Genomic DNA, 70,889 nt, shown 5'->3' on the forward strand with positions numbered 1-70,889 from the left:
ATCTATAGTCGCTAACGAAATCCTGATATCCTACAGATTGTAACTGGAAAGAAATTATGACAATTGAACTAAAAACACCTAAAAGCAGCCGTTCCACGCTTTTTGCAGGGGTTGGTATTTGCAGTGTTAACAATATGACGAAAGAAGCTCCCAATCTGCGTGTTTGTGTCTCCAATGACAATATTTACATCGTGTGTAGGGGCCTTCGTAAGCCGTTCGGTAAGATGCGCAGCTACAAAACAAGACCATGCTGAAGGTGGCTGGGTTCGATTCCCGGTCCGGTGTAGGAAATTTTCGGATAGGAAATTTTCTCGACTTCCCTGGGTATAAATATATCATCGTGTTAGCCTCATGATATACGAATGCAAAAATGGTAATTCGGATTAGAAACCTCGCAGTTAAGAACTGTGGAAGTGCTTGATGAATAGTAAGCTGCGAAAGTAGCAGTACTCAAGAGAAATATCCACGCAATGCTCAGACTATCGTTTCGCTTCTATCAGTGAATAGAAAAGCGCTTTGTGAAAAGAAAAACTGTTCTTCTTAGGCGTCGATTGCGGTCTCGGAATATCAGAGGCGGTGCAGAACTTTTATTCTTAGCGTCTTAGCGGAAAATCATCGAGTGCTCGTCGGACAGCAGCAGCAGTGAGTTTTTAGCACAAGGTTCGGATTAACGTTTTATTGCTGTGAGTGATTCGAAAGACGCATTGTGGATTGAATGAAAAGAAAGGGTCGATAGCAAACAATGGCGTCGGTTGCATTCCTGCGGTACTGAAGGAAGTTTCCGTCAGTATCAGAATCACAAACGCTCATCGCAGAGCAACGCTGCAGAAACGTTGGCGTCAGTAGCAGTCAAGTGATATTTTTTTTCAAAATTCAGATTTTATTTCTATTTGTAGTTGGAAAGGAACATTATTGAAAACAAATCGGTTTTCTCAGATACACTAGGGGAGTTTGAGCTGAGACGAACATACTTTAAAGTGCAAATCATAATCGCTTGACGACGCTGCAGAAGTTTTTTCTCCATGGATGGCAAATCATCTGACGTTGATGTCAGAGTAGTCAAAAGAAATTTTCTTTCAAAATTTTTATTTTGCCTGTGATTGAAAGGCGCATTATTGTCGGTTCGTCTCAGAACCATCATTTCACAGGAGGTTGAGTGTAAGTGACGAATTTCCTGTCATCAGATTCCAGAAAAACTGTATACTGTATCTCATTAAGTAAGTACTGCATCAATATGGGCCTCCATATACAGATGTGCTCGACTTGCGGCTAGCGGCAGATTAGTCAGATACAGAAAGATGAACTTCTTTAATACAACGGTAGTCAAATATGGTTTCGGATAACAATTTGAAGCGTTCTCTTAGTTTATGTTTAATCATTTTACCTTTCGTTAGAACTTTGATTACTTGAATTTTAGGAAATCGAAGAGTGCCGCGTTTGAGATAGGTCGTAAAACTATTTTCTGCTGCTGCTCCCGTCAAATTTTCTTCAACAATTTCCTTTAGTTTTTTTTTGTTAAATTGTTAAAAAAATCATTGTTTCTCAGAATGGACGAATTCGCAGAGGGTTACGGCAAGGTGATGGTCTTTCATGTCTGCTATTCAACATCGCTTTGGAAGGGGTAATACGAAGAGCAGGGATTAACACGAGTGGTACAATTTTCAATAAGTCCGTCCAGCTATTTTCCTTGCCGACGACATAGATATTATGGCACGTAACTTTGAGAAGATTTTGGAAGCCTACATCAGACTGAAGAGGGAAGCTAAGCGGATCGGATTAGTCATCAACACGTCGAAGACAAAGTACATGATAGGAAGAGGTTCAAGAGACGACAATGTGAGCCACCCACCGCGAGTTTGCATCGGTGGTGACGAAATCGAGGTGGTAGAAGAATTTGTGTACTTGGGCTCACTGGTGACTGCCGAAAATGACACCAGCAGAGAAATTCGAAGACGCATAGTGGCTGGAAATCGTACGTACTTTGGACTCCGCAAGACGCTCCGATCGAATAGAGTTCGCCGCCATACCAAACTGACAATCTACAAAACGCTCATTAGACCGGTAGTCCTCTACGGACATGAGACCTGGACGATGCTCGTGGAGGACCAACGCGCACTTGGAGTTTTCGAAAGGAAAGTGCTGCGTACCATCTATGGTGGGGTGCAGATGGCGGACGGTACGTGGAGGAGGCGAATGAACCACGAGTTGCATCAGCTGTTGGGAGAACCATCCATCGTTCACACCGCGAAAATCGGAAGACTGCGGTGGGTCGGGCACGTAGCCAGAATGTCGGACAGTAACCCGGTGAAAATGGTTCTCGACAACGATCCGACGGGCACAAGAAGGCGAGGTGCGCAGCGGGCAAGGTGGATCGATCAGGTGGAAGATGACTAGCGGACCCTCCGTAGACTGCGTGGTTGGCGACGTGTAGCCAAAAAAAACTTAAATAAACGTGGAAAACTTAAATATAATCTTGTTTATGTATTTCTCTCTTAAACGTTCAGTTTGATCAATTGGAATTTGCGAACACATAGATTGAAGGTGCAACCAGTGATACGAGTGAAAATGGCTAGCTAATCTATGAGTGTTGGAGAGATTGTTTTTTCAAATTAATTTCGTTCTAGAACTTAACCAATTGATACTAGAATTCATTTCTTTTTATTACGACTTAGTTTTATTAAGCTCTATTACTATTTTGTGTGATTGTGTAATTGCACACAAACAAAATTATTTACCAGTATTGCACACTTCCATTATTACTATTAACCTGAAGAACATCTTCGAGATGAGCGTTCGGAGAACATCTCTGAAAAATATTTTTTGAAAAAGGAGTGATTATATTTCATTGGATAATTACCCCAATCGCTACGATTAAACTCTTCAATATCGTAAATCTCCTCCAATTTGGTATTGAAGCGATCCATTTCCAATGACAATTGCTTCAATTCTTCATACGTTAAATCTCGCTGTATATTCTTAATCAGAACGTTCCACCATGTAAAATTTGGCCGACAAGAGCGAAGTCGGGAAGCAATTGCGCTAATTCTTGTCAATCACGGAGTAGCAGCTACGAATTGTACGGTCATCTCATGCTCATGCTCAACTTTGATTACTTGAATTTTAGCTCACTTCGGTCACTGTATTTAATTCATTTTTTTGTGTTTAATCCATTGATAAGACGCTTGTCCGAAAGCCATTTAGCCAAGGACACAAAGCCAAAGGCCTAATATATCATTTGACCGAACAAACCATGTGGCGGCACCCATATGACTGAGAGTAATTTGGCCGAAAAAGCTAACCGGCCAAAATGGTCATTTGGCAAAAAAAAGTCGTTTGGCTCAAATGATCGTTTAACAGGTAGGGTAATTTTACCGAAAATTACGTTTAGCCAAAAAAGATTTCAAATAATTTATCCATAAGCGTAATTTTTGTAACTGTTTGGTCAAATAGATCAATGACGTCTGACCAAAAATGTAGTTTGGCCGAAAATGTCGTCGTGGCCAAGCTGGCCATTTGACAAAAAATGTAGTTTGGTCAAAATGATCGTTTGGCACAAATGGTCATTAGGCCGAACGGGTTTTACAACTGGAAAAGTCGTTTGACCGAACAAGTCATATGACCGAAAAAGTAGTTTTGTCGAAACCTTGAATTTCGTTTGTTCGAAAATGTTCTTTGACAGAAAAAGCCATTTGGCTGAACGGATCAATGCCGTTTGGCTGAACAGGTCATATGGGCGAAATGTCGAACAATAGATAATGTGAAAAGTGTTAAATTATCAATGACAGTTAGTGAGAAATGAGAAGTAAAAAGTGCGAAGTATAACTTCTCACTGCTTCCTCCTCTTTTATCACTTTTTTCACAGCTCTCTATTTAGGTGGTGAGAAGTAAGGAATGAGATGTATTGCTTTCCATTTTTCACTCCTCATTTTTCACGTCTCATATCACACTGCACAGATAAAAATATGTTGTGATTTTAAATGTATTTTCATGCACATATTTGGAGCATGCAAATGAACGCAATATTCAATCAATCTTACTGTTCTTTTAAGTCGAAATAAATTTAAACTGTGCTTGCTTGTAAAATTCAGTCAAATTTAATTGAATATCAAATGTTAATTCGTGTGTTAGGATTCGCTGCAATTTTACACGTCGTTGAATTTTCAAAACTATTTGCTGTGTGTGTAAAGTGCGAAATGAAATGTGAGAAATTGGTAAAAAGTGAGAAGTGAGACGTCTCACATTTCACTTCTGGCTCCTGTGTAAAGCGGGAAGTGTGAAACGAGAAGTGAAAAATGAAGTGAGGCAATTATCTTCTCACTCTTAATTTCTCATTTCTCAGTGTATAAAATGAGATGTAATAAATAAGAAGAGAAATGAGGTTAATTTCTTACTTCTCAGTGCAAAACTAAGAAGTACGAAGAGGAAATAGATTGTTTGAAGAAATGAGACATAGAGGGTCAGTGACCGGAAATGTCGTTTAGTCGAATTAAGCATATAAAGACATTCGCCGGAATGTTTTTTTAGTCGAGTCAAGTACGAGACACTGAAGACGACCTTACTGTTGAGGTCGAAATCTGTCAAGATACAACTAAGTTGTGGAATTAAATGGGATTGTACAAACTCGTCTTATGACAAGTGATTCAAAGTTATTAAAAAAACATAGGGTATCTGTTCCCATATCCATCTTAGCCCCCATATCCATCTCATTCGGTACTCATCAAATTTCAATTAAACATACTAGTCTACATAAGCACTTATCGCATCAAAAAACTAGCGAGGCGCATTCTCACGGGTTTAAATTATGTCTTTTCCAACAAACATATGCGAGAATCACATTTAAATGCGTAATTTTCAATAAACAGTCAAGCATCTTCTATTTAGGATGAAAATCTTACCTTCATTAAAAGTTATTCATCCCGCTAGCACATTTGTACTAGTTAAAATCACTTTGAGGCGCTGGACTTTTTCACCTTTTTACAAAATGATCACAACATTGTTTACAACAAACGATCGCGCACCAGATAGTTTATAGTTTAAAATCACTATTTCACTTATTTGAAACTTAAAAATTGCCCCAGAATGCTGAAAAACTATGAGATGAAATTTTTTATCAATCAAATCTACTTTGTACGTATGTACATCTCATTTTGCTATCATTCTAGCAGCACAGAGGTGCCAGTTTTCAAGACAATGGTACCGTTTTGAGAAAATATTTTTACCTTGATACGCTGTGTATACCGATGATGTCATGTAAAATTTAGGTTTGGATATTTTCTTCAAATACTAGAAGTACATAATCATCATCCATTTAACCAAATTTTACCCAAAATATATGCGTTAAATTTTAAAGTAAATTGAGAGCATAGTTTATTTTTCAACTTCGGCATCACGGCTAACATGCTTGTGCGGTACCGCGATGCGCATGCGCAGACCGGCAATGTGCGCATGCTTGTTGGAGATAGGCAAAAGTGTGAATTACTTTACGCATTTCCTTGTTGTCGGTCTTTCCTTTGGAATAAGAAAAACAAATCAATTAATAATGTCATGTACTATGCAAGTAAATCGTTCAAGTGTGAGTTATCCGATAGGTCTATATGAGTCTATGCAAGAGCTACAGTAGTGTGGAGTAAATTTTGGGCGATTAAAAATACACACTTAAATTATTTGGTAGATCTCGGCAAAATTTTTGCCGAGATTCCAACAGCCAAGATCTCGGTAATATTTTTTACTGAAATTCGGTAATTCCTTTACCGAAATTTCAGCAATATTTTACCGAAATTCGGCAAAGTTGATTTTTTGCCGAGATCTCGGTAACGATTACCGATGACTCGGTAAAGTTTACCGAAATCTCGGTAAAAATTTTACCGAAATTCGTCGAAATTATTACCAATATCTCGGCTGTTGGTTTCTCGGCAATCGGTAAACTTAGAATTTTAAGTGTGTAAGACGGATATCGGTTCACTTGTCGCGATTCTCTTGAGATGGAAATTTTACCGTGAGATGGATATATGTTCAATTCGCTGGTATTTAGGAACGATTATTAGTTTAATTAGAAAAGGGAATTGCATAATTTTCTAATTGCAGATAAATAATCGATTGTAAGCAAGCATGGTTTTGATATTTATTTGAACAACGAATTTGAGTTTATTTCGTTGTTGTCGATTATAACATGTTTGCTTGCTTATTGAGATGGATATAGGGACATATACCCTAGATTTTGCTAAGGAACCCCCTTGGGAAAAAAAAATTTCAAAATCGAAAAAAAAAACCATAAACAGCAATACATTCAAATGACCGCAAATATTTGTAAATTGATGGAAATAGTAAAATCTATCACTCTAAGGTACTAACTTGACCTCTCTTATGTGTTTTTCTCATGTTATAATACGCGAGAAAGGCACCACCAACGCTAGGTGAATTAATCTGGGTTTTTTGTATGACGTTGAAGTACAGTTAAGGACAATCCTCACGGAATTCAAGTTTGAAAGTACTCGCGGTTTCTAGGGCTCAATACGGGAGCAACGCACAACTGTCATTTTTATTATTACACGCATGCTGCGACGCAGCAAAGCTTCCGTATTGAGTGGTGTGCCCTTGAAAACGCGAGTACTTTTAAATTTGGATTCTATGATGCTTGTCCTTAAAGAGCTGAAATCAATTATTTATATCAGTGACATATTAAGATTATTGTCAGTCACGTAACGAAAAGAGTTATATCAACGAGTTGCTACAGAATGGTGTTTTCAGTCTACAACTCGATGTTTATTCGAAAAATGCATACGAAGTTGGATAAATTCTATTGCGAATTGCGCAATGAGACTCAAGGACACTCATCTTCCAAATATCATTTACAAAATTTGTACGCTTCACCGTAACTTGGGAGAAAAAGGAAGGAAGAGCCTCTAACGTATCTATTTAACTATTAACATTTACAGTTTTCGAAATAAAAGAATTAGGGTATCTGTTCCCATATTAATAACAGCTCGTATATTAATCTCAACCGTCGATAAACCAAATAAAAAATCAATTTGATTACAATTTCTCACATCGTATGTACACAATAATGAATAGACCACCTTCTTCAATGTTTGGAATATTATTTAAAATTCCGTTTGAGTAATGTTTTAGTTCACAAGACTCAAATTATTAAAAACAAAATTATAAAACACATTTATTTTCATTTTCCTACCTCTGCAGCCGAATTCCGGTCAAAAAATCTCTTGTAAGAAAAGAAATTCTTGAAGAGATTTTCAAAATTTTCTTATTTTGGAATTCCGACGCAAGTGTGGAAGAAATTTTTTGACAGATGAAAAAGAAAACGAGAATTTAAATTTCTTCCAAATTTTTGTGGGAGAAATTAGATAAGAGATTTTTTTGGGATGAAATTTGACTATATAATTGAGTCTTCACTTCCCATCATGAGTGTAAAATAAAGTGGAGAATGTTCTCGGTTCCCTGGGAATTCATCCAATGTACTTAATTGCCATTCAAGTTACATAGTCATGCAATGGCAAGCATAGAAAAGCTTTCAATAAATAACTGTGGAAATGCTAATAGAATGCTAAGTTAAAAATCAGGCCAAGTTCCAGATGGAATGTATAGCCATTGAGAAAGAATAAGAATCGTGTTTGATTGATTATTTGATTACATTTTTTCAAGGCAAACATTCCAAAACACCCGAATTAAGCTAAACACCCGAAAAAGCTAAGCTAAAGCTAAGCTAAAGCTAAGCTAAGATAAAGCTAAAGCTAAACCAAATGCTAATGGTTCGGTGTTTTCGAGGTAATAAAGTTAGAGCATTCGTTTTTTAGACAGTTAGAAATCACAACAATGTTGCTGTTACTGCATATTTTCATCACTAGATTGAATATTTATCTTTTTTTCCTTCATTATTCCGATAACAATAAGCAAAAGCAAGTTTTATTTTCGATATGAGGATGTTTTGAACAACCGGTATGCAAATAGTTGTTAAAAGACATCTAGGGGAAAATATGTGAACTAATATTTTTCTTCGCAAGAAATTTTAGTTTTTTTCTTTCTCTTCAGTCTATCGGAATACGGTATGAAGAGAAGAAATTTTTGGAAAGAGAAAGAGAATTTATAAATCTCTTTTTATAAAGAAATTTTTCAATTTTTTCTTAAACCTTCGGAATTCGGCTGCTGAACTGTTGATTTGATGCACTGCTCGATTGCTACTAGCAGATTCATCTCATTTCACGCCGTTGTTTTCCACTCAATTTCAAGCTAAAACAAATGAATCCTTTCAAAATACACTTCACAACACATAGAGCACATCACAATTTCACTATAAATATAATCATATTTGAAAAACTAACACGATTTCCTATAGTTTGATATAGGTTTATTTCGAACAACGTCTAAATTATTCTTGTCCGTATTCCAAACTATTTACATGGCTGCAGCATCGGCAAGGGCTGCCGACCTAGATTTTTATTTCAAAAATGCTTGAATGAACTTTCATTGTGAAATTCAACTCTTATGTTTGTAAAACAAGGTATATCGAAGAGATAAGCTATGACAAACATAAAATTAAACTGATAAGTTGGAAAACTACAACGAAAACTGGAATTTTGTAATTATATTTCAACTCAAATACAAAACATTGAAGAATTCGGCATCACTGCAATCATATCGTTACGTATACACACAAGTAATAGTGTGCGTATTTTATGTTGGAAACAGTATTATTGATATAGGTACAGGCATAGGATTAACTGTTTTTGAATGTTATTGAAATAGGTCCATGGCAGTGATTATGTTTTTAGCAAAATACTTCTATAATGTGATGAAAATTTCATTTTTGAAGTTACCAAATTGTTATCAATTAAAAATGACGTGAGCCGAGCATAATTATTCTCATGTTTCTTGATTATTGGATGAGACATAAATGCATTTCATATGCGCATTGGCTTATTGTTATTAATATAGGAACAGATACCCTATTTTTAGAACGTAAGTGCATGCCGGTTCACCTCATACAACGTATGTACTTTTTTTATGAGCTGCAAAGTTTTTCCATATTTTTTCGCTTCATGTAGAGTGTATAACAGTAGAAAAAATATGTAGTTTTCTGAGAATTCTCACATGTTTTATAATCAACGCATAAAACATAAAAATATAATGGTGTATTTAACTCAAATTTAAAGAAAATGTCTCTTGTCTCAAGTCCCCTACACTTTCTAGTGGAAGTTCGCTGGAAATCGTTGAAGTCAGTGTTAAAAACTTGTTTTTGTTTTATAGACCCACGATATGCATTGGTAGCATTACCAACTCAAGGCATATAGTCAAATCCCCTTCCCACAACACCATCCTTCAATTTTTGTTCATAAATCAACTGTGTTGGTACTAGTACATGCATGGTACACTTCAGAAATATGCTGACCTAAGAAAAATCTCTTCTTGAAAAGTGACCATTTGTTATCCCACGTAACGAGACGACCGCTCTCAATTATTAAAGGAACTGACATATGTTCATTTTGTACCTCTAGACACCACTTCAGAAGCTACATCTGGCGTTAAAATGGCACAATGTATCGCATGTCGAAGTGAGCAACATGCCCGTACCCATGTCCTGTTTGAATACCTTTCCAAGTATCATTGACAATTTTCCCGGCTACGATGGCAGCCGAAGCGTGCTAACCACTCCCGAGAGGTTTGCCTTCTCTCGTTAGATATGTTACAGAAAAGCCTCATCTCATTTGTCCGCTTGTTGCAAACTCACTTCACCACCGATAACAGTCATCATAATTTGGACAATTAAAATGTTCTACATCTCTTCCGAATTGGAGTACACACGCCCGATTGGTCTGAACACCGGCCCACCCACATGTTCGTCTTTTAGTGGTTTCACATTGAGTCATTGGAATCGCAGGCAGCCAGAGCATTGCTGCCATATTGGTTCATCCCAAATAATCATTGTCCTAGGACTGAATGTCACTATGAGAAACTCCTATTCGATTATATGACAAAAATATGAGAACGGAGATCCACCAGGTGCAAAGTTTACTATAGTTTTGATTTTTTTTTGGATATGGTAATAACGTATAATAATTTGTTAAGATACCAGTACACTCGGACGATCTGTGATTTTTGATGATTTTTCAATAAAGGAATAAAAATTGGGGACTCTCGGAAGGATTTCTATAAAAGTTTCTGCTAAATTGCTGAGAACATTTCAAAGACAGATTTTTGTGTACATTCCACAGGAATTTGTTTAGGAATGGCCAGGAACTACTGAAGAATTTCAAAAGGATTTTCCACACGGAAAAAAAGTACCCAGCTTTGACTTTTTTTTAAAACTAATCTTTGTGCTATTTCCTCCTTTTCTTTTTCATCCACTCTTGCTTCTGTTGTCAAAAACAAAAGAGCAAAACAACGAAACGGCGTCAGTTCAGTACGAGAAGCAAACCTTAAATTTATTGTCTGAAGTCGTGAGTGAATTAAGCCTCTAGGCTAGATGTACCAGTCGTGGCTATAGCACCAGTTGTCGCACTAGTGCTTTATATGCGAAATGGCCAATCAAATCACCACAAAACAAGTTCAGATCGACAAAGCATATTCATATAATACGATAACACCTTTGATCTCCTCCAAAACAAGCAAAGCATAATTGTAAAAATTGATTTTGCTTAATTTTTGACGTTCTTTGCACCAGTTGTCGCACTAGTGATCCCTATTTGGCCAATCCCATAAGAAAACAATGGGATTTGCCAAATAAGGAACCAAAATTGAGAATAGTGCCACAACTGGTTCCTATTATGGATTAATCAATTTTGAGGATTACAACAAATTTTATTTTTGTTTTCACAGCTGCTCTAAGGGGCAAGAAGTAAAACCTTTCGCTTGATATATAACGTCGACCCGCATGCCTTTTACTTATTAAAAAAAATAGTTTTTCTTATGTATGGCGACGATTGGTATACCCACCCTAGTTGAATAAATAAAACTTACTTACGCTCGGTACATTTCTTAACATGGGAATAATCGCAAACTATTTTGTGAAATGCCTGGAGGGATTGCCGGGATAAGGTCTAGAGGAATTTTAACTTATTTGAATTTTTTGGAGGAATTCGCAATTGAATTTTCATAAGTATTCCTAGAAAAACTTTGAAATATTTCTGGAAAAACTGGCGTGGAGTTGGTTCAGAAATTTTATGTGAGATTCGAAATGGGTTCAGTGGAAATTACTGAAGAGTTCTCGAAGTAAACTATTGAGAGTTTTGGAAGAATTTCTGGAGGAACTTTAGGGAGAATTTCAGGAGAAATTCCTTGAGGAAAACCGGTGGACATTCTAGGGGACCATCCATAAAAATCTTATTATTTCTCAGGTAGGTTTCAGAAAGAATTCATGGGGAAGTTTCGTAATAGCTCCTGCGGAATTTATAGACTCCAGAGAAATTTTCAAAAGGAATTTGGAGGAGATACTTCAGGAGACACCCAAATGGTGAAACTTGCAACCAGATAGACCATGTTCTTGTGGATGGGCGCCATTTCTCGGGTGTTATCGATGTGCGGACATTAAGAGGTCCGAACATTGACTCTGATCACTACCTCGTTTTCAGTCAAATTCGATCACGATCACTGTATCGAACGAAAGATCACAGCGAACGATGCGTTACAATATCCAGCGATTGTCGAGACTTTGTTGAATAGTGGAAGTGACGGTGCATCGGTGAACGGAATAAATATTAGCGACGATGGACAAGCTGTGGAGCCGCCTACACTAGATGAGGTTAGAAAAGCTATTAAAAAGCTGAAAAACAATAAGGGTGCGGGGAAGAACCAACTCCCGGCTGAACTTCTCAAACATGGCAGTGAGCAGCTTTAGGAAGCTCTGCACCATATTATGTCGAAAATATGGGAAGACGAGGAATTGCCTGCTAGCTGGTTGGACGGCCTCATCTGCTCTCTTTTTAAGAAGGGGAACAGACTACAGTGCGCCAATTACCGAGGAATAACTCTCCTTAATTCGGCGAACAAAATTATGTCCCGTATTCTGTTCACCAGATTTAGACCGCTTGAAGAGCCCTTCGTCGGGGAAAACCAGGCAGGTTTTCGTGAGGGCCGATCAACGACGGATCAAATGTTTACCCTGAGACAAATCCTTGATAGATTCCGGGAGTACAACTTGCAGATCCATCATCTGTTTATTGATTTCAAGGCGGCGTACGATTCAGTGAAACGGAATGAATTATGGCAAATTATGCTTGAACATGGTTTTCCAGCGGAACTGATACGGCTGATTCGTATAACGTTGGACGGATCGAAATCAAGTGTAAGGGTTGCGGATGAAATATCGACATCATTTGTTACCTTAGATGCATTAAAACAGGGTGATGCACTCTCGAATCTACTGTTCAATATAGCGCTCGAGTGAGCGATTAGGAGAGCTGGTGTGCAAAGAAACGGTACCATTTTCTCAAAATCGCATATGCTCCTGGGATTTGCTTACGATATCGATATTATCGGGATTGATCGCCGTGCCGTGGAAAAGGCTTTAGCGCCTTTTAGAGACAGACAGCGAAGATTGGACTCACGATCAATACCAGCAAAACGAAGTACATGGTCGCTGGCATCAACGTGGGCTCAGTAGTGGTGGTGGTAATGAAATGGTGCTAGATGGTGAAAATTTTGAAGTGGTAGAAGAATTTGTGTATCTTGGAACATTAGTGACGTGCGATAATGATGTTACCCGCGAGGTGAAAAGGCGTATTGCAGCTACAAATTGGGCTTATTGCGGGCTTCGCAACCAGCAAGTCCCGTAGTCTGCAAACGACGACAAAATTCGCGCTATATACTACTCTGATTTTTCCTGTTGCTTTATACGGCCATGAAACATGGACGAGAAAGGATGCTGATCGGAGAGCTTTCGGAGTTTTTGAGTGTAAGATGCTGCGGACAATACTCGGCGCGTCTGGCGGCGTCGCATGAATCACGAGTTGTACCAGGTGTATAAAGGGATGGATATTGTTAAGCTTATACAACACGGCAGACTACGATGGGCTGGACACGTTGTTCGTATGCCGGAAGAACGTCAAGCGAAGATAATATTTTGTAGAGAACCCAGAAGAGGCCGCAGGCTTCGTGGAAGGCCGCGATGGCTTTTTGCAGTTGAAGAGGACCTGAGGGCGCTCAATGTTCAGGACGACTGGAAGCGATTTGTCCAGGATCGAGTCCAGTGGAGAAGAATACTCCATTCGGGGTAGGTTCATCGAAGAGCTGTAGCCCATCAAGTGAAGTAAAGTACTTCAGGAACTTCCGAAAAAAATTACTGCATGAATCTCCGGAGGATTTATCTGAGGAGCTTTCGGACAAACTCTGAGGAGCTTCGAAAGGAATTCCAAAAAAAAAACTTCCGTGGAATTTGTGGAGGAATTCTGGTGGACCTTTCCGAGGAATTCCTCAACCAATTTCTGATGGAACCTTCGGAAAAATCAGAAGAACTTCCGGCAGAATTCTTGGAGCAACATCTAAAGGAAATGATGGAGGAATTTCCGGACGAATTTTCGGAGGAACTTGCAGAAGAAATTTTTGCAGGAGCTTCAGGAGAAATTCCTGGAGGAAATTTGATAGAACTTTCGTAGGAACTGTGGGAAGATTTCGTGGAGGAACTTTTTTTAGGAATTCCTGGAAGAGCTTCCCAACTAACTCCTGGAGAAACTTCCGGAGGAATCCGAGGGACTTCAGGACGAACTCTGAAGAGTTTTGAAAGGAATTTCTGAAGAATCTTCCAAAAAAATTTGAAGCATCTTCCTTAGAAATTCCTGGAGGAACTTCCGGGGGAACATCTGGATAATTGTCAAGAGGAATTTCTTGAATAGCTTCCCAACGATCTACGGGAATAAACTTCCTGATGAAATCCAAAGAAATTCCTGAAAATTTTTGTCTCTTGAAATTACTTTACGCCGACTCACGCCACAGCGCCACCGCCGCCGGAGCTATCTCCAACGTCCTGTTCCAGTAGCATACTATTGTGTATACCCATCCACAAAACTGGATAGAGAGTTACAGAATATTATTTGTAATGTAAGAGTTAAATAAGTTGAATAGAGATCCTTTCTAAATTATGGAATAACAGCGCTGTAATTTGAATTAGAAAAAAAAAGATTTGTAACTCTTATTGACCTGACACGATACTCACCTAATCCGAAATAGATTATCCTAATTGAATTTATTCTGGTGGGCAAAGATTTCTAACCTAAAAATTATCAAAGTTGAACTATTTTTTTTATAAGTCAGTTTATAAATATAATTGACCGGTAAGCTAGTCTGAGTGTAGCAAAAGTGCTAATAATTGTAGGTAATGTACGGGAACACGAAATTAAACTTAAATTCTCCTTCAAATTGAAATGTTTGTTACATATTTCAACCAACTTAGACAAGAATAACCTCTCTGTAAAACCACACCCCAATGGTAACAAATGTGCACTAGCATATCTGGGGATTAACACGACAACGCACATTGACTACTCATTGGACGTAAAGTAAATATCATTTAGGACTACCATTCTAAGCTGAAGTAATTAGTTTTCAGCATTTTAAATGTCATTGTTGTTTTTATCATAATTAACAGCTTATTCCACATGGAAAACATATGTGTTTGCTATTGACTTGAAATATGACTGTAGTACAATATTACACTACTCACCGCATCATGCGATGGTAACTTTTGACAAAACTTCCACATAACCGTCCTTAGCCCTGTCATGTAAGTAATCAAAGTGTCCAAATGTTTTATGCATAAAAATGAATTTCTGTCTGTCTGACCCTTATAAACTCGGAAACTATGGAACCGATCGGCATGCAAATTTGTGTGGAAGTTTCTTAAGATGGTTTGAGACCTCTTACCGCTCTGGTGGGGGGTGGGGGAGGGGTTTCCCATACAAATGAAACATACATTTCTGCACAAATTTCTGTCAAGCAAATGACACCAAATTTGGCATGTGGAGGTTTTTGAAGACAATAAATGCTTCTATGATGGATATAATGGATGAAAAGGACGCTCCTATACAAATAAAACATTGATTTCTGTATATAACTCGATAACAAATCAGTTAAATGGAATGCCCTCTGCCAAATGAAATCGAATCATAGAGCAAACATTAAACTTGAATTGTGAGTACAAAATAAATGTTTTTGCTAACTGTAATAAATTTTAAGCGAGACGAAGTTTGGCGAGTCAGCTAGTAAAAAATATACGTAAAACACCGCTGGAATGAGAAGAAAGTTGAGTAGTTAATTAAATTTAGGTAACTCCAAATAATCTTCCTAAACAAACAAGAACAACTAATTCTGAGTTAATTAAACTTCTGGCCACTTGAATACCGATAGTGCCGGCTGAAAATGGGGGTGGATTTTATTGCTATCGAAGTGTAGCATATGTAGGTGCACACATTTATGGGATTCTGGTAAATGACCATTTGGCATGCTAGAGGCGACACAATTTCGAATCTGAATGAAGAATACCAATTCTACATGTTGTAGAGCCATTTGGACGCGACAGACTAACATGTGGAAAAGAAATGTCCCGCAAGCATCATATGTTATCAATTAAGTTTTTCCTTCTCTTGTATGGTGATCGACGATACAATAGTGGAACGCACTATTCCCAATGAGGCAATAAAATTTAGATTGTTCAAAATCAACTAACCATGTAGGCTGCTGGGTGGGAATTTATGTTGCGAATCTAAATAGTATTAGCAGACCGAAAATCGGTTTCCATGTGGGTACAAGAATATGGTTGATGCTTTTTCCATTCCCCTGCAAGGATGGACAGTTTTCCCGAATGCTTCCAAATCTCAGCTTATATATTTTCGCATATGGCAAGAGCTTAAAGCAGACATATTGTCACTATGAATTAAGTTTCAATTAATTGGTTTATCGTAGTTAGATATTCAGAAATGATGCGGGATCAAACATCAACTTTCAAAAATTACATTGATGGGATTCAAGCCAAATAGTATAGCAAATATGTTAAGTACCTAGATATACGCACTTATTAGTAAAAAAAACTTTATCTTAAAAACAGATTTTTAAATAACTAATAAAAATCATACGCTGTGCCAATTTTTTTTGACAAAGTGAAATAATATTTTGAAAATGATCTAAAGTTGCTTTCTTGGTAGAGTGTACCCGAGCAGACCTCGATAACAGAAATTGGTATGAACTAGCCTTGCATAAGAGGTCAAGTACCAAACATTAATATGCAAAATACTTTAGGCATAACAAGCTTAGGTATTTCAATACCAAACGAATAAAAATTTGTGATGCGTTTGGTATCGTGATAACTGAGTCCACAACAGTGTAATAAAATAAGACCGGATCGCCGTCTTCGTCCAGAGGTCACACTGATTGAATATTTAACACTTGGCATTGGACAACGGGCAGGACATTTACACAACACCCAGTGGACTGGTGACGAATTTACGAAAAAGTTTTCTTTTTACTAGGGCGGAAATCGGCTATCCGCACGGCCACAAAGCCCACCTTACGGCGATTACAAACGTTTTATATACCAACTGTTATAAGACGAGTTTAGTACCATCCATTTTATTCCACCACATTGTGCAATCCTTGCAGATACGAATTATAAAATCTGAGCTATAAAAGCCAAATTTGTTTCCTAGATATAAGTGAAGGAGTGAAAGAACTAATCATAGAATAAAACCCAGCAGGATAATCTAAAATGAATTCCATCCCCGCAACTTCGATGTCGTAGTGCTGCAGGAAATCTGCTAGACATGACAGAAAGTTTGGAAAAGCTGGCATCGAGCGGCTACCTTCTGTGGCACTACCAACGAGCTGGGAACCGGCTTCATAGTGCTGGGCAAGATGCGCCAATGCGTGATTTGGGGGCAGCCAATCAACGCAAGGGTGTGCAAGCTGAGGATAAAAGGCCGATTCTTCAACTATAGCATCGTCAACGTGCACTGCCCACACGAAGGGTGACCCGACGACGAGAAGGAAGTGTTATATGCACAGCTGGAACAGACATACGATGGATGCCCAATGCGGGACGTCACAATCGTCATCGGCTACATGAACGCTCAGATAAGAAGGGAGGAAATGTATATCCGACCAGATAATCTGCATACCGTATCGAACGACAACGGCCTACGATACATAAACTTTGCAGTTTCCAGCGGAATGGTAGTCCGAAGCACTTTCTTCCCCCGCAGGAATATGCACAAGGCCACATGGAAACTATCTAATCAAGAAACTGAAAACCAAATCGACCACGTTCTAATCGACGGTAAATTCTTTTCCGACATCACGAATGTACGCACTTACCACAGTTCAAATATTAAATCCGACCACTTCCTCGTAGCAGTATGTCTGCGCTCAAAACTCTCGAAGGTGTACAACACGCGTCGGAGTCGTCCGCCGCGGCTAAACATTGGGCGGCTACAAGACGGTAGACTAGCCCAAGACTACGCGCTCTGGAAGTGACACTCGCAAAGAAAGAGCAGCTCGGCGCAGCGTCTCTTGAAGATGGCTGGAGAGATATTCGATCCGAGATTGGAAGCACCGCAAGCGCTGCACTAGGTACGGTGCCCCGGATCAAAGAAGCGACTGGTATGACGGCGAATATTAGTAGTAAGTTAAGGATAAGAATGCAGAATGGGCGAGATTGCTGCAACATAACACGAGGGCGAACGAGACATGATATACACGGACGTGGAACAGAAAAAAATCGATTTTTCAGAGAAAAAAGCGCCAGAAGGAAGATTGAGACCGTGAAGAGACGGAGCAACTATACCGCGCTAATAACGCATGAAGTTCTATGAGAAGTTGAACCTTTCACGTAAGGGCTACGTTTCACAGCCCGATATGTGTAAGGACATAAACGGGAACCTTCTTAAAAACGAACGTGAGGTGATCCAAAGGTGGCGGCAGCACTACGAAGAGAACATGAATGGCGATGTGGCAGACAACGGTGGCGGTATGGTAATGACCTAGGAGCACGCGCGCAGGACATACGACTTCCGGCTCCGAATCTCCACGAAATCCAGGTGGAGATCGACCGGCTGAAAAACAACAAAGCCCCTGGAGTTGACCAACTACCAGGAGAGCTGTTTAAACACGGTGATGAGGCACTGGCTAGTGCGCTGCACTAGGTAATTACCAAGGTTTGAGAGGATGAGGTTCTGCCGCATGAGTGGATGGAAGGTGTCGTGTATCCCATCTACAAAAAGGGCGATAAGCTGGATTGTAGCAACTACCGCGCAATCACATTGCTGAACGCCGCCTACAAGGTACTCTCCCTAATTTTATGCCACCGACTTACACCAATTGCAAGAGAGTTCGTGGGGCAGTACCAGGTGGCATTTATGGGTGAACGCTCTACCACAGATTAGGTGTTCGCCGTACGTCAGGTATTGCAGAAATGCCGCGAATACAACGTGCCCACACATAATCTATTTATCGACTTCAAAGCCGCATATGATACAATCGATCGGGATCAGCTATGGCAGCTTATGCAAGAAAACGGATTTCCGAATAAACTGATACGATTGATCAAGGCGACGATGGATCGGGTGATGTGCTTATTTCGAGCTTCAGGGGCATTCTCGAGTCCCTTCGAAACGCGCAGAAGGTTACGGCGAGGTGATGGTCTTTCGTGTCTGCTATTCAACATCGCTTTGGAAGGAGTAATACGAAGGGCAGGGATTGGCATGAGTGGTACGATTTTCACGAAGTCCGTCCAGTTATTTGGTTTCGCCGACGACATTGATATTATGGCACGTAACTTTGAGAAGATGGAAGAATCCTACATCAGACTGAAGCTAACCGGTGTGGACTAGTTATCAACACGTCGAAGACGAAGTACATGACAGGAAGAGGCTCAAGAAAAGACAATAATGCTGTCCAATGAGAGCTTGAAGTAGCTCGAAGTTTCTCCCTGTCCTGCTCATGCCCATTTGTTGACAAAAAAGAACGAGAAGGACGGGAACAACTTCGAGCTACTTCGAGCTGCTCATTGGACAGCACTAATGTAAGCCACCCACCACGAGTTTGTATCGGTGGTGACAATATCGAGGTGGTTGAAGAATTCGAGTGCTTGGGTTAACTGGCGACCTCCGATAATGATACCAGCAGAGAAATTCGAAGACGCATCATGGCAGGAAATTGTATGTACTTTGGACTCCGCAGAAAGCTCCAATCAAATAGAGCTCGCCGCCGTACCAAACTGAGTATCTCCGCAGACTACGTTGTTAACTCCAATTGGAGACGTGCAGCCATGGACCAAGCTGAATGGAAAAGACTTTTGTGTACTGCACAGGCCACTCCGGCCTTAGTCTGGTAATGAATAAAATAACGTCCATGGAAATCTTAAAGCCCGACTTTTATGTCCTTTTTTTAGTTTCTAATAAATTTCCAAATATAACAAACCTTACGGTTCTTAAGTAGCAACGATAATCTAAATATGAATTTTTATTTTAAACGTAATCATACATATTGGAGAAATAATTTTCTATAACGTCAATCCAAACATAATTTCAGAGATAGGAGGGGCCTTCCTAAGCCTAGTAGTAAGATGCGCGGCTACAAAGTAAGACCATGCTGAGGGTGGCTGGGTTCGATTCCCGGTGCCGGTCTAGACAATTTTTGGATTGGAAATTGTCTCGATTCCCCTGGGAAGTGCTGAATGAACACAGTGAAAGAAACCCAACAGTTTTTTTTGCAACATTATTTATTATCTGCTATACTGAATGCTTTCCATTGTTTATTACAATTTTTGTAGTTTTAATTTCTCCTAATCACATTTTATAACGCTTTTAATGTTTTTATGATGACCTTATTGCATGGAACACATTGAACATGAATATTGTAATAATATTGTCCTTGTCTTACATATTCTAGGATATTTATTTTTGTGTGCTTGTCATACTATTAAATTCATTTATAACCAGCGCCTATCTATGTACTAATAAATATAAAATTACGTTTCTAATTTGATTCCAATTTTCATTTGTTCGGATAGTACGATATTAGCCAGCATATCTTGAGCATCATAACACAGATCATAATTTTGCTCCAAAATGTGTGCTTATTCTGCGTATCGATTAACTCGAGAATTGTCGATTTTGACAATAAATTAACTTTTCATTCATACGAGAGGCAGAATTAGCACACGGGATTCACACCGTAGAATGGAGTGGCCTAGACAACTTTTTTTTTCAAAGACAAGCCTAGGAATGAATCCACTACCTACTACTAGAAGCTTCTTTCCTTATGGTCGCAAGTTTTAGCATACATTTAACCATCAAATATTTTTTCAACAGCTGTCACAGAAAATAAATATTCAAAGATTTTTTTCATAAATATTTTATCTAGAAAACAAATTGCAACAAATGTAGACTCTAAATAATAAAATATCCTAGATAGAAGAAACAAAAGATATCGCCAATTTTATTTTGGTTAAATAGGAATTCACTACATTGTTCATTACAGGCTTTTCCGTATTTGTATTTGTAGAATAAATCTAATCTTTGCTTTAAATTGGCAGCGTAAAGCATCAACTTTATATTGTTTTTTTCCAATATGTACACCAAATTAACTTATATATAAAAACCTTATGAAAAACTCGAAAACTGTGTAGAAGTTTTGCAAATAAAACATTAGATTCTTATACAAAAATGATAGTTTTTTTGTATACATCTTCTTCCCTATATATAAAAATGAGTTTGCATATTCTTTGAGGCAATATAACTTACGAACGGATGGACGAATTAGCATGATTTAAATATGTACGGTTTGATTCGTTTTAAGAAGGACTGTGTTTATATAAGAAGAGGACATACATTTTCCCGGGAATTAGTTGAAAAATCACAAAAATGCAAAACAATTGGTATTGGTTTCTAGATATATTCACTCATCCAAATTACTTCCAAACGCTTAAAAACTATTTTTTTTTTCACTATTTGAAATCAAGAGAATTATAAATAACATGATAGCGTCAATGTATTAGGTAGTTCGGCACAAACATTTCAAAAGGGCGTAACTGATTTTGTAAACAAAAGCTTCTCACGTCGCTGGTGGGTTAATTTGAGCCCACCAACGCAATCTAATACCACTGATGGAAGCACCGAATCCTCTTCTTTCATTTAATGGTGCTGGATTGCGTGGGTGAGCACAAATTAGCCCACCAGAGACGTGAAAAGCTCTTGTTTACAAAAGCAGTTTCGCCCTTTTGAAATGTTGTTGCCGAGTTTTCCTATGAACGATGAAGGATTTTTTCAAATTAAAAAAGACTCCTGGCCTTTTGGCAGCACGGTGCGGCTAGAAGTTCTTATGCCGAGGTGAATTTTTGTTCGGTTTGGGGATACATTTTTAAATGTATTCTAATATATTTATATTAGTTCTAGTAAAATGAACAAATATAAAAGATTAAAGTACGTGAGTTTAGAATTCTTGTGTGGTCACAGAGTATATAAATAAATTGGTGTGGTGATTAACAGCTTCAAGCAATGATTACATTGAGAACTGTTACGATTTTCAAGTAGGTGTTTATATGATTTTGTAAAAGTGGGAAGACTCACTCCGGCTTAGTGGTGTAACAACGTAGAGCGAATGTTCGGAATCCACATTTTTATTTTCTATAATTGAACCAATAAGGAGTGAAATAAATTATTGAAAAATATTGAGTATTGTGTTTTTAAAATTATCAACCATAAACCTACGCCTTCCAAAAAGTATAAATCCTTAGTCTTCTGTGCAGTGAGCCGGGAATGGGGTCTATAGGCCCAAGTAGTGATTTACCCTAAGTAGTGAAGAAATTCAAAACGATTGTAAATACATAAATTGATGTATAGTGCTGTGCTGCAATATTTGACATTTGATCGGGATTCTGCCAAACCACACCAAGCGGCTTTTCAACTGGCGTTGAACGAAAATCATTTCATATCAATTCATACGTACATATGTTGTAGAATATCCTCAGTTATGTGGTTGAAGGACATTCGATACGATTTGTGATCAATTTAATCTGCTAAACGAAAACTAGGACAGAAAAATGGGATGGATGGCGCTTGGTGCGATTTGGCAAAACCCCCGCCCATTTGAAAAACAAGAGTGTCGGTCTCGAGCAACACAGGGTCCGATCTGCTAGTTTTGAATAAAAATCAAACAATTCTACATGCTTTTTATGCCAAGTATTTTCTATATATTGTGTGAGGTTCTTTTATGCAAACCTACATGAGTAGATATTGAAGGGACCATCGACTCATGGAAATATCGAGTTGTGGAATAGAAAATGCATGAGAATCTGTTTCAAGGGACCACCACAGTAACCCAGAAAATATTTTTTGATATGGCATAATTTGCTTCAACGAGTCGATATCGAGTCATAGAACATCGACTCATGGATGTAGGACTACGTATGTGTTTTCTATACTGGGATACACTTAGCGATTGCAGAAATCGAAGGGCGTCACCAAAATATGATAAACTTTGGACGTTAATATGTGATCCGTTTCTCGATGAATTTCCATTTTTTTCACCTTTCAACGTTTCTAAGAATATTGGTTTTTATTCATTTATCATCGACAATTGTTAAAAAGTTTAAAAATATTTAAACTAACCAATCCCGTACGTACATCACAAGCATAGACATCAAAATTGAGCAACGGTTTGGTTTTGTTGCTGTTTGCGATTTGAATTGCGCATTATTAAAAGTAAATTAGTTCTTCTCGGGGCCACTATTTTATTTAAGTTAAGAGAGGAGAGGAACTTTCTTCAAAGTTCAAAGCATAATCGCTTAGCTACTTTACAAAATTACCATCAGTAGCGGAATAGCATCCAGTAGCCTTGCGAGCAAAGGCGTAGGATTGCCAATCCGGAGATGGCGAGTTCGATTCCCAGTCCGGTCTAGGGTGTTTTCGGGTTGGAAACATTCTCGAATCCCTGGGTATAGTGTATCCATTGTACTTGCCACACAAGATACATACTCATATGCATGCAATGGCGTTTCAATAATGTTTTCAATTAATAAATGAGGAAATGCTAATAGAATACTAAGTTGAAAAGCAGGCCAAGTTTCAGTTGGAATGTAGAGCAATTGAAGAAGAAGAAGAAGAAGCGGAATAGCATGTGATTACAAATCTCGATTAACTTTTCAAAAGGACCTAAGTAACATTTTTTTCATGAATTAATTTGAGTACTGCAATCAAAACCTTTCGTGTTGTTCTATTGATTGCGCTATTCAAATTAATCCATGAAAAAAATATTACTTAGGTCCCTTTGAAAAGTTAAGCGAGAAATATCATCCATTACGTAAAACTACGTAGTCCTACGTCAACCTTGCGTACAACCTGACTGTGCTTTTCAACACTCGTGTTATTTACTTAACTTCACACGCCCTTGGGCTGAAAATCTCGCTAATAAAGACATAAAAAAATAACTTCACAAAGCTCGACGGATAGATGAACACGCCGTGCGACGCGACTCACGCAAAGAAATAACAATAATTAAAACAATAAACCGTCAAATTGAACTGTCGCGGCGCATCGCGCGGTATCCAGTTTTCCGCGAGCGGTAATGGCCGCCAGCTTGCCTGCGGATTAGTCTCTGATTTGAGACTTCTGGAGGTCAACTGCACCCACCGTTCGAGCATTTTGATCAATGTGGTATATAAAAAGGTTTGAATTCACTTAATCATCACCTTTTTTTATGCCACATTGGTCAGAATGCTCAGTGCGGTGGGTGCAGTTGACTTCCAGAAATGTCAAATCAGAGACTAACCCGCAGGCAACCTGGCCGCCATTACCGCTCGCGGAAAACTGGATACTCTAATATACTGCCGCTAGTCAGTCCCATCTGTATATGACATGCATATACAGATGGGACTGACTTGTGGTTAGCGGCAGCTTACCTCTTTTTGTTAAAAGCAAAATATTCAACTATATATGTATTAAATAATATAAATATCTATTGTACCTAAAAACAATTTAAAAGAATTTGTATGGAAAAAGTAAAATTAAAGTTTGAACCCTCTTACAACGTCAAGGTAAACTCTTCGGATTTGTTAGAGAAGGTTTCGGAGGTTCATGAAATTTTTCTGCACGCTCTCTCAAATTGTCATTACTGACCAAAAATTCCAAAGAGATAATTAAAGGAGACAAAATTATGAAATAAAATTGTATCGCCATAAAGCATCAGTTTTTTAGGTTTATTCGCTACTGCAATGCAAAGGTGAGCCAGTCTACACACTAAGTTTTTCTTTCTTGAGCTTGGGTAAAATCGGGCACCGCTGTTGCTCATTAAATTTGAGAACTGAAGCAGCAAATTTTTTTTTTTTATTTTTTTTTATTCTTTATTATCGAGACTTTCAGCCCGAGGCTGGCTCGTCTCGTAAAACAGCAGGAAATTTTGTTTATTACTGATTTTCGTCAAAATATTTACGGTATCTCAGCAACTGAAACTTTTACTAAGATCTCGGCAAAAATCATGTTTGTTGAAACTCAGCGGTAAAATAAACAAAAAATGCTGAGGTCCCGGCGAAAATAACCTCTCAAATAAAAACAATAATAACAATAACGATAAAAAAACTATTGCAATGTTTAGTTGAATTGATGCTAATGGTAATGAATTTATAATTAATTAAAAGTTGTACGAATGTTAAAATATATTTTTAATTTGTTCGAATCAAATTCTTATACAAACGAATTATCTTCGCACCACTTCCATATCGCCACCAAATTGCCTGAAATATTGACAGGTCACAGGTGTCTCAAATTTCCAACTGGTGACGAATAAGAGTTGGAATTTTCAAACAATTTTGAAATTTGAACTGCCCTAATGAACACATTAGTGTGCAACTTCCCATTATCAAGTACCTTACAATTATTTAAATTGAGGTATGTGATAATGCAGTCATATTCTGTCTATATGCAGGACGAAGTCGAACGTATCCTTTGAGCATATATGTAGCGAACATGCGAATGATCGCAAAATTTTTAATTCAAAACCTAAATTAACAGCATATATGTAAAATCTGCATATTTTACTCCACCGAATTAGTGCCGTGTTGCATATTCTCTTCTGGTATTCATATCAAGGCAAGTGAACAAACAACAGAAACCAAACTCATAAATGAATACCAAGCGAAACGACGAATCCTTACATCTGAAGGCCACGGATGGAGATTGTTCCCCTTTGGATCAATTGGTTACACCAAGTTCAGTCTATATCTCTTAAGGATATAGTCCTCTAAACCCTAGGAACCTTTTTGTTTGCTGGCTATCCTCTGTTCGTACAGTTCTCTCCTAAGTCGGTCGATCTGAGTTCGTTTCAACGACCCAGGCAATTTAAAAATACTGCTAACAAATTGATGACAATCCATCAGATTGGGGTTCTTCTCCAGCGCCCGGAATAAGCCTATTAATGTGGAAATATCATCCGTTGCCAGGATTTCTTGCCGTAGTTGTATCACTATAGTGATTCCAACTCGTAGTAAGATTTTGTTTCCCTCCAGAAACACACAGTCCCATATCCGAAGGGCGGTTTCGGTAGGCACCACTTCCGCGTATAAGCAGATGAGCCACTTGGTGGCTATCACAGGCCATGGCAGTCCTGAAAACCAAACATCAAACATCACACATCAATATATTTATATATTTGAAGCTCAAATACTCACCTAAGTCAGCGATATGTTTATGCACATCAGGTACGCGTATTCTAATTAATTCGCTAAGCACATCAATATCCGTGATGAGGTTATCCATCTTCTTGGTGTGGTAGAGGGGAACTATGTTCTCTACCAGCACTTTGAGCAACCAAAATGTTGATTCTTCATTTTTCGTCACAATTAATATTAGGCCTAATTAATAGAGAAGGAAATGTTAAAGCATAGAACACGCAGTCGTCCTATGTATCACACTACTCACCGGCAATGTAATTCAGTCCCTGGCAATAGCCAACCGAGTTGTTGTGATGTGCATACGTAATGAGCACGTTGTACAGGCCGAGCTTATATTGCTCAAAGTGAATATTGTCGGGAAAGGTACGTGGAAGATCGATTTTGATTTGATCCGCTGAATTGTATGAATAAAATTTAATAAGATTCTACATCCATGAGCATCGCGACTTCCATGGAAGGGTACCTACAGATTTCCTGATCGTATTCGTACCGCAGCAAGGTCTGGTATAGACTTGGTTCTATTTGCTGTAATCGATAGGCACCGGACGACTTCATCCACACATCTTCCCGCAGTGGGCCGGGAATACCTTTGCGTACGAATCGTTTCAGCTTGCGAGGATTCGACAGAATGTCCGAGTCTTTGGCGAACTTTTTCCACTTGATGCTCCGGGTCGTCAGTACCGTGTAGTAGCTGGACATAATATTTTCGTACGACTGGTAGTCGAAGTCTGGTTCACGTTTGAATCCATACTCGTCGACGTCACTGCAGATGCATATATAGGGTATGAACGAGAATAACAAAATGAAAAAAGGTGTGTTATATGAAAGGACGTAAGAATAAAAGGGGAATAAAGGGTGTACCGTTTAAAATCCGCACATGCTCAAATTGCTCTAACTTTTCGGGTAAATAAAATAAATTGAATTTTTGCGAAGACATAGTTTAATATGTATTGTATACGCTCTGTGGATTGATTTCATCAGAAAGTAAACGAAAAAACGGTGAGTGCGCGAAAATTTTTTGCACGAGTGCTTTGAGAATAAGGATCTATCGCATCGTTCCTCCGAAAAAAAAAAGTTGTAAATCGCAATCTCTAGTATCATAAAATGGTTCAAAATGTCTAATATCATGAAACGGTTCGAAGCACGTCTGTCTGTTGATCGGAAGCGAAGATCCGGGAAAAGGGCCGTCAGGTCAACGAAAACGATCACAAGCGCTTGGTTGGGGCCTTCAAACGAAAACCGAACGCCTCAGATGTGGCTGAAAAGTAGCATGTGAGTAAGACTACTATAGCTAAGCTAGACTACATACGTTTAAGGGTCAGAAGTCCCCAAACTGTGATGAGAAACACAATACGGTCGAAAAAATCCGTTCCCGGAAGTTGTACAACCAGAAGTTAATCAAAAAACAAAGGCTAAGTGTGATGTCCCCGAGAACCTAAAGACTTAAAGTTCACCAAGAAGTTTTCAATTTCGCAAGCGATTTGTACTAGCGAAAAGCGGAGTACACCTTTCGTTACCACAAGCACCATAAATGGCCAGGTGTATATCTCTCCTGATAGCTCACGACGCTTCGACGATGTTCTGGCCGGATTTGCCATCATGCCACTACACGAAAGACGCGCTAGAGTGGTAAAATGCGAATGATGTCGATTTTGTGCCAAAAGATCGGCGCTCGATAAAAAACACTGGGCCATTATGGAAGAGGACCTTCTAAAACGACCTAGAAGAAATAAAGAAAGCATCGCTTAATATGCAAAAAAGGTTCGCGCATTCGGATATAAATGAATGATGCCAATACTATTCTATTTTATTTTATTCCTTCAGCACCCAGCGTTAGCCGTGTCGTGACTAACCATACTGTTGCCGCTGGCTACACTGCTCGAAGTAATCCGTCACAGGTGTCATCTGAACTGAACCTGGCACATGGCCTGTCAAAAGGAGCAGAAGACAACAGAGGAGATAAGGGAAAAATTGGCATGTGAATCGCAAGCAAAGTGACTAATCGTTTCTCTAAAATCTAAATTATATATTCTACCTAAACCCATAAGTAAATACCTAAAACTATTTGTGAATTCGTTGATGAATTGGAAGCAAAGCAGAAAGATGTGAGAATTATAATGCAAACCTAAAATTATATAAAGCTAATTAAGATTACTATTGCAGCTTACTAAAAGAGGTTAAAACCTAGAATCTAGCGTGTAGTTAAAAATATAGTTTCTGCCTAAAAGTAACTTAATCTAACATGCAAACTAGACTACAATCTAATGATTTCTTGTTTATAGCTAGGATACTCGTGAACTGAGTCGGGTTGAGTAGAGGGATAGTCTGCAGTACGAATACCGAAAGTGTAAGCTATCAAATATGTAATCTAGAACTTCCGCTAACTAAAATATATTTACAGTTTAAAGCTGTACCACAATCTACCTAGCGTGTTTGGTCCTACTGAGAACCCGGTGTCTAGTTCCCCTTCATACTCCCCGCTAACAGAGCTTAAAAACTTTCGACGATGAGTACTATCTCGAAAAACAAATCTCCTACATCGCCAAAGGTAGGACAAGAGGGAGGCTGCGTAAATTGTTCGCGCCCCAATTCCTACGACAATTTAGTACAATGCGATAATTGTGACGCTTGGTGGCATATGCGATGTGCAGGAGTGACTAGCTCAATATCGGAGCGACCGTGGACCTGTCCCACATGCCTGCCACTAAGTGTGTCGTCCTCTGGTAGTAACGCTGCACGTATAGCACTCCGACTGAAGCAACTCGAAGAAGAGCGCGCAATCCAGCAGCGCGAATGGGAGGCGGAGAAGAAGGCTTTGGAGCAGGAAAAAAGGGCCATGCAAGAGAAATATAAACTGCTGGAAGAGCAGTTAGCAGAAAAGGAGAACGGATCTAAACGAAGTCACGTAAGCCGGCGCTCCGGTATGCAGAGAGTGAGTGCTTGGGTCGAAAACTTAGCTGAGAATGAAGAATTAGAGGGCGCCGTCGGCGGAGAAGAATTAGCGGAACGAGGTAGATTAGACCAACCGAAGCCAAGTAATGGACCGTCAATGGAAGAACAACCAAATCAACCGACGATGGCTAATACTTCAGTGAATAGAATGTTGCTGAATCAGCGGCGAAATACTGGCGCGTACCCTAAAACTGCTCCGAAGTATCCAAATCAAATCGTAGGTTGTATAAAGGCAACCCAAGGTAATATTAAACTCCCTGCACCCCCCGTACTGCCACCAGGTAAGCCAACAATTAGCAGTAAGAAAATCGAGGAGCCCTCCTTTCAACCTACCAATGACTCATATAAAGATTTGCTAGCTAAATTAGGCTCGATAAGCGTATCTCCTAATATTGAACATTCTCCACCTGTTTTTGGTACAGAGCCTCCAATACAAGGCCGTGTCCCTACTGTTTCTTTTCCTGCAGTTGCGGAAGGAAACAAAACTTGTTCAGCACAAAGAGGCAATACTCAACTTCGTTCTGATAATATTCAATCAAGTTTGTCTCCTGCATTATGCGCCATGAGTGTGCCTGAGCAGGCCCCTTCCCCCTCGCAGTTAGCCGCGCGACAAGTAATGCCTCGTGATTTACCTGTGTTCACCGGTGACCCCGCGGACTGGCCGATATTCATAAGTGCGTTTGAAAACACAACCGTCGCGTGTGGGTACTCTAAAGTGGAAAACTTGACAAGACTACAGCGATGTTTAAGAGGTGCAGCCTACGAATCAGTCAGAAGTCGTCTCCTGTTGCCAGAATCCGTGCCTCAAGTTATCAGTACTCTGCAACTTCTCTATGGACGCCCGGAGCTGCTAATTAGTGTGCTATTAGAAAAGGTGCGATCAACTCCAGCACCGAAGGCCGAGAAACTCGAGACTCTAATGGAATTCGGCATGGCTGTGCAAGTTTATGCGACCATCTTCAAGCAGCTGGTCAACAGTCCCATCTAACAAATCCTTATCTGTTGATGGAGCTGGTGGAAAAGCTTCCGGCACACGTCAAGATGGATTGGGCCAACTACATGCAACGACATGTGGAAGTGAACTTGAAAACGTTTGGAGACTTCATGAGTGAAATTGTGATATCAGCAAGCAAGGTGACGCTGTACTCTGGAGGGTATGGTAAAAGCGGTTCCACAGATAGGACGAAAATTAAACCCAGAAGTTCAATGAATGCTCATTTGGTTAGACCGGAACATCCGAAACAAGAAGAGAAGTGTTGTGTTGTATGTGAGGAGCGTGGACATTATGCTCGAGACTGCGACGTTTTTCGAGCTTTTTCTGTCGATGACCGTTGGAAAACGGTACAAATCCACGAGTTATGTCGCAGTTGTTTAAATGCTCACGGAAGAAGGAGCTGTCGCAACGCCAACCAGTGTGGAATCAACGGTTGTACATATCGACACCATCGTTTGCTGCATTCAAATAGCAGTAGTCAACCCACAGCAGAAACAAGTGCGCGAAACATCGAATCGGCTGGGAGCCATACGCACCGTTTAATGGAACATCCATTGCTCTTTCGTATTTTGCCAATTACACTTCATGGACCTTCCAAGACGGTAGATACGTATGCGTTCCTAGACGATGGATCGCATCACACGCTTCTAGAAGAACAACTCGCCAAGGAACTCGGAATTATGGGTAGAAGTATGCCTCTCTGTCTCACGTGGACAGGAAATGTTTCACGCGTAGAAGCCAACTCGAAACAGTTACATCTTGAGGTGTCTGGGGCAAAGCAAAGAAACCTTCTAAAATTGAACGACGTTCGCACAGTGGAGAGCCTTGCACTGCCTGGTCAAACCTTACGAATTGAGTCTCTTAGAAGTAAGTTTGAACATCTGAAAGGTCTGCCTATATCTAGCTACAATAATGCGATCCCTCGTTTACTGATTGGAGTGAATAATCTGCACGTAACAGTTCCATTAAAAGTGAAAGAAGGTGAAACAAATGGACCAGTGGCCGTCAAAACTCGACTGGGATGGTGTGTGTATGGTGGAGGAAGTAATCCATCGTCAACGTCACTCAACATTCACACATGTGAGTGTAACAACGATCGGGACCTCCACGAGATGGTGAAGAACTATTTCACTCTGGAAGATGTCAGATCAAGCTCAACCGAACCATTGATCGCAGCGGAGGACAAGAGAGCTCTCGAAATTCTACAGAGAACAACTGTTCGCATTGGCGATAGATTTGAGACGGGGTTATTGTGGAAACAAGACGATATCGAGTTTCCTCACCCAACCAGAGAATGCATGATTTTATGACAATCGTGCATGAATTCCATGCACAGATTGCATGAGGCTGAGGCCCATGCACAGATTGCATTAAGTCAATATAGCAAGCCATTGCATTAGGTATCTGGTCACGAGAAAAAGGAACTAGGTTTGTGTTAGTGTCTACATAGAATCTATTTTTAAACTTCCGTCGAGGAACGAATTCTTTACACATACTTCGCCAACCTTATTTGCTTACAAAAAAAATTTGACCGAAATCGAGAATTGAACCTTTGTCGTCCACCAAGCCTAGCGCTATCCGGCTGACGCGCTTGCCATCTGGGCTATACACTAGCTGAGAGAAGCAGTGATAGAAGACTATCATAATCCTCGTTCTATACTATGTGAATGAAGTAGAAGGGTAATAGAGATAGCAAAGGGCGATGAAAATGGAATTGGCTCTGCGTCCTTGTCCACCATCAAGTTGCACGGAGTCGGGAAGATTGTGTGAGTCGAAGCTATGCTGATGTACACGATGCATATATTTGTTGCTGGAGGAGCTAAAGAGAGTCGTTTAGATGTGTTGGTCGAAACCAAATAAACCGATTTAATGCAATGAGTTGACGTAACAAGTATAACATTCTGTGAGTGGTTTGCATGCGAGATTTGATACAAAATGATTAATGCAAAGAATGTCACAACTTTTTGTTTTGCGTGCTGAGAGTTACAGCATGGCAATTCGTAGACTTGAATGTTTGGAACGTCGAATGGGAAAGAACGCCTTTCTGAAAGAAAATTTGTGTCGGCAAGTAGCAGAATATCAACAGAAGGGATATGCTCACAAGATCAGTGACAAAGAGATGCAGACAGCTGATCTCAAACGGGTTTGGTACTTGCCACTCGGGTCGGTGGTTAACCCGAAGAAGCCAGAGAAAGTTCGTCTGATTTGGGATGCAGCGGCCATGGTCGATGGAATTTCTCTCAACTCCATGCTCCTGAAAGGTCCAGATCAGCTAGCATCCTTGACAGGGGTGTTATTCCGGTTTCGCCAGTACGCTGTAGCGGTAACGGCGGACATCAAAGAGATGTTCCACCAAATAAGGATTCGAGAAACCGATCGGCACTCGCAGAGATTCTTGTGGCGCGATGATCCCGCAAAGTCAGCTGAGGTATTTGTAATGGACGTCGCTACATTTGGGTCATCTTGTTCGCCTTAGTCAGCCCAGTATGTTAAGAACAAGAACGCCAAGGAGTTCGCCAAAAAAATCCCGTTTGCTGCAAAGGAAATTGTCGAGAATACATACGTAGATGACTATTTAGCTAGTTTCTCGTCAGAAGACGACGCAGCAGACACGGTTGTACAAGTTAAAGCGATTCAACGAGAAGGTGGCTTTTTATTGAGGAATTGGCAATTCAACAGCGGCCATGTAATGCAGTGTTTAGGAGAACCTTTGGAGAAAGGAAAATTCACGACAAAAGTCAAAATTTCGAGCGAGTCCTAGGTATGCTCTGGGTTACGGATGACGATGTATTAAGTTTCTGTACGCAACTAAAGGACGATAAACTGCAAATCATCTGCAGTGACGGACACCCAACGAAAAGACAAGTACTTCGCTGCTTAATGAGCTTCTTTGATCCATTAGGATTATTGGGGTTCCTTCTAGTCCATGGTAAAATATTGCTGCAAGAGATTTGGCGTACTGGAACTCAGTGGGATCAGGTAGTTGAAGAGAAACAATTTGAATTGTGGCAGAGATGGACTTCGTTACTACGGAAAATAGCCAATATTAGAATACCTCGATGTTATTTCGCTGGTGCTACAGAACTCGACTATCGGAAGGTGCAAATACACGTGTTCGTGGACGCAAGCGAAGCTGCCTATGCGGCAGTAGCGTACTTCAGGATTGTAGATATAAATGGAGTAGCACGTTGTGCGTTGGTGTCAGCAAAAACTAAAGTGGCGCCACTGAAGCCGTTGTCTGTACCACGACTGGAGCTGCAGGCTGCGGTTCTTGGGACTAGATTAATGCGGTTTGTCCTGGATTCCCACTCCTTTAAAGTTACAGAGCGCTACTTGTGGTCGGACTCGTCAACGGTACTGTCGTGGCTTAAAGCAGATCCAAGGAAATAAAAGCAATATGTGGCCTGTAGAATTGGAGAAATTTTATCGGTGACTGAAGTTAACGAATGGCGGTGGGTACCAACAAAGTTGAACCCTGCGGACTTAGCAACAAAATGGGGAAGTGGCCCATCACTGGATGTAGGAAACATTTGGTTTGGAGGACCGTCATACCTATTACAATCAACCGAAGAATGGCCAAAGCAATTGTTCTCGCGCCAAACAGTTGAGGAGGAACTACGACCATGCAACGCCCATTACCAAAGTTCAATGCGGTTACCAATTATCAATTATGAACGATTTTCCAAGTGGGAGAGGCTTCTGCGGGCTATAGCCTATGTTCACAGATACGTGGGTAATCTGAAGAGAAAGCGTCTTGGTGTCGCGATGGTTGATAGTTTCCTCACACAAGAAGAGTTAAGGAAAGCCGAAGTAACGTTAATCGGGGAAGCTCAGTGGCAAGAATTTCCAACAGAAATGACGATACTTCTTCGCAATCGGAACTGCTCAGAAACGGAGAAGAGAAATCTCGATCCACGTAGCACATTACACCAGTTAACGCCGTACATTGACGACAATGGAATTCTATGATTGGACGGACGAATAAAAGCGGCACAAAGTGCAACGACACGAAATTTCCGGTGATTCTTCCAAGGAAACATCCGATCACCGAACTTATGGTGGAACAGTATCATCGGATGTTCCAACATGCCAATTTTGAGACTGTAGTGAACGAGATTAGACAGCGGTATTACGTGCCACGACTCAGGACAGTAGTTCGCAAAATTAACAACCGATGCACGGTTTGCAAATTACAACGAGCAGCTCCTCGAGTACCACGAATGGCTTCACTTCCACCAGCTAGGCTCGCAACGTACACCAGGCCCTTTACATACGTTGGTCTGGACTACTTCGGGCCTCTGTCGGTGAAGGTAGGGCGCGGCGGTGCGAAAAGGTGGATAGCACTCTTTACCTGCCTAACCATCCGAGCTGTTCATTGTGAAGTAGTGTATGACCTTTCTTCGGACGCATGCATCAAAGCTATACGTCGATTTGTAAGTCGCCGTGGTTCACCGGCCGAAATCTATACAGACAACGGCACCAACTTCCACGGCACTGAACGGATTTTGATGAAGGAGATACAACACGGTGTTGCTGCGACTCTTACAAGTACCACAACTAAATGGCTTTTCATTCCTCCGTCGTCGCCCCACATGGGGGTTGCGTGGGAACGTATGGTAAGGTCGGTAAAGCAGGCAATGATGGGAGCTTACCGCTGTGACAGAAAGCTGGACGACGAATCACTGCTAACTTTCGTCGCCGAAGCAGAAAGTATAGTTAACAGTAGACCGCTTACCTATCTACCACTATATTCTAAGGAGAGTGAAGCACTGTCTCCCAATCACTTCATTTTGGGAAGCTCACGTGGTGTTCGACAACCTGTTGCAGAGCCAACCGAAGAATCAGCTGCGCTGAAGAGTTCCTTGCACATAATAAGACATCAGTTAGACTGTTTTTGGAAACGATGGATTAAGGAGATGCTGCCGACCCTGACGAAAAGAACGAAGTGGTTCGGAGAAGAGAAGATGATAGAAAATGGCGACCTCGTTTTAATAATTGATGACGGCGTTAGGAACAACTGGATTAGGGGACGAGTATTGGAGGTCATACCGGGCAGCGATGGCCGCATTCGCCAGGCGGTAGTGAAAACTGCGAGGGGATGTCTGCGTAGATCTGTCGCTAAGCTAGCAGTCTTAGAGATATCGGATGTTGGTAAAACTGGGACCGGTGGCCAGTGTTACGGGGGGGAGGATGTTGCCGCTGGCTACACTGCTCGAAGTAATCCGTCACAGGTGTCATCTGAACTGAACCTGGCACATGGCCTGTCAAAAGGAGCAGAAGACAACAGAGGAGATAAGGGAAAAATTGGCATGTGAATCGCAAGCAAAGTGACTAATCGTTTCTCTAAAATCTAAATTATATATTCTACCTAAACCCATAAGTAAATACCTAAAACTATTTGTGAACTCGTTGATGAATTGGAAGCAGAGCAGAAATATGTGAGAATTATAATATAAAGCTAATTAAGATTACTATTGCAGCTTACTAAAAGAGGTTAAAACCTAGAATCTAGCGTGTAGTTAAAAATATAGTTTCTGCCTAAAAGTAACTTAATCTAACATGCAAACTAGACTACAATCTAATGATTTCCCTGTTTATAGCTAGGATACTCGTGAACTGAGTCGGGCTGAGTAGAGGATAGTCTGTAACGTAAAAACACCGAAAGTGTAAGCTATCAAACATGTAGCCTAGAACATCCGCTAACTAAAATATATTTACAGTTTAAAGCTGTACCACAATCTACCTAGCGTGTTTGGTCCTGCTGAGAACCCGGTGTCTAGTTCCCCTTCTACTCCCCCGCTAACACATACTTTTCGCTATATAGGAAGTTAGGTTTAAAAGATTTCAAGCTGTTGATCGTCCAGAAATGAAGCCCTGTTGTACACCATCGAGAGTATTAAGAGCAGACATACTGAAACGAGGTAGTGGTCGGATTCGATATTTGCACTGCGGTAAGTGCGTACGTTCGTGATCTCGAAGAAGAATTTACCGTCGATTAAAACGTGGTCGATTTGGTTTTCCGTTTCTTGATTAGGTGGTGTGGCCTTGTGGATATTCTTGCAGAGTTTATCCATCGTTGGCCGTTGTCGTTCGATACGGTATGCAAAGTATCCGGTCCGATGACCGGACTATAAATTTCCTCCCTGCCTACCTGAGCGTTCATGTCGCCGAGGACGATTTTGACGTCCTGCAGTGGGCATCCATCGTATGTCTGCTCCAGCTGTGCATAGAACGCATGCTATTAGATCCATGAATGATACACAGCAGAGGACTAGAGGAGTCATCAATCCTTCAATGCGTCTAAAACTATCACGCTCTGGATTGAAGAACGATCTGAACTTTGAAGAGGCTCTGACGATCACCGTTTTATCAATAATAATGCTGAACATTGCCGTAAATAAAGGGGGGCTAGAGGGGCTTAGCCCTCCCTAGAAAAAAAATTAGCCCCCCTAGCAGAGCATTAATGATTAATCATAGATTTAATCATGATTAATGAATAATGGGTTATTTAATCATTATTCATTAATCATAATCATCCAAAAAATATGATTTAATCATTAGTCACTAATCGTCAATCATATAATTTTACATTCAATCATTAATCACTAATCATATTCATAATTGTTTTGATTTTATTCATTAATCATCAATTTTAATCATTGCATACATTGCTTTTATTCATTAATCTTTAATCATAATCATATAATGTTATACCTTTCAATAACCCAATTTGAAAGAAAGGTTTCTTGACTATTGATCACTATGCAAATCATTCAATTTGATTATTCATTATCACTATTCATTGATCATATCGATCGTTAATCATCAATCATACACATATTCTGTCAACATTTAATCACGATCGGTAATCGTTAATCATACTTCAAACGTTTTATTCATTAATCATAATCGTTAATCATCGTAAAAAAAAATTATTCTTTAATCATAATCTTTAATCATTGTCAAAAATGAATAAATCATCAATCATAATCGTTAATCATAGAGGTTAAATGATTTAATCATTACCAATTTAATCATTCATGAAGCTTTATTCATTAACGCTCTGCCCCCTAGAACTTGAAAAGTTAATTAACAGTGATATAAATTTTCAACATATAGCAAAATGAATTACTGAAAAAGTTTGAAGACAGAAAAGTTATCTCCTTTATTCACCTTATCATAAGTGCTGTCCAATGAGAGCTTGAAGTAGCTCGAAGTTTCTCCCTGTCCTGCTCATGCCCATTTGTTGACAAAAAATAATGAGCAGGACGGGAACAACTTCGAGCTACTTTGAGCTGCTCATTGGACAGCACTATAATGAAATGAGTGGAAGACAAATAAGCTTGTTTCTCATTTCTGAGAAAGATTCCTGTCCCAAGTAACAAATCAGGTTATATCAAAGTTTTATAGCGTTCTTCGAAACCTAGTCTCAAAACCTCCCATGCCGACTTCACGGTTTTCACAACCGCCTGGAGATCGCTATATAACCATGTCACGGCCTGTTGGCCCAGTTTTATTGCAGCCAGTAAAACCTAATATGCAACCCACATCAGGAGCATCCGTTTTATAAAATTTTTATCGACCTCTTCAAGCCCTCCATAAAACATATAGCATAAAACCATCTCCCGACTACGAAGTTTTAAGGTCCTCGGTAGGAGCGCTATAAAACTATGATATAACCTCTTCCAAAAGTTGTTACAACCAGCATTCGCACTCTTTTCCAGCCGTCCAAACATTGACGTTTGTTTATTTTTTTTCCTAAATCTTTCCCAAACAAATATATTTGTCTCTCAGCAATTCATGAAATCCAATCATCAACAAACAATTAGATCTATGATTATCCACCATGTTGAAATAACTCAAAGTTTATAATTGTTCAACTTCAGTCCATGTATGTTTGGAACCATGCCATTAATTATTTATGGTGAAACCAAGATAAAAAAGTACTATAAAATCAGTGCGCCTCATTAATTATGCAATATATGATTATTTTACACCATGTTTCTCCGCGTATTAAACTAAATTTAAGAGAAAAGCTTCTGAAAAACAGCTCTATTTATTATAAAAGTACCATGCTAGTTTGAAAAAAAAATAGGTTGTTGCATTACACCTCTAAAACGGCCATAAAAATTCATATTTTCAGGTATTAAATCATGTCGTTCATCCTTTTTATTGTTTGTGGCGACATGTTTTTCATATAAAACTTCATATGCATTAAATATGCCTCTATAAGACTCATACTCTTGAATTGGTTATATCAAAGCAATTTATGTAGCCTGAGGTTTTATCTCGTCTTTTATACGTCCATGATATGACCAGCAAGTTTTAAGCTGGTTTAAATCGCAGCCTGCTGGTTTTATTCAGGTTTGACGTTTTGACTGCAGCTACGAGAAAGTCGACGCTAGAAATAAACAAACTTTTTTAATCAACATAACTATCATTGCTAAAAATCTCAAAAAGTAAGTATTTTTTTTGTTATTGTACAACGTTATTTGTATCTCATTATTTTTTTTATAGAATGCCCTTCAAAGTTGTACAGACCGATGAAGATGGGGAGCTGTGTCTCAGCGTAGTCCCTTCCGGCTGGGAAAAAGACGGTTTTCTATGGTGGCCAAAGGCGATGAGCGCTGCCAAATTGATGTTGATGAATCATCTATGCCTACAAACAAGTGGCAGCGAATGCGTTGCGTGAAAAAGCGAGAGTGCCGTACTAAATTGGAGGCTGAAGCCGAGATCCGCAAATGGAAACACTCTCTGACACCGAAGCAGAGGAGCCCCAACTGCAGCCAAAAACAGCGGAAGCAAATCATTTCAAATTCAAATGAACAAAACATGTTCCGAAGAACTTCAACGAATTTGTTCCTGTTGAGATTCGCAATCCGAAGTGTCAGTAATGACGGAGCCGAGAATTCCAGATACCACGGTAAGTAACTAGAGAATATGCAGCTTTCGTTTACTGTATAAGGAGCATCCATAAATTACGTAACACATAGAGGGGAGGGGTTGCCTGAAGTGTGACAATTCATTCAAACATTTTAAATGATTCATACAAATAGTGTGAGGGGGGAGGGGGGGAGGTTGAAAATGGCCATTTTTGCGTTACGTAATTAATGGATCTTCCCTAACATACGTATATTTCATTGTAGGTTGCGTTGCAGTTGCCAGAAGGAGCGTTCAACAATATTGTATATATGAACGAAGATGTTGGAGCAGGTACAAGTGGAAGTGAAGTTACAATCCAGTCTGTCGTGAACACGATTTCACAACCGCTATCTTTGGAGGATATTGCAACCAACCAGGTTATCATCGTCGAGAATCAGACAAAAATAATCAACAGCCTTGCTCAATTAAAAACAAGTATGGACTATTTTCATACAAGAATGGACAATATTGAATCAGTCCTGTCAGGCAGTAAAGCGTCAATGGACAAAGCTCAATCAGAGGACTGTTTCAAACCCGTTGATTCACTTGAGATGCTCGATGCTTTGGAGATGAGCCTGAAGGACGATACTGTTTTTTCCAAATACGTCAAAATCATGAGTCACATCTGTGGTACAAATGGAAAGGAGGATGGCATTGATTGTTGCTATCGTCTTATCGATCATTTTATTACTCGACAGTTTCTAACGAAATGTTCTTGGACGGGAACTTCAAGAGAAAATGTTTCAGAGGAGCCCAAGGGAGAAAGTGAGCTACAATCGAAAATTTCATTATTGGCTTATCGACGTATTCGTGAGCTATTCTTGAAATTGATTCTGCAAGCCGACTACACCTTCACGGTTATAAAATGTGATGCATTTTTCAAGCGAGTTTTGAAAAATAGTAAGCAGCGTGTACTGTCAAAAGCAGTATCTAAGCATAAGAATCGTCCGGCGAACCTGCAGTATGGGATCCGAAACAAACAGCCGCATTCGTCGAACCAAATGGGAGCATCCGGTGAATCCAGCCAATAAGAACTAACTTTCGCCGTTATAGCAATTAAGATTTTTGTTATTGATGTTCATTTTCTGGTTTTTAATAAAGTACACTTGTTTGTTACTTTCTTGTTCTTATATTTTAATAGAGATCTTCAGTGAGTAGCTATTTTACAAAGTATGTAATAATGGAAAGAATACACTACTGGAATCTATAAGCGGAATGCTAACCATTTTGCACTTAATTTGTGTAAGATCATACAAAGCTTTATGATTGATTTTTCCATTAGATTGATAAATATGAAGCACATTAGATCTTATCGGAGTCTCGAAAAATAATTGCATGTCGTTCAACTTGCTACCTGACAATTTTATAACACCATCTTGCTCTATAGCGCAATCCAAAGCTACAATTTTATTATCATTGGTCAAAAACCATTTGTTAGATGAATCTGTCGTCAACGTAAAATTTTCAAATTCGACTTTGGAAAACGATTTGTTCGGTTTATTCATAAAATTTTGATTACTGGTGCTCATGGATATTTCATTTTTTAAAACTGGATGTTTAGTTTTTGGTTTGTAATTTGCATTTCTAGTTACCTGATTCAATACAGTTAGACGTTTGGCGATCTGTACTAATGGTTTACTGCCAGTTCGAATGAGATTTTTATTTCAAATAGTTTACTTTCGAACGGATATGCATTAAACTTATGCAATGGGCCGAATCGTTTAACATCTTCGATCAAATGCATCAAGTTATGAAAATTACTAGTTACGTAATCTTCACCGTAGATGCTTTTGAACATGTCAACAAAGTGTGTTAACAATTGGTGAGCCAACTCGAGCATAGAAGAATACATATCTGACGAACAAATTGTAATAGCACAAAAGAATACTAAAAAATGTTCATAGACATGCGGAGGCAAAACAGGTTTCAAGATGACGATGGATGCATAATGTAGAAATGTACGAAACTCTGAACCTTTCCAATGTGAAAGACAGTCTAGGCCTCGCATTGATCTGTGTATCTCTAGTGGCATTCTGAGCTGTAACAATTTCTTCGAAATGTCGGTTGAAATGCTAGCAGGCCACTTGGTTCTGTATGATCCGACACTTCCATCACGCCATCCAAGAAGGAGTTTCTTCATGATGCCCAGATCGATCAGATGAAGTGAATCGCCTACAGGGAAATCCTTAATCATGTCGATTGGAAGTCTCAGCAACGGTGAATCGCTTTTATGGTGCGATCCATAGTCCTTGTTCCGAAACCCTTCATCAGTTCGGGTTGGGCAACTGCTTTGTGGGTAGAAATTAGTATGTGAAACATGTGAATATTCTCCCCGGGAAACGCATTTCTGGCAACCATTCTGAGCATTGAAGTTTGCCACACCTGTATACAAAAATAAGCCATACAATACGCATTCAATGAAGCAGTGATGATTATGTATTTACCTTTGATAAATGCTCTAGCTGGCGAATCACATACAAAGCAGCGGATGGAAACAGTGATTATGAATCCGTTGATCATAATTCCGTTTTTACAGACGTCTATCATTTCGTTGACAAACGGGTCCAGGAAAGCTGTTAAATCCGTGGGCTTATGCTTTCCGCTATAGATGCCTATCACCATTGGTTTGATGTAGGGAAACTCGTCAATATTGAAAAGGATTGGCCAAAACTCGTCCTTGGAACTTTTGTAGACAGGAAGTCCATCCATGTTAATCTTTATTGATATGTTTACTGGTTCCTTAATCTCGCTGAAAACTTTTTCAATGCAAGACTTAAATCCGTGATGCCAATAATGTCCATCTCCAACCGGTATTAGTGAGATCGTCTGCGTTGTTTTAAGGAGAGTTCGTGGATCTTGCGGAAGAGTGTTAGATAGTCGCCGGTTCTGTATTTTTAGTAGCTCCTTAACTGCAATATGTCTTATGTTGAAAGACAGGGCCCAGCATCTTAGATCCTCAACTAGGTTTATATCGTCGTCGATCTCATTGGAACCAGTATCACTATCCACATCGGATTCGCAAAAATATTCCGATGATGTGTTGTCAGCATCAGCAGCATACTCGGACATACCTGCTTCCATTGTATCATGTTCCAATTGATCCATGCCTGACTGATCCGGAGGAGGAAGCTCGAGAATCACACTAGAATGCTCTCGTACTGTAGAAACGATATCGCTCTGTAACAATGATTGATGGATTTGCCGCAAATTTTCTCTAACTTTTCTCCTGTAGGATCCACTAGCCTTAAAATTTTTCCAAGCACTCATTTTTTCTAAGTTTACTGTGATTATGATTGAGACAAAATTCAAAACAAACAAAATTCAAACTTCGAATTAAACAGTAGAAAATGGTAGAAATAAATTATGAATTCTTGACCAAAACCTATCTGAGAGTAACAATTATATAAAGGTTTTAAACTGGAATTCATAAAACTTGAAAGCTTATATAAGTCCTGAATAGAACCAACTTAAAACTTGCTGCTTGTTTTATTTTGGTTTTATTTTATAGTTGTAAGATGGAATACAGAACCAACTCAGAACCCATAATAAAACTTGCAAGCGTAAGTTTTATACTGGTTGGCAGAAGAGAGTTCTATAGTACACTTGCGGACCAACTAAAATGACAACTATATAAAACCGATATAAAACAATAAGCATTTTAGCATGCCTCTATAAAACCACCATAAAACTATGATAAGTCTTCCAAGCATCCAAATTGTTACTTGGGGTGTGCTTCCCTGTGTGGCAGTAAAATTTATTTGAAAGCATCATAATAAACTTGATATGGACAACAAAGGAGAGCCACTAAAATATCAATCAAAGCAATCGTGGTACTTCGTCAGTAGGCAAAGACATCTGGTCAACCATCACGAAATGGAGTGACAGTTTATCAGCAGACTTTCGCTTGCCTAGCAGCATGATAATCTCCACAATTCCCATCAGCATTCGTGAAGGATTCTCATCAGAATGCGAGAAAAATTCTCATCAGAATCCAAGATCAATTCTCATTGGAATCTATAAAGTATTCCTTTCCAACTCAGTCCAATCGCAATCCAGAAGAATTTATGCAGGATTCTTATCGGTGTCGTTGAAAGATACACCCTTCATAATCCATGGAAGATTTGCTTCAGAATCTGTCGTTGATTTGCTTCCGAATTCCTCCGAATTCGTTCGCAGATTTGCTTTGGAATCGTTCGGAGATTTGCCTCGGAGTTTCTCGACGATTTGCTTCAGAATACATCAATGATCATGACAATGATCGAAGAGCTGTAGCCCATCAAGTATCAAGTAAGTACATCAATGATTTGCTTCGGAATCCCTTGAATATTTGATTCGGAGTCTCTCGATGTTTGCCTCGGAATCCCTCAATGATTTGCTTCGGAATCCCTCTGACGATTTGCTTTGTAGTCCCTTTGTAGTCCCTTCGTAATACATCGACGATTTGCTTCAGAATTCCTCGAAGATGTAGTTCAGACTCCCTTGAAGATTTATCTCGGAATCATTCGACGATTCGCTTCGAAATACTTCGATGATTTACTTCGAAATCCCTCGACGATTTGCTTCAACATCACTGGAAGATTCCCTTCGGAATCACTGGAATCCCTCGATAGATTGCTTCGGAATTCTTCGATGATTTGCTTCTACATCCCTGAAACATTGCCTACTGAATCCTTGGAACATTCCCATTTGAATTCCTGGAGGATTTCCGACGGAATCTCTGAAACATTCTCGTCGAAATCTCTGGAACATTCCCGAAGGAATTTTTGAAACAATTCTGTCCGACTCCCTGGAGGATTCCCGTCGACATCCCAGGAAAATTTGAAAATCATGGAACATTCCCTTCGGACTCCTTAGAATATTGCTTTCAGAATCCCTGGAGGTTCCCTTCGGTATGCTTGGAGGATTCCCGTCGAAATCTCTGTTTTTGTTTTCATTTGAGGTAGATAGATTATTTATGAAATATGCAAAAATATTCAATGCCTATCGGTGGGAAACTGACATATTGTTGTTTGAGTGTGCGGGACAATGCCGAGCGCTACTACACTTAGACGCAATAGCCATACGTTATCAATTTGAATCTCCCCAGGCAATCTGCGAGTTGTGGGGCTTGCCTAGGATGTGGTGCGGTTTGACAGTGGGCCCTGGGAACCTCTATAAAAAGCTGCATGTATCCGCAAGTAGGCATCACCAAAGCGACCGTGTGCCACTCAAAGCGCACAAGCCCAAGTCCTGGACGATAAACAGCCCTGACACGACGGCCCTCCGACGAGACAGGAGGTTTGCGCATGCCCAATAAGCCGCCTGGAAAACCAATCATTACGAACAATATAAGAGATAATGCGACTCGATATAATCGGCAAAGACCTAGGCGACGAATACAGGATCACGATTGGAAGCTTGGAACATGGAACTGCAAGTCGCTAGGTTTCGCAGGTTGCGACAGGATAATCTACGATGAATTACATCCCCGCAACTTCGACGTCGTGGCGCTGCAGGAGATTTGCTGGACAGGACAGAAAGCGTGAAAAAGCGGACATCGAGCGGCTACCTTCTACCAAAGCTGTGGCACCACCAACGAGCTGGGAACCGGCTTCATAGTGCTGGGTAAGATGCGCCATCGTGTGATTGGGTGGCAGCCAATCAACGCAAGAATGTGCAAGCTGAGGATTAAAGGCCGTTTCTTCAACTATAGCATCATCAATGTGCACTGCCCACACGAAGGGAGATCCGACGACGAGAAAGAAGCATTCTACGCACAGCTGGAGCAGACATACGATGGATGCCCACTGCGGGGCGTCAAAATCGTCATCGGTGACATGAACGCACAGGTAGAAGGGAGGAAATGTATAGACCGGTCATCGGACCGGATAGTCTGCACATCGTATCGAATGACAACGGCCAACGATGCATAAACTTCGCAGCCTCCCGCGGAATGGTAGTCCGAAGCACCTTCTTTTCCCGCAAAAATACCCACAAGGCCACATGGAGATCACCTAACTAAGAAACGGAAAACCAAATCGACCACGTTCTAATCGACGGTAAATACTTCTCCGACATCGCGAACGTCCGCACTTACCGCAATGCGAATATTGAATCCGACCACTACCTCGTTGCAGTATACCTGCGCTAAAAACTCTCGAAGGTGTACAACACGCGTCGAAGTCGGACGCTGCGGCTTAACATTGTGTGGCTACAAGACGGTAGACTAGCCCAAGAATACGCGCAGAAGCTGGAAGTGGCCCTCCCAACGCAAGAGCAGCTAGGCGCAGCGTCTCTTGAAGATGGCTGGAGAGATATTCGATCCGCCATTGGTAGCACCGCAACCGCTGCACTTGGCACGGTGCCCCCGGATCAGAGAAACGACTGGTATGACGGCGAATGTGAGCAGTTAATAGAAGAGAATGCAGCATGGGCGAGATTGCTGCAACACCGCACGAGGGCGAACGAGGCACGATACAAACGGGCGCGGAGCAGACAAAACTCGATTTTCCGGAGGAAAAAGCGCTAGCAGGAAGATCGAGAGCGTGAAGAGACGGAGCAACTGTACCGCGCTAATAACACACGAAAGTTCTATGAGAAGTTAAACCGTTCACGTAAGGGCCACGTGCCACAGCCTGATATGTGTAAGGACATAAACGGGAACCTTTTTACGAACGAGCGTGGGGTGATCCAAAGGTGGCGGCAGCACTACGAAGAACACCTGAATGGCGATGTGGCAGACGAAGATGGCGGTATGGTGATGGACCTGGGAGAACGCGCGCAGGACATAATTCTACCGACTCCGGATCTCCAGGAAATCCAGGAGGAGATTGGCCGGCTGAAAAACAACAAAGCCCCTGGTGTTGACCAACTATCAGGAGAGCTATTTAAACACGGTGGTGAGGCACTGGCTAGAGCGCTGCACTGGGTTATTACCAAGATTTGGGAGGAGGAAGCTTTGCTGCAGGAGTGGATGGAAGGTGTCGTGTGTCCCATCTACAAAAAGGGCGATAAGCTGGATTGTAGCAACTACCGCGCAATCACATTGCTGAATGCCGCCTACAAGGTACTCTCTCAAATTTTATGCCGTCGACTAGCACCAATTGCAAGGAGTTCGTGGGGTAGTACCAGGCGGGTTTTATGGGCGAACGCTCCACCACAGACCAGGTGTTCGCCATTCGCCAAGTACTGCAGATATGTGGCGAATACAACGTGCCCACACATCATCTATTCATCGACTTCAAATCCGCATATGATACAATCGATCGGGACCAGCCAAGGCAGCTAATGCACGAACACGGATTTCCGGATAAACTGACACGGTTGGTCAAAGCGACGATGGATCGGGTGATGTGCGTAGTTCGAGTTTCAGGGGCATTCTCGAGTCCCTTCGAAACGTGCAAAGGGTTACGGCAAGGTGATGGTCTTTCGTGTCTGCTATTCAACATCGCTTTGGAAGGGGTAATACGAAGAGCAGCTATTTGGCTTCGTCCAGCTATTTGGCTTCGCCGACGACATATATATTATGGCACGCAACATCAGCAACATCAGGAAGCCTACATCAGACTGAAGAGGAAAGCCAAGCGGACCGGACTAGTCATTAACACGTCGAAGACGAAGTACATGATAGGAAGAGGTTCAAGAGAAGACAATGTGAGCCACCCACCGCGAGTTGGCATCGGTGGTGACGAAATCGAGGTGGTAGAAGAATTTGTGTACTTGGGCTCACTGGTGACTGCCGAAAATGATACCAGCAGAAAAATTCGGAGACGCACAGTGGCTGGAAATCGTACGTACTTTGGACTCCGCAAGACGCTCCGATCGAATAGAGTTAGCCGCCGTACCAAACTGGAAATCTACAAAACGCTCATTAGACCGGTAGTCCTCTACGGACACGAGACCTGGACGATGCTCGTGGAGGACCAACGCGCACTTGGAGTTTTCGAAAGGAAAGTGTTGCGTACCATCTATGGTGGGGTGCAGATGGCGGACGGTACGTGGAGGAGGCACGAGTTGCACCAGCTGCTGGGAGAACCAACCATCGTTCACACCGTGAAAATCGGACGACTGCAGTGGGCCGGGCATGTAACCAGAATGTCGTACAGTAACCCGGTGAAAATGGTTCTCGACAACGATCCGACGGGCACAAGAAGGCGAGGTGCGCAGCGGACAAGGTGGATCGATCAGGTGGAAGATGACTTGCGGACCCTCCGCAGACTGCGTGGTTGGCGGCGTGTAGCCATGGACCGAGCCGAATGGAGAAGACTCTTATATACCGCACAGGCCACTTCGGCCTTAGTCTGAAAAAAAAAATCAATTTGAGTCGTTGTAGCAATCATCGGCAGGTACAGCACGTGAAAGTGAATATGGATGATTGTGATTGATCCGCAATTGCCTTAAGGATGGTTAAGATTGAGTTTAACCACTCGTCGCAGACGATCGAGGAACGTATCGTACGAGGCTAAAGATATTTTAGTTACAAGATAAAGATTGTCGCTTCGGTTCCCTTTGTTCTGCTGTCCGAAACATGTGTGGTACCAAACTGTCAAATCGTATGTATTTTTCCTTCATTGACATTTAGCACCCTATCCTCGCCAGCAAAAGATGTTCCGAAAAGCGACAATCTTAATCTTGTAACTAAAATATCTTTTTACGAGGCCCACAGATGCTCTTGTGGTCTTGTGGAAAGTATTTGGGTTTTGACCCGGAGAACTCGCTGGCCGCTCTTAGCTCGAAATAAACCCTTAGTTGGATTTTCTTCACTTATTGAGCCGGCGTCTAATCCTGGATCGTAAAACCCAAGTACTGGCATCAAAATAACGACACGTCCCCACGGTTCGCAATACGTATTTTGTATTATATTATTTTTACTCACTAATGCCGCATGCTTTTCTTGGAAATTATAAAGAATTTTCCGCGGAAACTTCAAAGTAATTCTCGGGGAAAATCCAAGCAAAAATCCCAAATGAATGTTCACTAGATTCTCAGGAATGTCTTTAAAAATCCAGGAAAAATATCTTAAAGAAAAGCATTTAAAAATTTGCCACGCTGATGAATGCCGGCTAAGCTATTTAGCTTTTGGTGTGACGCCGAAAACGCCTTCGTCGACGATTTTCAAATCGGAACACACGTCTACACTCTTACAGGTTCCTCCGAGTCATTTCACAAGGTTCCAAATGTGGCCAATCGGCTCAATTGTCCTTTACAGACTCATTAGAAGATAATTCGTGCGATTCCATAAAGAACTTGAAGAGCTGTCACATGACATGTTTTGGACTTGTAACTAAAATACTACAAACGCCAAATCATAAGTACCCCAATGGAAACATTTGGAATTTGAACACTACTCGATGTGGATTCAAAACTAGAATGAAAACTGGACCTGTCTCAAAATTTCACATTGATCGGTTGAAAGGGAACAGAGTTTTTTTATTTCATAATTTGCCACCCTAAAGACCCTGGCCTTTTGATTTACAAGAAAGATAATCGGCATCGATAATATAATCATTTATTCAATCAGCCATGTGTATTTATCAGCTGATAAATGGTAAAATGAAAAAACTAATTCTTGTTTTATCTATTTTGATTCCATACTTGACATAGAACTGCTATCTTCCATATCTTTCTATATATCAATATTTTCGAACTAATTGCAAACATGTGGGCTGCTTCGAACTAAACTTGGTAGGTCTATTGGTTAATAAGTTCTTAAGTGGCAAAATTTGGTGTATCGCTTTCAAACGTTCATAAGCAAACTAGATTGAGATCTCGACTAATTAGTTCAGATATTTTAAGTACTGTAAAAAAGCCAAATTCATACCTGTATCAAAACCTTCCAACACCCAGCAATATGACTCACCTGAATTTCGAAACTGCCATGCTTTTCGCGGATGATGCGTATTTGTTTCAGTAATGACGCGACAATTATTTCAGCGCTCGCAACGGCTGCCCTGGTCTGGAAAAAAGAAAACACCAGCAGTGAATTACGGACGACTACTCCCGCCGGTTGCTTTTGTAACTTTCACACGATAATTCCTGACGCCAACGACGCCACCTCGCTGCCTGCTCTATACGCTGAACGTACAATTGACTGTCACACCGGTTGACTACACTAACAACATTGAAGTATGGTACCGTAATTCAGAGTTACATTGCCACAGTTCAGACATAAACCGCATTTTTAGGAATATGATTTTTACAATTTTAGAACTTTAAAAATATTGAAAAACGAATTTTCCAGTGCTGTTCAACATCGCTAAGACAACATCTTAAGCTTTTATTGGCATGATTGAAAGGTTGGTTGTAACAGCGCACCAAACGGTTTGACTGGGTTGTACTTTTTTCTTCGTAAAAGTAAAACGGAAATTAATTCATATCATTTTATGCGTACACTTTTTGTAGGATATCCTTTGTTATGCAGTTTGGGGATATTCGATATGAGTTGTGATCGTTTGAACCTGAGATACACAGAAACTTGCCCAAAAAAGTGACAACTTTGTGTTGGCGCTTGGTGTGTATTGGGTAGCAGAGCCCCGGCCCATAGGGTATTGAGAATGCAATGTATAAAAATACTTCGTTCTTGATGACAACCTAAAAAATATAGATTCCACATCATGATAGCAAACATTCGTTTGATTATATAGTCATTTGAGGATCCAATGTTCTGATTGTTTAATATGTATTGTTTGAACGAATACAAAACCTCTTACAAACAAAAGTAAGTCAAGTTTTAGTATCAACGTAGACCCAAGAAAGAAGATAAAGAAGCTAAGGGCTTCAATATTGTTTAAGATGTTTCACTAAAATAATATATGTGATTGCAACTAAAACTCAACAGATTTTGCATATTGCATGAAGCCACCACACTTTACGGTACCTCATGTGCTCTGAGTATCAGCAATCGGAGCTACACCACAGTGTATTATGCGTATTATGCCATCGCCGTCGTCTTCATTCTTAATTCACTTTTTGTGCACCAACCAGGTTTAAAATTAAATCTGGAGAGATGCTGTTTCAACACACTGACTTCCTGACCTACTGATGTCTCACCAAATCCACACTTTTTGTGAAGTTTTCAATTTTTTTTACGTTCAACTACCTATTCATATATTATTGCTCTCAAATTGTCTACGAAACACCTTCACTCACTCACAGTTAGGTACATACCTACATATTCAGCGTCAATCTAATCAGTTCATTGCTGAGCGGTCAGATCTTCTTTACTTCAATATCACCACCTTAGCTAAATACCACATCACATGGAGATATACGCCCCGCTTCAATGGAACCCAATCATTCCACTACTGAAAAAACCTGAAGACGGTGTTTATAGATTTCACTATGCTTTCGATTACGTACTAACCGTACCAATTGCTACCTACTTCATTACCGAGCTTAGAATAGCGGGATCACAAGTGTTGACCATTTGTGCGAAATGCAAATACGAAAACTTCTATTTACCTGACTGGAGGAAATCGAAGAACGACGGCTTTGCACACGGTGACTGGCACTGGCCTAAGCAGACCTTCTCCGTTCGGTCTGCATTGTTTTTGCTTTCTTACGATTTTTCGAACTACTCGCTAGATAGATAGACCCTTCGGTAGAACCGTGATCGACTCAATCAATGTTTTAATGGCACTGCAGATGGGCGATGTTTCGTATGCTATGTACCGTGCGATATCTCGTACCTAGTAGGCCACAGCACTGTGTGTGGGTGATGAAATGGACTGCAGACGAGGTGGTTGAATCATTTTTGTTTTGATTCTCATCGAGCTTTGCTGTCAGAGAGGATTTCGAAACAGCTGGGCATGTTCGCATGCGCTTCGCATTTTCTTCTAGTACGTTTGGTTCTATAGAACTATTGCTGATAGCTAACATGATAGAGTATTAAATATATTTATATTAGGTCTGATAAACGTGATTAGAATAGTCAAGCGCAAAAGTTTTTTTAAGGGAAAAATATAATAAAAACCCTAATTAATCAGAAAAATATATAAAGCTCTTTTAGTGGAATGTATTCAACCGTCTTAGACGAGTTAAGTACTCTCCATTAAATTCCACCAATTATTTTCGATATCTTTGCAGATACGTATTTCGACAACAACTGTGTGGTCGTCTACAGTGTCTCGTACTTGACTCGACTTAAAATTAAATGGAGAGTACTTAACTCGTCTTAGACGGCCTAATCGGTGACTTGTCGAGTAAAGTACGAGACACTGAAGACGACCTTACTGTTGAGGTCGAAATACGTATCTGTCAAGGTACAATCAAGTGGTGGAATTGAATGGGATGGTACAAACTCGTCTTATGACAAGTGAAGACATTCCACTAAAAAACTCAAAATAATTTTCTTAACAAAATTGTACTCATTGAAAAATTTCGCTTATTAATATTCCAAGCAAATTGGATGAGCTTAAGTGCCAAGAAGTATTTGCTATACTGGTTTTGAAATTAGTATTTTGGCCATAACACGATTTTTGCGTGTAAAAAATTGCATTTTTGCCACAACGACCTCTTTCAGGTTCTCTGCTAAACGAACATTACTGGTCTTTCTTCCGGTATACGCACCACATGTCCAGCCCACTGTAATCTGCCATAAGGATACTGTAATCGGTTAAGGATAAGTCTCTGAAAAAATTAGTGAGATTTTTTCGCGCACACACAGACATGACCTCAATTCGTCGTACTGAGTTATTTGGTATATAGCACTACATATAGGTCTCCGACCCTCTGATAAAAAGTTTGTTTTGCGAGGAGGGGTATTGCTTAGTCATCCATTAACTCAGTGTACCTTCTGAACCCCTTGACCGATTTCAACCAAATTTTGGACACACATTCTTTATCTTAAGGAGACAACGATAGGGGGGTCATGGATGCTGTTCGGAAAAGGGGGAGGGTGTGGGGGGAGGGGTATTGCGTAGTCATCCATCAACTCAGTGTACCTTCTGAACCCCTTGGCCGATCTCAACCAAATTTGGAACACTCATTCTTCATCTTATTGTGAGGAGGGTGGGAGGGTTATGGATGCTGTGCGGAAAAGGGGGAAGGTGTGGGGGAGGGGGTATTGCTTAGTCATCGATCAACTCAGTGTACCTTCTGAAGCCCTTGACCGATTTCAACCAAATTTGGGACACACATTCTTCATCTTAAGGAGACGACGATAGGGGGTTATGGATGCTGTTTGGAAAAGGGGGAGGGTGTGACGGGAGGGTATTGCTTAGTCAGCCATCAACTCAGTGTTTTTTCTGAACCCCTTGGCTGATCTCAACCAAATTTGGAACACTCATTCTTTATCTTAAGGAGACGATGATAGGGGGATTATGGATACTGTTCGGAAAAGGGGGAAGGTGTGGGGGGGGGGGTATTGCTTAGTCATCGATCAACTCAGTGTACCTTCTGAACCCCTTGGCCGATCTCAACCAAATTTGGGACACACATTCTTTATCTTAAGGAGACAACGATAGGGGTATTGGATGCTGTTCGGAAAAGGGTAGGGTGTGGGGAGGGTATTGCTTAGTCATCCATTAACTCAGTGTACCTTCTGAACCCCTTGGCCGATCTCAACCAAATTTGGAACACTCATTCTTCATCTTATTGAGACGATGATAGGGGGTTGGGGATGCTGTTCGGAAAAGGGGGAAGGTGTGGGGGAGGGGGGGTATTGCTTAGTTATCGATCAACTCAGTGTACCTTCTGAACCCCTTGGCCGATCTCAACCAAATTTGGGACACACATTCTTTATCTTAAGGAGACGACGATAGGGGGGGTATGGATGCTGTTCGGAAAAGGGGAAGGGTGTGACGGAGGGTATTGCTTAGTCAGCCATCAACTCAGTGTTTTTCTGAACCCTTTGGCTGATCTCAACCAAATTTGGAACACTCATTCTTTATCTTAAGGAGACGAGGATAGGGGGGTTATGGATACTGTTCGGAAAAGGGGGAAGGGGTGGGGGAGGGGGGGTATTGCTTAGTCATCGATCAACTCAGTGTACCTTCTGAACCCCTTGGCCGATCTCAAAAAAATTGGGGACAAACATTCTTTATCTTAAGGGGACGACGAGAGGGGGGTTATGGATGCTGTTCGGAAAAGGGGGAGGGTGTGGGGAAGGGGTATTGCTTAGTCATCGATTAACTCAGTGTACCTTCTGAGCCCCTTGGCCAATCTCAACCAAATTTGGAACCCCTATGCTTTATCTTAAGGAGACGACGATAGGGGGGTTAGGGATGCTTTTTGGAAAAGGGGGAGGGTAAGGAGGGAGGGCAATTGCTAAGTTATCGATCAACTCAGTGTAACTTCTAAACCCCTCAGCCGATATCAACCAAATTTGGAACACACATTCTTTATCTTAAGGAGACCACGGAAGGGAGGTTAAGCATGCTCTTGGGAAATAAGAGATGGTATGTGGGAAGGGGTATTGTTTAGCAATCGATCAACTCAATGTAAGTCTTGAGCCCCATGACCGATTTGAACCAAATTTGTATCAAATATTGTCTGTCCTAAGGAAACGATTTTAGTGGATATTGGTAGGTCCGTTTAAAATGGGGAGGTTGTGAGAGAAAGGTATTGTTTAGTTGGCGATCTATTCAGCATAACTTCTGAACCCATTTCCGATGTTCACCAAATTTGGAACCCATATTCTCTGTCTATGAAAGACTACATCAGACTGGGTAGGACTGTCATAGCTGAACGAGAGAGAATATATTTATTAAACGAACAGTTTAGTATACCTTTTTATCGCATGGGTGAATTCAAACCAAATATTTAAACACGTATTGTTTACCCATAGGAAACTATTTTAGAGAGGCTTGGAGGAGTTTTTGAAATGCGGGAGGATGTTGGGGTTGGATATTGTTTAGAAAACGACTTAATTTAAAATCCTTCTTCTTTAGTTCATCTGAGGTTCTTTGACATTGTACAATGCTCCGAAAACAATTCCTCAAAAATAGAAAATCCTCGACAATAACATTTCCCTGAAAATGACGTATCCCTGAATGAAGCAGGTCATCAACATAACACTATTTGGCCTAAGGTCATTCGACATGAAGTGAATTTGGGATAATACTGAACAGCATCAGAAAAATCTTTCATAGAAAGCATGCATTTGCTGGGTATAAACCAATGATAATTGTTACCTTCATCGGAATCATAGTTTGCCCAGTGAAAAGCAATGAATAATGTGTTTTCTTCTGGATTGTGGTGATTTGATTTCTCCTTTAAAAGTAGGCATTTTCGGAATAAAGGCAATGGTGGGTGTGATCCCTTCTTTAAAAATATGCGTTTGCCCGGGATAAGACATCGGTGGATGTTTTCCTTCTTTAGAAATAGAAGTTTGCCCGGAATAAGGCTATTCAAACCCCCTTCTTCAAAATCAGTCAATATTTCCAAAAGCCTTCTTTTACTCAAATGATGAAGTATCAACAAGTAAACACAATTACCCTGTTAATCAATTGGTTTTATTATTTTTCGATTGTGAAAAAAACTGTGAACCAAACTGGCAACTCCGAGCAAGGCCAGGTACATAAAGCTAGTAATAAGTTAAATTTGAACTCTTCCTATTGTTTTTGATAGTTTAGGGATCCTACTACATAGTGTAGAAGTCATTTGCAAAACAAAAAAAAATCGGGCTATACTATTAACAAAAAAAAGTCAAATCCGGGTGAGATGCCACACCTCAGGGGGAGACACCACACATGGGAAATGATGAGGAAATGAGATAATTTATATTTTTTTAAGGTGAACGATATTTTTTCAGAAGACCAAAACCATTTATAATTATATTGCAACCCAAACAAAAACAAATTCTCACTTGGACAATTTATTATTTTCGCGACCGTACCGTGTACCGCTCAAAGCGCATAAGCCCAAGTCCTGGTGTTATGTGGGACGCTAAATAGCCCTGACACAACACCCTGACATCCGACGAGACAGGAGGTTTGCGCAGGCCCAATAAGCCGCCTTTACTTTACTTTAACTATTACGAACGACATAGAAGGTAATACGAACTATCGTCAACGACCTTGGCGACGAATCAATTGTGAATAAATGATCACGATTTGAAGCTTGGAACATGGAACTGCAAGGCTTCGCAGATTACGACAGAATAATCTACGATGAGTAACATCCCCACAACTTCGACGTCCTAGGCACGATGCACCAACGCGTGATTGGATGGCAGCCAATCCACGCAGGGATGTGCAAGCTGAGGATTAAAGGCCGTTTCTTCAACTATAGCATCATCAACGTGCACTGCCCACACGAAGGGAGACCCGACGACGAGAAAGAAGCGTTCTATGCACAGCTGGAACAGACATACGATAGATGCCCACTGCGGGACGTCAAAATCGTCATCGGCAACATGAACGCTCAGGTAGGCAGGGAGGTAATGTATAGACCGGTTATCGGACCGGACAGTCTACATACCGTATCGAACGACAACGGCCAAAGTTGCATAAACTTTGCAGCCTCCCGCGGAATGGTAGTCCGAAGCACTTTCACCTAATCAAGAAACTGAAAACCAAATCGACCACGTTCTAATCGACGGTAAATTCTTCTCCGACATCACGAACGTACGCACTTACCGCAGTGCGAATATTGAATCTGACTACCTCGTTGCAGTATGTCTGCGCTCAAAACTCTCGACAATGTACAACACGCGTCGGAGTCGTACGCTGATGCTAAACATCGGGCGGCCACAAGATGGTAAACTAGCCCAAGACTACGCGCAGCATCTGGAAGTGGCCCTCCCAACGGAAGAGCAGTTGGGCGCAGCGTCTGTTGAAGATGGCTGGAGAGATATTCGATCCGCCATTGGAAGCACCTAGAGTTTCCATCCCGGGACGAAAAATCCCGGGATTTAGGGAAATTCGGGATTTCCCGATTCCCAGGATATTATTTTTGAAATCCCGAAAATCCCGATACCCGGGCTAAAAATTTTTTTTTTATTTCAGGCTTACTAATAGTGTTTATGCTCACAATTTTTATTTACATTGAACGCCACACGCCAAGGGAAGCTCCCTCACAAAGAAAACACAAGACTAGAGTTTTCTTTACCCTATGGCGGTCTACTGACTGATACTGCCAGCAACTGAAGCTGTCTTATATTTAAACAACAAGTAGATATCTACAATATATCGCTAGCTAACAATATTCCTTGATATTACAAAAGAGCAGATACATCTAACTGGTGCATGGTTCCTACTTATCTTCCGTCTACAACGAGGAGTCGCACACTATCTGATACATATTCCAGCATTTCTCTACACAGCCTGAAATATTTTGTAAATTTACATTCATTTTGATGCACATATTTGGAGCATAAAAAGGACGCAAAAATAAACATTTTAATTTTAAATCTAAATTGATTTATTTCATTGATTGATGTGAAAATAGTTTTAATACATCAAATACAGTTTATATTTGCATTTCTATTTATTTTATTGTGCGATTCTATTTTACACGTAATTTAGTTTGCATTGCATAGTGTGTACGCCTTGCTAACCTTCTCGGCCCTCCTAACACCGAGCTAGTCATCCTGAGCTCTTCGTCCCCTATGTTTATGTTTTGGTCCGAGGTCCTTCAGGATTTCTGCTGATCAGCTTCTGAATGTTTTGGATTAAAGCTCTTCTTAGAGTTTTGCTGACCTGCCCCGATAAATTCGGTACGACGCTACTCATGATTAACGCAGCCAATTCATGATCCCACGGCGCCAACCCAACTAACATCTAATGTCAATGTGAATGTTATTTCAACTCGTCTGTACGACTTTAAGCTGAATATGTGTGCTATACATATGATCAAGAGCTTCTATTCAACCTTTTCACCAGCAAATCTGGCGAATCTATTCAGCTGTTTTTGACGTGCCTGCACAACTACTTTACAGCATGTTACACAACTTTTTCTCAATCTTTACCGAACTATTTAGTAATATTAATTTGCTTCAATAGCGCTTATTCAGACTTTTTAAATCTGTTAAATAAGTTTTATACAGCCACTAAATTTAATTAAATTAAATATTATTTGAGAGAAGAGAGTTAATATCGGAGTTTATTTATTGTTTTTTTTTTGTGAAAACTGAAATTCCAATTTTGTTGCTACCTGGATTCGAACTCCTGATCTCCGGATTCAATGGCTGCTGCTCTGTCAACACAGTCACTTTGACATATATAACAGAGAAAATTATGGATGTGCTTCTTCGCATACCATCTAGGTTGTTTTACTAAAGCTATTTTCAGTTTCGAGCTGTATAAACGTTAGAAAGAGTTCTTTCATTTCATTTCATTTATTTAGTCTACATCTAAACAGATAATACTGAATCAACAATTTGACGCCACAATACACAATTCGAGGCCGCATCTCTCCATTTTCGAATACGCCCCACGCTCGCCTAGTCGTTTTGCACTTGGTCTGCCCATCTCGCTCGCTGCTCTCCACGCCGTCTCGTACCTGCCGGATCTGAAGCGAACACCATCTTTACAGGGTTGTTGTCTGGCTTTCTTGCAACATGTCCTGCCCATCGTACCCTACCGGCTTTAGCTACCTTCTGGATACTGGGTTCGCCGTAGAGTTGGGCGAACTTGTGGTTCATTCTTCGCCGCCATACACCGTCTTCTTGCACACCGCCAAAGATGGTCCTAAGCATCCGTCTCTCGAATACTCGAGTGCTTGCAATTCCTCCTCGAGCATTGTCCATGTTTCATGTCCGTAGAGGAAAACCGGTCTTATTAGCGTCTTGTACATGACAGATTTGGTGCGGTGGCGAATCTTTTTGACCGCAGTTTCTTCTGGAGCCCGTAGTAGGTCCGACTTCCACTGCGCCTTCGTATTTCACTACTAACATTGTTATCAGCCGTTAGCAAGGGTCCGAGGTAGACGAATTTCTCGACTACCTCGAAGGTATCCCCGTCTATCGTAACACTGCTTCCCAGGCGGGCCCTGTCGCGCTCGGTTCCGCCCACATGCATGTACTTTGTCTTTGACGCATCTACCACCAGTCCAACTTTTGTTGCTTCACGTTTCAGGCGGGTGAACACATCTGCCACCTTTGCAAATGTTCGGCCTACAATGTCCATGTCATCCGCGAAACAAATAAATTGACTGGATCTGTTGAAAATCGTACCCCGGCTGTTACACCCGGCTCTCCGCATGACACCTTCTAGCGCAATGTTGAACAACAAGCACGAAAGTCCATCACCTTGCCTTAGTCCCCGGCGCGATTCGAACGAACTGGAGTGTTCGCCCGAAATCTTCACACAGTTTTGCACACCATCCACCGTTGCTTTGATCAGTCGATCAGTCGCTCGAAAGTTCTCACACTCCAGCTTGTCGCCTTTCTTGTAGATGGGGCATATAAACCTTCCTTCCACTCCGCCGGTAGCTGTTCATTTTCCCAGATTCTGACTATCAATTTGTGCAGGCAAGTGGCTAGCTTTTCCTGGCCCATCTTGATGAGCACCCCAACAAACAATTTAAGCTGAATAAGCTAATTTATTAGCTGAAGAATACAATTTTCGATTGAATAAGAGCTTCACCAGCTTCCAATGTTTGTTGGGTCAGCTCCGATACCATCCTTATCAGCTGCTTAATCGTTCCTTTGCTGTTGAATGGCATCCTTAACTTCTCTCAAGGTGGGGGCTGGTTGGCTTCCATCGTCCGCTGAACTGACGTAGTCATCTCCTCCGCTGCCTTGACTTTCACTGCCTTTACTCTCAGCGCCATTCAAATGTCCCTCCTAGTGCTGCTTCCACCTTTCGATCACCAAACGTCCGTCCGTCAAGATGCTCCCTTCCTTATCTCTGCACATTTTGGCTCGCGGCACGAAGCCTTTGCGGGATGCGTTGAGCTTCTGATAGAACTTGCGTGTTTCTTGAGAACGGCACAGCTGTTCCATCTCCTCGCACTCCGCTTCTTCCAGGCGGCGTTTCTTCTCCTGAAAAAAGTGGGTCTGCTCTCTCCGCTTCCGTCTATAACGTTCCACGTTCTGCCGGGTACCTTGCTGCAGTGCGACCGCCCGCGCTGCGTCCTTCTCCTCCAGAATCTGTCTGCACTCTTCGTCGAACCAATCGTTCCGTCGACTTCGTTCCATATACCCGACGTTGTTCTCCGCTGCCTCGTTAATGGCTGCTTTGACTGTATTCCAGCAGTCCTCAAGAGGGGCCCCATCGAGCTCACCCTCTTCCGGCAACGCTGCCTCGAGATGCTGTGCGTATGCAGTGGTGACATTAGGTTGCTTCAGGTCATACCGCGGCGGTCGGCGATACCGAACATTGTTGATGACGGATAGTTTTGGGCGCAGTTTAACCATCACCAGATAGTGGTCAGAGTCGATGTTAGCGCCACGATATGTCCTGACGTCGATAATGTCGGAGAAGTGGCGTCCATCAATCAGATGGTCGATTTGTGATTCTGTCTGCAGTGGTGATCTCCAGGTGTACCGATACAGGAGGCTGTGTTGGAAATAGGTGCTGCGAATGGCCATATTCTTGGAGGCGGCGAAATCAATTAGTCGTAGACCGTTTTCGTTCGTCCGGTGGGCGCTGAACTTCCTAATAGTCGGTCTAAAGTCCTCCTTTTGGCCAACCTGAGCGTTCAAATATCCTTTGATGATTTTGACGTCGTGGCTTGGGCAGCTGTCGTATTCACGTTCCAGCTGCGCGTAGAATGCGTCCTTATCATCATCAGTGCTTCCGGAGTGTGGGCTATGGACGTTGATTATGCTGAAGTTGAAGAACCGGCCTTTGATCCTCAACCTGCACATTCTTTCATTGATCGGTCACCACCACGATCATATCTCTCATCACTATGAAAGCTGTTCCCAGCTCGTGTGTGTTGCCGCAGCTCTGGTAGATGGTATATGATTACCTCTAAACGTTCGCACCATTGATCCCTTCCAACAAACCCCCTGCAGCGCTACGATGCCGGTCCTTGCCACATCGGCGAGTATGCGTGTGCTCCCGATGAAGTTGAGAGATTTGCAGTTCCACGAAACGAGTTTCCAATCGCTAGTCCCTTTTTGTCGCAGTGATCTTCGCCGATGGTTCCGGTCCGTACTCTCTTGTTGATTGTTTGTTACTTATGTTTTTTTAAAGGCTGGCTTGCAGGGCCTGACACCAAACCCCCTAAATTTCCGGAAGACCATTCCTCCTTATTTCCGGTGGGCCATGGTGCACAGTTTCACTTAGAGTCCCTCGCTGGCACTCGGACGATGATCAGCCGCCCCTAACATGGAGAACAGACGCTGTTGTGAGCCGATCCTGACATGGAGAACAGACGCTCAATAAGATTTGCACCTCCGAAGAGGAGCAAACCCACCCATCCCTGTCAGCATACGACCATAGTTGGTTACCCGATCTTCCCTAAGGTTACTCGTATCCCGGCCAGTACCGCGGGGAGGTAGGGATAGGAGTTGCTGGGTAAGAGGCTAAATACCACGGCCTACTGTGCAGCGTATTTTAATATGTTTGTGGAAATCTATGCTTAACTTGATTCCACATTAAGGTGGTTATACAACAAAGCCACAAATCGGCCATCTTGGAAACCACGTGCTTTTTCTAGTGATTTTTCAAGAGCACGAATTGAGAGAACAACAACGCCCATGGGGATCACAACATCTGTAGATCGTTTGATTACTCATGCTAAGCAATCGACTTTAATTTCAGCATTGTACAAAAAATATTACGTTAGTTTTGAACTTTTGATAATAGGAATAGAAACCATGTGGTGAATTTGAAATTCACCACATGGCTTGATTGTATAATCACCTTAAGGACACTCATCACGGAATCCAAGTTTCAAAGTGCTCGCGTTTTCGGGGGCACACTACTTGATACGGAGGCGGCGCACAACTGTCATTTTTGTTGATTTATCTTTGCTGCGTCGCAGCATGCGTGAAATAATAAAAATGACAGTTGTGCGTTGCTTCCGTATCGAGTGGTGTGCCCCGAAAACGCGAGCACTTTGAAACTTGGATTTCATAAGGAGTGACCTTAAAGTCATAGAACGGGGACATCTCGTACCAACCGCTCTGTTTATACTATTAAAGGAAATATGATAATTCGTTGGGAGTGACTTGGCTAAGAGGATTAATGTACACTCCATGGGTTCTTCTGAACGTGCTAGCGGAACCATCATTGACGAGCACTGCGTCGAGCTTGGCTAGCGCCACTAGTAACGCTTGACCCCTTCGATTGGTGCAGCGGCTGTCCCACTCCGCTGTCAAAGCGTTAAAATCTCCTGCTATGACGACCGGCTTACGCCTCACTAGGTCGGACGATAGCCTATCGATCATCTGGTTGAAATAGTTGAAATGGCCTCTTGGGCCATGGTCGCTCCTCCAAGGAAGGAGAAGGCATCGGTTTGGGCACTTTTATCGGCCTTCTCTCTTCCCACCACCCTGATAAATGCATCCTGTTCTTGTTTTGTGGAGCATCCTTAGGTTCTGTTTCAATTCCTTGGCCCGCCGAGCCTCTGGTGCTGGAAGGAGCCCTCGCCAAATCCCCTTCGGCAAACCACCAACATAGCTAACGCATCGTCAAAAGAAGTATTTTTTTTAATCACTCATTATTGTTGGGCCCGCCATGGTTGTAGGGGACGGAGGACAGCCCAGCCACACCCAACTATCCGTTTCGAGTCAATGTCACCCGGCTCTACTAAGAGACTAGAGTGTCAGACTCCCAGCCCTCGTTTTCACAATATTACGATATCCAAAACAAGATCCTTTAACACGCGGTCAGAATGCCATAATCAGGATCTCACTGGTATTGATCCTGATGTGCCAATTGGCACTCCCTGGGCTCGAGCAGCACACGGTCGCTTTAATAGGGCCTGCTCGCGGACACATGCAGCTTTTTGTAGAAGTTTAACAGAGCCCACTGCCAAACCCCACCACGTCCTAGGAAGCCCCCTAACTCCCAGATGCCATCGGGAGGGGTCGTATACCCTCCAAGAACTATCGGACATAAAATAAATTTGATATTTGCATCGGCCTTATTGAAGGAGATAAAGTGGAGTGACGGTAATCGCTAGCCTCCTCTGTTTGCACCTTTGCTGTTCAATACTGATGATTTTTCTCAAAATATATTAGATTACTAGCAGGTTTAGTCAGTTACAAAACGTATTAATTATTTAATTCAATATAATAAATGCTTTCACATGCCTATGACTAACAGTGCATAATTTGTTACTTCCTAAAAATTATAGACAATAATCCTAAGATGTACATAGATGTGTGAGCAGTGTTTTTTGAGCTAAAACTTAGTCTTTCATACCAAACAAAACTTAAAACTAACAATTTAATTCACTGATCATGAGCTCTCATATAGTGCTCATAATTTAAAACCTATCAACTTTGTATCTCACTGTTGAGCGTAAAATTCGATTGAAATCGTCGATTCAAGTAAAACATTGCTGAAAGGCACTTTTATTATTAAAATAATCCTCTAACAAATATATAATGTTTATGTAGATTTTTCCAACTATTGGTTGTCGTTGTTCCGTCCCTTGGTGTACTTATCCACGTCTAGCCGCACATTCGGAACGGTCAGTTTGTGCTCCCCTCCCGAAGACGAACTCATATGAACAGACGAAATTCGGGACTCGCCGGAAAACAATCCGTTCGTTACGTTCAAACTGCCATCCTTCGTTCCGGCGGAGGACGATTTCGTTGCCACCGGGGTGGACGTTCGCTGAACGTTTTTGTCGGTCGTGTGTGTTAACAGTTCCGGCGTCGAAGCGTTGATGTGACTTATATCCAGTAATGATCGCAGCAGCATACTACAGGGACTGGACGAGTCTGAGAGGGAGTTCAAATCGGAGTGGGTGCGTATCATCAGTTCGCGGGCGACGAATTCTCTCAGATTTAGGGGCTTCCCGGTGGTTGTGTTATGCGATTCATTCGGGTCGGCTTGAAGAGATGGTAACGGTTTCGATTTTCTGGATGACAGGCGGCGAATATCTTCGGCCGGTGAGAGGGATGAACTGCTGGAATGTTCTTGAAGGTGGGCTTGTTGGTTCTTTTTGAGCATGCTTGAGGCCCAACGCAGACCGAGTTGATTTAGATCACGTTGAAGAGATTCGCTTGTTTCTGAGGCGGAGGTGTGATTTTGTTGAGGTTTGAAAACGGATTTCTCCGGCAATGGATGAAGAAATTCCACTGAACCAGAATCCGGTGTGGATAGATTGGAGTCGTCTAAAGAATTGTCAAATGATTTGTCGATGATTTTTCGAAGTTTCAGTTCAGCTACCACGTCCGGGAGTGTCGTACTGGAGCTAGAATTGCTTTCCAGTTCAGCTTTTTTAGTGTTAATGGCGGCACTTTCTTCAGTAATGTTCATTTCCGGAGCCGGGACGGGAAAGTTTTTGTAACGTAGGTCACTTTTGTCGGCAGTTTCCAATAATTCGTGCAAACGTGTATAATTAGTCTTTTCCGGGTCATATCGAGTGCCCTCCAAGTTTTGCTCGCGAACATATTCTCGATAGTTGGGAAAGTTCTCGTATCCAAGTGCACGAGCATGTTCAAGGAGTTTGTCGCGAACCTCTACGAGGATTTGTTCGGAAGGATCCAGCTTCTCGCTAGGCACTACTGAAATATTGGTCTTCGAGGCTAGCGGAGTTTCGACCTCGGGAATCGTAGACAACTCATGTGCAGCAACGGCTTCCTCCAATTGAGGGCTGTATCGAGTTATCGCAACCGGGGGTTTTGTGCGTTTTGCTAAAGGAATATCTCTATGAAGTTCTTGGGTGACGACTGGCGCCACGGGTTGAGTGTTCAATTCATCGGGAGGCAACATTGCGGATACCTGTAAGGTTCATAATATTTATTTGGGATCTACACTGTTTTATGCAGTTTATCACTGTGCAACTATGTTGGCTTGTTGGCATAATATTATTGAAAACTCAAAAGTTTATCTTCCATGCGCGAGTAAACTCGCTTAAAGTTTTGCACGAAAAAACAAACGCTAGAATATTTAATTCAAAATCGCATGGATTGACTCATTTGACGCAAAAAAAGTGCAATTTATTGCATGAGCTTAGATACTTTCGAGTTTTTCCCAATACTTTTATGCAACCGAAAAAACACGAAATCTTACCTTTGGAATGTCTTTCAGCAAAGGTTCGAACCCCACTGATATGGTTGGTGCTGCAACCTCGCGGGAGCTTAAATCTTCGGAAGATTCGAACTGAGGAGCGCCGGCATTCGGTGGTCTGTTATCTGGACTGTCACGATAGTCGGACGACGTCACCGGGCGTGACATTGCAATTCCGCTGTCCTTACTGAGTCCAATCTGTCTGGAATTGGTGAAAATGTTGTTGATCTCCTCACTGACGGGATCGTCCCTGGCCAACTGAGGACTGGTTTGAACTGCAGGCGCTCTTTGCGGTGGTCGTGGTAAATCCAGATACTTGGTGGATGATTCCGGCTGCTCGCTAGAGGATAAGCTGTTTTCAATTAGCTTCTTCTTCTCTTCGCGCACTTTTTGGATCATTTCCGAAAGTTCGGAAATTCTTTTACTACAATTCTCGGCCAGGTGTGAATACTTTTCCAGCACTTCCTGTTCACGATCGTCGTCCAAATCGATTACTTCCACGTGACCTTGCGGAGTTATAATTTTTGCAACCTTAGCCGGCGCCTTTTTCGGAGACTTGAGAATTGATTTAAGCGAACTGTCCTTTACCGGAGGTGATTGTTCAACGGGGGGTCCTGAAATATTCGATTTTTCCCGGCGAATTTCTTGCTCTTTTCGACTGAGCGTCTTCATCCAAACGTCCTCCACGCGACTGATGTTCTCATCCGCCGTTCCATTCAGTTGTTGGTCTTGAAGGGTTTCGTCGATTTCATTGAGGAAGTTATAATTTTCATCGATGAATCGTCTCAGCTTTTCCATCCGTGACTGATCCCCTCTGGATTGTTCATCGACGACGCTGTTAGATTGATTGGCGCTGACGTTTACAACAGAGTCGTGCGGTGTTGACACAGACGTTGAGGAACTGACTCCGAGTTGCTCGATAGATTGTCGTGACATGCCCAACAATCGGACAATGTACTGCATGAGATTGGGATTGAAATGTTGCCCACGTTGAGGTTGGGAGGCTGGTGGTTTTGGAAGAGGAGTTGTCTTTTTCAGTTGATGCTTTGGGGCATATGAAGAGCGTTGGGGTTTTGTTTGCTTTTGTGGTTGATTATTGGAGTCAGACAATTCCTTCAAGAGTTTTCCTACACGGTTATCAATTTTGGGCGGTAGCTGTCGGTAAATGGTTGAAGTTGTCGAACTGATTGGCGATGCTTCCGTTAGTTCCTGAACAACTTCTGGTGGCTTTGGAAGAGGTTCCGGTGGCTTTGAATGAACATTATGAGATTCAGCCTGCTTCGTAAGTGTTTCCTCTACCTTTTTTGGTAATATCGGAGGAGATTCTAGCGGTTCCATGGGTTGATCAACGGCGTCCTTAGCCTTCTTTCTTTTCCTAGCTTCTGAAAGCACTTTTTTGGGAGTTTTCTTAACTTTCTTATGCAATTTATCGTTTACTGTAATAACAATTTTTACTGGAATATCGGATCCAGATTGAATACTATCGTTCGATCCAGTAGAGGAGATATCCACAATCTTTTGAACATCGGCACTTGCAGCACCCTTTGTTTCTATAATAATTGGAACTTTCGGTTTGGATTTTTCCTTCTCCAATCGATTCAGTTTTTCTTTTAGTTGTTTCTCCAGCTCATGAATTTCTTTTTCCTTTTCATGCAAATGTTTCTGTTGCTCCTCGAGCTCTTTCTGCCGCTGCTGCAATTTTTTGATCCCGTTATCAGTCTGACTTTTTGTCGATTTTAGCTTTACAGTTGAAGATTTCAGTTCCTGTTCAATGTCCTCCTCCTTTTTTAGTTCCTCTGTAATTAAGTTCTTTTGCTCGTTTACTTTTTGCAACAAATCTTTCAATCTGGCAACTTTATCTTCTTCTGGTAAAGGAATTCCAGCACGTTCGCCAACCTGATCGTATCCCAGCATAATCGTGCTACAACTATCTGAACTGTTGGTGACTTCTCGGTGGTTGGAATCATCCTCCGGAAATTGTGCAGCATACTTTTTTCCCGCAGCAACATTTATTTGCGACGGTCGGTTTTTCAACTGAACTTCTTTTGGCGGATTTCGAACAATTGGGCAGGTGATCAGTACCCGTTGCTTTAATAGGTCTTCTACGGCTTGATTCATGCGCTTCTGACGGGCCTCCGAATGTTGGCGTTGACGAGCTTCAGTCATTAGCGGCTTACTTGTCTACAAAATAAAAATATTTGTATTTGTATAGAGTTGTTAGAACTGTTAGGACGCTGAAAAAAATTTAACCATATCATTAACATTCAACGCCAATCAACTAAACAAATTATTCAATATATGAAATTATTTAAAAATATTTTAAAATGTTGAATTAATTGAGCCGCAATTTCAAAAAGATGCGTGGCTACAAAGCAAGACTATAGTGAAGTTGGCTGGGTTCGATTCCCGGTTCGGTCTAGGAAATTTTCTCGACTTTCCCGTGCATAAAAGTATTATTGTGTTAGCCTCGTTATATACAAATGCATAAATTACAACTAGGCTTAGAAACCTCGCAGTTAATAATTGTGTAAGAGCTAAATGAACACTAAGCTGCGAGGCGACAATGTCTCAGTGGGGGACATAATGCCAATAAGAATATATCAAGCCAGGTTGGGAGTTTTTCCTTTTCAAATAAACCGAATAAATTAAGCAGTCCATCCTGACATCGTTTTCTGAAATCTCCTGCAGTACAGCAACTAATTCTATCCAGTACTTACCTCATCAAGGCCTTTGACTTGTGATTCGGCCCTAACTAATTTGTCAAGCTCCAGCTGCAAATTTTCATAATCCTTACGGATTTGCAGTTTTTCCAGGGCAACCTGCGATCGATCTGGCCCCGCTGGCAAATTTCTGAAATATAAATATCTCAATGCACTTATTATTAAATCAGACAATCAGAGCGAATACCTTCTTGCATTCAGCATGTCAGTTTGCAATCGCTCTAAGCGGCTGGCTTCCTGCATGGCGTTCAGCTCCCCTTGTTTCGGTTTGTCATTTCGCTGTACAAACGCACTCGGCTGGTCGTATTCCTTTCGGTATTTGGTGTTAAAATCGTAGTACTGCACTTTGGAAGTGGGGGCTGCCAAACTCGAACCCGTGGCTGCCGACGTCGATTGCTTGGAAGGACTCTTCTGGGTTTTGATGGGAATTGCTTTCGGTACCTCTACCAGTTTCTGCACCGGCTTGCGCGGTGATTCCAATATCGATCGATCCATAACTGTACTCGTGGGAAAGGACAAAGTATTTTCGCTTAGATTGTCAAATTGTACTATTTTTTGGGACGAATATGTTGGATTTTCTTTTGAGACAGTAGCTTGTGGATGAGTGTATTTTCTGGTCTTTTCCTCCCGACGCCGTTTGACAAATTCCGATACTTGTGTAAAAGGTTTTATCGGCTGTTGTTTAATTGCGAACGCTTGTTGTTGAATTGTTTCCGGTGAAGTGAACGATGTGGGATTATAGTAAAGTGTGTCTATCTGTTTATTGGAAATGTTCTCTTTGTTTTTATCCGTACAAAGTAGCAGTTCCTCATCCGATGATGAGAAACCAGGTGACATTGGGCGATCACGAACATGTAAATCTGGAACAGAGCTTGCCTTCGATCCTTTCTTAAATTGTTCAAAGGCACTTAGTGTATTAGCATAGGCACTACTGTCTTCCACCTGAACCGGAACATCTTTCTTCTGTTCCGTTGGAACAGAAACCTGCACGGCAATCGATTTAGTTGGAATGTATTCCTTCTTTCTCTTAGCTTTCATGTCCTCCCGATTCTGGTTTTCCTTCGCTTGTTTTAGTTCAGCCTGCCTTCCCCGTTGAAGTGCAACTGCCTGCTGAGCGGCTTTTTTCTCGTGAAACCAAACCTCACACTGCTCGGCTGCTTCCGCAGCTTTATGCGCTTCACCGACATCCTCCAAGCAGTGTTGATAATCTGACTGCAGTTTGGCTATGTGCTTTTGCTTCCAATTTTTCAATTCCGTTTCTCTCAACTTTTGTACATTGGCCAGCTCCTTCTGTTTAACAGTTTTGAAATTCTGTCGTACTTTTGCCGCCAATTGTTTAGACTGTTGTCTAACCTATAACAAAGTAAATAAAAATATCTCAAACAATAGGCACGAGCTTAAAAACTTGACTGTGGTAAGATAAAAACATCTAAAAAAATGAAAACGAACTCATATATCATAGAACTGAGTTCGTAAACTTTGTATAAAGAATAAAGCAGAAAAATGTTAGAACCATAGAATAAACTTTATAATTTAAAATCGTTGTCCTTAATGTTATGTATATGTAATTACTTATCTAGAAATGACTCTACATCTGCTTCGTAACACCTAAATCTTAGCATTAGATTATATTTTTAGAATATTAACGTAAGGCATTGATTTTTTATTCAAAACAGTCATGTATTGGAATCTAAATCTCGATCCCTAAACATAAGACTAAGATAATGTGGTTCTCCAGATCAAAATTTATTGAATGCATTTTGATTGATTATGCTTGTTCCAGATGGATTGTAATTTTAATATTTATTGGAAGCATTGATCACCAGTCTCTTTAAAGTGAAGTCCAAAACGACTTACCTGTTCCAGGCGTGCCTTTCGTAGCTTATCATTTTCGGCCTTTCGGACACTGTCCAAACTTGCAAACGGATTTGCACCGGAGGACGATGGTGCGTGTGAACTGTGCACCGTAATATTGATGGACATTATCTCTCGCTATGGTTGCATCATCGTTCTTTCTTCAGCCGTCATTGAGCAGGTAACCGCTTCGAAAATGTAGCAAAATAAAATTCACAATCACGACTCTCCACTAATTTTGTAAGCATTTACCAAATGGATCACTTGCACTGATGGGAACATAATCAACTTCTAGTTTTATTACAGCATCTCGTTTATGCTTTTTATATTCCTTTGCTGTTGCGTCCCTCCGAGATGCGATGCGGTTTGTTTGTAACGGAATGTTTCCATGGAAATCGCATCGTTGCATGACATTATGATGTTGCACGAGGGCAGCCTTCAAATTACGAGTTATGCCACATGGGACGCGGAATTTAAAATAATATCACAATAAATCCAACAGATGGCAGCGCATACGTATACGCCAGCGGCTCTCAATTTTTTTATCAGTGCATGCCACTTTTTCAAATGCAAATACACGCTTAGTTAGGATAATCTAAAAGTCGGTAAAAAATACCGATAATCGAACTAAAGTGCACATACCTAAAATGTAGGTAATCATCGATTACCTAAAGTTAGGTAGTGGTGATTATCAAGAATTATCGTTAAAAATTACCGATTTCGGTCGTTTATTTTTACCTAAAAATAGGTTTTGGATGTTTGTTTTGGTCACGCAAAAACGTTGAAAATTACCGATTATTAGGTTATTTTCTAGTGTTTTGTTTAAAGAAAAACAAAATTCTTCAATTGATTCATTTATTTTTTATTGAGTAAATTTAGAAACCGGCTAAATTTTCCGCCGGATTATGGTTCCTGTTGTATGGCATTGCAAATACTGGGTTCTTAGCCTCTTATCTACTTCCCCGTGGTGCTGGCCGGGATACGAGCACCCTTTTGGAAGCCCAGGTAACTAACGCCGGTGGAAACTTTTGTCGCATGCAATCAGGGAGGGGGGGTTGTAGTTAGCTTCTTAGCTCCGGAGGTGTGAACCTTATCGAGCCTCTTGGAAGCGTTGGGAAGATCAGGCAAGTAATCCTGGTGGAAACTAAGGTCGTATGCTAACAGGGAGGGGGGTTTGCTCCACTCCGGAGGTGTTAACCTGATCGAACGTCTGTTCTTCATGGTAGGAGCGTCTGTTCCCCACGCTAAGGGCGGCTGATCATCGTCCGAATGCCAGCGAGCAAACCCGTGACCAACATTCCCAACCAACAACGGAGACCTCATTGAAAGTGACAGGCGTTCGAGCCCTGATCCATCCTGGAAGCTTCTCGTAATTCTGAAAATAAATATGTAGAAGTTAATATATTATTCCCGGAAGTTGTTCCTTATCAATCAACCACTTACCATCCGTTTTAAATCGTTGATTATCTCGATGTTGCCCGAACTTCAGCGGCAGGAACAAGTAGGTTTTGATGGGCTGCACAGCAAAGAGCCGGAAGAAGCACTTGTATTTACAAAGTCAAGAAAAATCTAATTTTAGGTAAAAAATAACGTCATCGTCTAAAAACGTCATATACCTAAAAATAGGTAAAAAGAAACGAGAATTATCGCTAATTTTTACCGATATTTATAGTAAACATCCATTACCTAATTTTAGGTAAAATAAAAACCTAATTTTAGGTAATCTTATCTAAGCGTGTAGGCAAGCAAATGGGTGAATATTTAATATTTCAAGACAAAATTTTCAAAACGACTTATCTGCTTTTGTAAACAAAGATTCAAACGACGATTTGACGAATCTGATAGCTCTCCCACGCAAACTAACACCATCAATACACTCAGGAAAATCGACACATACTTTATGGCAAAAATCCATGTATTTTGAAATATGCATATCATGTGTCGGCACATAACAAATTGCATACAAATTCACACATGGATACGATGACCCACATAGATAGTATGTATGAACGCTCATGTAATGCATGCGGGCGCATGAAATATATGTGTCGAAAATATTGAATGCATTTGGCAACCCCCATTGCAGAAATCCATGTGTAAACTCATGAATATAATGCGGAGTTTTTTGTGAGTGTAGGTAGGTGAAGGTTTCCGCTACCTGTTGATGGTGTTTGTTTGCGTGGGGACAAAAATGGCGATAAGCTGAATTGTAGCAACTACCGCGCAATCACACAGACCACAGACCAAGTGTTCACCATACGTCAGGTATTGCAGAAATTCCGCGAATACAACGTGCCCATTAGGTGGCTCAAAAACACTTTTTCAATTTTTGATGGGCCGCCTTTATTCGGTTCTATTTGATGCCCTGATGCTCTGGACAAAATTTCTGCCAAATCGGTCTAAGTTTGGGCGGTGCTAAACTCGTTGGAAGTTTATATGGAAAAATGTATGCAGAAACATCCAAAAACAGTGATTTGCAGTTGGACGGCACACTTTACGATCAAGAATCATGATACTCATTCAGCTCTTGTAGAAATAAATACAGAATGTTATGTTGAAAACCGCGAGAAGATTAGAGTTTATTAGGCAAAGATATTAGCATTTTACTGTTGTGTTGTAGGGGTGAATTTATTTCTTTTCAAATGTAAAAGAAACGAAATTTGCTCAAAACCCACTTTAGAGAAATGATAATAACTTAGCCGGGCAAACTCTAATCTTCTCGCGGTTTT

The 70,889-nt window shown here is 41.1% G+C and overlaps 3 protein-coding genes across 8 annotated transcripts; all 3 read right to left on the minus strand.

Moving 5' to 3' along the window:
• Positions 1-24,432: 24,432 nt before the first annotated feature.
• Positions 24,433-50,237, minus strand: LOC134203268 (growth hormone-regulated TBC protein 1-A-like). Of its 5 annotated transcripts, none has more exons than XM_062678141.1 (6): positions 49,968-50,237; positions 48,367-48,462; positions 26,128-26,423; positions 25,908-26,054; positions 25,658-25,840; positions 24,433-25,593 (listed from the first exon to the last, which is right to left on the minus strand). In XM_062678141.1, the coding sequence occupies exons 2-6, from the start codon at positions 48,384-48,386 to the stop codon at positions 25,238-25,240; spliced, it is 1,002 nt and encodes a 333-aa protein (XP_062534125.1). In that variant the 5' UTR covers positions 48,387-48,462; positions 49,968-50,237; the 3' UTR covers positions 24,433-25,237. The 5 variants fall into 5 exon arrangements, with proteins under 5 accessions (XP_062534125.1, XP_062534130.1, XP_062534127.1 ...); XM_062678146.1 differs by lacking the exon at positions 49,968-50,237 and adding an exon at positions 49,897-49,950; XM_062678143.1 differs by lacking the exon at positions 49,968-50,237 and adding an exon at positions 49,678-49,857.
• LOC134203263 (uncharacterized) lies at positions 40,156-41,609 on the minus strand. Its single transcript, XM_062678136.1, has 2 exons — positions 40,973-41,609; positions 40,156-40,910 (listed from the first exon to the last, which is right to left on the minus strand). Exons 1-2 carry the CDS (start codon positions 41,607-41,609, stop codon positions 40,156-40,158), a joined length of 1,392 nt encoding a protein of 463 aa, XP_062534120.1.
• An 11,369-nt stretch (positions 50,238-61,606) lies between the features above and the next one.
• On the minus strand, positions 61,607-68,525 carry LOC134203265 (nucleoprotein TPR-like). Of its 2 annotated transcripts, XM_062678139.1 has the most exons (6): positions 68,413-68,525; positions 68,164-68,348; positions 66,494-67,659; positions 66,304-66,436; positions 63,590-65,767; positions 61,607-63,298 (listed from the first exon to the last, which is right to left on the minus strand). In XM_062678139.1, the coding sequence occupies exons 2-6, from the start codon at positions 68,287-68,289 to the stop codon at positions 61,976-61,978; spliced, it is 4,926 nt and encodes a 1,641-aa protein (XP_062534123.1). In that variant the 5' UTR covers positions 68,290-68,348; positions 68,413-68,525; the 3' UTR covers positions 61,607-61,975. The 2 variants fall into 2 exon arrangements, with proteins under 2 accessions (XP_062534123.1, XP_062534122.1); XM_062678138.1 differs by having other exon boundaries at positions 68,164-68,512.
• Between the last annotated feature and the right edge of the window lie 2,364 nt (positions 68,526-70,889).

The sequence above is a fragment of the Armigeres subalbatus genome, unplaced genomic scaffold (genome assembly GCF_024139115.2).
Source record: "Armigeres subalbatus isolate Guangzhou_Male unplaced genomic scaffold, GZ_Asu_2 Contig1729, whole genome shotgun sequence".
NCBI lineage: Eukaryota > Metazoa > Arthropoda > Insecta > Diptera > Culicidae > Armigeres > Armigeres subalbatus.

Excerpts from the sequence above, each read along its gene's own strand:
- LOC134203265 (XM_062678139.1), bottom strand. The coding sequence starts at position 68,289 with ATGTCCATCAATATTACGGTGCACAGTTCACACGCACCATCGTCCTCC. Across the intron at positions 66,437-66,493 it reads GACATGCTGAATGCAAGAAG|AAATTTGCCAGCGGGGCCAG; the intron begins GTATTCGCTCTG and ends TTTATATTTCAG. Across the intron at positions 63,299-63,589 it reads TGCTGAAAGACATTCCAAAG|GTATCCGCAATGTTGCCTCC; the intron begins GTAAGATTTCGT and ends TGAACCTTACAG.
- LOC134203263 (XM_062678136.1), bottom strand. The coding sequence starts at position 41,609 with ATGGAAGCAGGTATGTCCGAGTATGCTGCTGATGCTGACAACACATCA. Across the intron at positions 40,911-40,972 it reads AGCTAGAGCATTTATCAAAG|GTGTGGCAAACTTCAATGCT; the intron begins GTAAATACATAA and ends TTTTGTATACAG.
- LOC134203268 (XM_062678141.1), bottom strand. The coding sequence starts at position 48,386 with ATGGCAGTTTCGAAATTCAG. Across the intron at positions 26,424-48,366 it reads ATGGCAGTTTCGAAATTCAG|TGACGTCGACGAGTATGGAT; the intron begins GTGAGTCATATT and ends ATGCATCTGCAG. Across the intron at positions 25,594-25,657 it reads TAAACATATCGCTGACTTAG|GACTGCCATGGCCTGTGATA; the intron begins GTGAGTATTTGA and ends TTTGGTTTTCAG.